This window comes from Halichoeres trimaculatus, unplaced genomic scaffold, assembly GCF_033239565.1.
Source record: "Halichoeres trimaculatus isolate MK-OKI-2021-1 unplaced genomic scaffold, fHalTri1.1 fHalTri1_scaffold_4, whole genome shotgun sequence".
NCBI classification, from domain to species: Eukaryota; Metazoa; Chordata; class Actinopteri; order Labriformes; family Labridae; genus Halichoeres; species Halichoeres trimaculatus.
The window spans coordinates 27585043-27646659 of record NW_027437182.1 but is presented as its reverse complement, the minus strand read 5'-3'; the positions used below and the strand labels follow the sequence as shown (position 1 = coordinate 27646659).

Below are 61617 nucleotides of genomic sequence, written 5' to 3'. Positions count from 1 at the left end.
ATTAGAGCCTTTGCACCATTTTTCCCTAATAACAGATGCTAACATGTTGCTGCAGCTAGATTTCATTTACATTCATTTTATGGCGTTTGCCAACATCTGAATATGTGAGGAAATCCTGCTTTACCAAAGGTAAAGAGAAATTACCGAACTTCAATAATATGTGGTGAGGTTAGATCAGGCAACAACGGCTGTCTAAAATTGTAAGGTGTGTGCTAAGCGGTAAAACCTCTAAAAGCTAGCCGCAGAAACACAGGAAACAGTGTTCATAAAGGCAATTTGTACAGCAAAACGCATGTTTGGAGCCTGACTCACAAGAAAGTTTGGGTCTGAAAACTTAATGTTACTTCTAAGTCATCAAACTTACGATTTTTCCCTTAGTACGAGCTTGACTTACCTGACTGACATGTGGGCACATTGAAGCTGTTAGCAGAGAAGCTAGCCCGGCTCTTTACCTCATCCATCTCAAACAAAGATAGGTTGAGTTTAGTTTTTCCAGCATGACATCCTTTGAGAGATTAGCGTCAAAACTATCAGACTAATCAGATAATATTATCTATTACCAGATTTTTTTAATGGTGACGTCATGGACACTGTGTTTGATTGACACCTGCCCCCTCGAAGTCTGAAGTCTCTGGACACATTCCTGCTTTTTCTGGGCTCGCAAATAGCACGCATAAGAAAGTTTCTTCAAACAGTGGTTTATTTATTCATTTGTCAACTCGACACTGGTTTAAAAACAATAAAACTGTTCTTTTTTAACATTACAAACCAAAATGAGATTCATTTTTAAAAAGACAAATGCTGCAACTCTAATTTTAATACTGTTCCAAAATGATGAGGAGAAACTTATTATTTTAATTTTTGTGGAGACGTGTGCCTGATTTTTTCTCTTTTTTAATTGAGGTATATTTTTTAGAGTAAAAGCTTTTTGTCCAAGCAGATAAGTCACCACTGCAAACTTAACTGAAAATCTTGCTCATAGGTGTAATAATAAATCCTTGCTCGTGTAGATCACCTGTCTCACCTCAGAAGAAACAGCCCGGCTGCTGTATTTGGTCAGAGTTCAAGTGAAAAAGAAACAAGTAATCCCAACCTGCCCAGTGATGCTGAAGGTGTTTAATCCCAGGACGCTTGTTTTCTATGTGAAAACAGAGTGGAGATAAATCTTTGTGCTGCAACAGTAAAGCAGAAAAAAGGAGAAAACACCAACACTTATTTCATTTCCTGTATAATATTTTCATGATGCTTTTTTGCAACTAGAAAAGCAAAATATTCAACAAGTTCTTCTTTTGGTTTTTATGTTAGGTTTTAAAACAACCAAGATGAGTTTGGTAGAGATCATTTTTGCCTTCAAAACATCTCCAGTTCCTCAGCAACTGTTAAATTCTGATGTTTTTTCTTGGCTAGATGTTTATGAAAGTTGAATACAAGTGATCAGACAACAGCTGCTCCACACTCCCATCACTTCCTTCAGAAACTCTGAGTCACATGCAACATCTTTGTTTGCCTTTAGAGAACTTTATTTACATGTCCATATATAGCAAGGTTCAAGGTTCATGATGCAGCTGTGAAAATACCTGTCTGCCTATATGTGCCCTAACAAATAGAAAAGAAAACACCTTAAAAGTTGGATGTTACAGGACGAATATGAGGCCACATCCAGAGAGAACCTGGAGTGAGATGCTGGACTGGATTTAGTTTTCTGTCCTTCGGGTTATGGTTTTTGTGTTCCAGCTGTCCATCTTCAGAATATGTCCGGGTTTGTTCATTTACAAAGAAAAACAAAATCAAAAACAAAAAAAAAGAACAAAAAGAACAAAAAACTGTCAGGATACTCTGGAGGACACCCAGCCGTTCTGTGTTGTATGAAGTGGAGATGATACAATCATGTCGCTGTTGAAACTAAACCAAGAGAAAAAAAAAAAAAAACGCAGAAGTAGCTGGAACTTCACAGCACACCATACTGCCATCTGCCACACATCTGCTGCCCCGAGGAGCAGCCGCGTGCTGAGGCCTGAGCTGTACTGCACCAGGCCAAACTGGGCCAGGCCGACACAGGCTGGGACTTCGAGCACAGCACAGAATATTGAGAATATTTTTTTCCAGTTTCCAGCCTTCCCTGGTTCTTCTCTCCCCCCATGTCCCAATTCTTGTCTCTTTCCACAGGATGCAGTCCAACTGTATGCGAAAAATTCAAAGGCTAAAAAAATAAGTTTTTTTCTAATTTCTTGTTCACTACAGAGGTTTTATTTTGTTAAAAAAAAGAAAAAGGAACAAAAACAAAATTTCTTTGGAGGAATCCACAATTGCTCAGCTATAGACTAACCAGCGTTCTCAGAGCATTAAAACAAAGGTCAGTTTGTTTTTCTTTTTCCAGAGATGTGACTTTGTGCCCCCTTGCTCCTCTTTCTCATGTCTTTCACAAACGTAAACAAAACAAAGTAGGATTCGAGTTTCTCGTGTTTATCGATGCCACAGACGCTCTTTACAGTCATTGGTGCAGGAGGGAGCCCTGGCCCCGCCCCCTGATTATTAGTTTGTTTGTTTCAGCCAGTCAGAGTTCAGTAGATGACTTCGTAGACTGTGGCCTTCTTGTCCCCCGAGCCGGTGACGATGAACTGATCGTCAGGAGAGATATCACAGCTGAGGACCGATGAAGATTCCTTAGACTAAAAAGAGAGGGAGAGAGGAAGCATTGTTGAGTTATAAACAATCAATAAATTAAATTTTCATAATAAAATACAAATAAGATCAGCATTTAATGATGAGTAAATGGATGTGTTGGTGTCTAAAATAAGCTTAAGATTCAGGACACGATGATAGACAAGCAGAAAGATGAGTAAAAGAGCTTTAGACGACTGAATGTTTTCCATATCCATCAACCCGATGTTTTATGGCCTACCTGGAAAATACTGGATCCATAGGGTGTCCGCCATGCATTCAGGAGGTTATCTTTGCCTGTGCTCACGAACCATTTACCTAGACGACAAAAACACACACAGCCATCGTCAGATAAAGCCTCAGGGGAGGTGAGATATGGAGAAGTTTGAGAGAGAGGGGGGCTGTGCTTGTAAAGGAAGGGAGAGAAGAAAAGAAACTGCAGGAGATTTGTTCTGCTTCCCTAGTCAGAATATATGAGCCTGCGTGTGTGTGTGTGTGTGTGTGTGTGTGTGTGTGTGTGTGTGTGTGTGTGTGTGTGTGTGTGTGTGTGTGTGTGTGAGCGTACCGCAGTAGGCAAACTTTAGGGAGAGGACACAGCTCTCGTGAAGGTGCAGCTGGTACTTGTCAGGTTTGGAGACATGAAGGACTTCCACATTACTGCTCTCCATCCCCACAGCCAGCCACTCGCCTGTCGGACAGTAACCCAGAGAGAAGATCTGGAAGAAACAGAGGAACAGAGAAAGAAAGCAGCTGATTAAAAAGGGAAAGCATACATGATCTAAAGCAGCTTATCAGCTTTATGCACTTTGAGTTTGTGCATGTGTGTGTGTGTACCTGTGAGGTGAAGTCATGCTGCTGGAGCTGGCGTCCCTCTCTCAGGTCCCAGCAGCGCACTGTGTTGTCGAGCCCTCCTGTCCACAGTTTGGTGCCGTCGTTGGAGATGTCGATGCAGCTCGCTCCGTCTGTGTGGCCCTGGAACTGCCTACAGGGAGAAGTGTGCACAATTGAAACACAAAGAAATCTCTTCTCATTTTTGGCCCCTAAGTGGGCCATAAAAACCCACATAGGAGTGTACTTGGTTAACATATTTTAGCAGATACGTGGAACTGAAATGAGCCCTTGACTGGAGGTCATTGGTGGTGTTTGTTTTTGAATTAAGTACAGAACTATTGCAATTCACCCCCTTTCTTTCTGTATTGCAAGGGTCTGCAGTTCTAAGGTCCTGGGGTCCTTAATAATCTAAGCTAAACAGGCCACTTCTCAACATTTTTTTCTACTTTATAATTTAAACATCATCCAATCACACACCGTTCAGAAAATGTTAGGAGCTGATTTGCTTGAAAAGACTCCTTAATCCAAGATATGTAACCAATGGAGGTGGGAAGAGCATCTCTTAAAGGATTGGATGCTTCACTGACTGTGTACTATGGGTCTCCATCACAAGCACAAGGCTTTTCTGAATTTTAGATATAAGATGATGACATGTTCAACATGCCAATGTTGAATGCCAAAGCCTGAGGTGGGGAGAGCACACCCCCTTTTATGTTTCATTTCTATAGATAAAAAGCTAAGGCAGGGAGAGCATCAGCAAAGACACTCATGGATACAGAGCAAAGAGGGCAACAGTGATAGTACATGTGACACTGGTCAAATCCAGCACGGCAGACAAGGAGCTGGGATGGAAGTGGACAAAGATGAACTGAGCTGTCAGCTGATGTTCTGTCGGCCAAGCTTGACTTTCGAACCACTTCCATTAGCGTAACTTTTAACTATAATTGAGGGTTCTGAATCTCTGTGATTATTACTTTCTACAGAGTTCTAATACTCAATATATAATTATAGGAGAGGCCATAATTTTGACATACTAAAAACATATAAATAGTCATTATATCCTCCTAGTGAGGATAAGTGCCACATCCAGACCCATAAAATCTTAAGGTCTTTATTAGTAGACAGAAGACTTGATTTAAGGCCTGATGAAAAATGCTTCCCGTCTTTCCGTCTGAATCCTCTTTAGTTGGTGTGCAGACTCTTCTCTCCTCTTACCTGACCAGAGTCTGGTTGTGAAGGTCCCAGACGACGATGTTGCCGTCGCTGCAGCAGGAGAAGCACACCTTGTTGTCAGGAGAGATAGCCAGGGCATAGCAGGCAGGAGCAGACGACGTCAGCTCAGCCTTGATGCGAGGAGTGGGCGTGGCCAAATCCCAGATTGACAGTGTGCTGGCCTCACCGCCGACGATTAAAGTCCGTCCATCTGACAGCAACTTGCAGGAGCGGATGTAGTTATCCCTGTTCTGATTGGACGACAAGACAAATATAAACATTCACTTTCAATAAGGCCTGTTGTGCTGCTCTCTAATTGCTGACAAGGGGATAAAAATATGCAGAGGAAAGTGTGCTGCTACAGCAGCTTCACAGCTGCTGGAGGATTTGGCGGTGGAACAACAACATGAAGGTGATTCATCATCCAAAGTGTTTTTATGAGCAGAAAAACAGCAGCATTACTTTTGGTAGTAAAGCAGTGTTATTAGACACAAGATGGACAACAAATGTTAAAAATGAGCCCACATTAAAGTGTCCCCCTCCCTCCTTCCCTCCTCAGGCCTCACCAGACAGTCCAGCTGGGCCATGGGGCTCTTGGTTCCTGGCTGGCTGATGTCCCACACCTTGACGCAGCCTTTACCTCCAGTGTAGACATGACGTGTGGAGGTGCTGATGGTGACAGCACACACCACCTCCCCGTGGTTTAGGGTGTGGATCTGACGGGCATGACGAGGGATTCCTGGGCCCAGCAGGGCGTCAGGGGGGAAAGGTACTGGCTGCATCTGTCCGTCTGCGCTCACATGGAAAGAGTAGGCGCTGCAGAGAAAACAAAGTGATTAGAAACACATGAATACGAGGAAATAACAGGCTGCAGCTTTACTTAACCACACAGCCCATATCAGGAGGAGGAGGACAAACTTTTTATTTCCAAGAATACATTTATCTAAAACCTAAAGGCTTTGTTAGCTTAATTTTTAAATATGTCCTGTCAGCATTTTGACCTATGATATCTAACTCAGCTACATTTCAAAGAATCATTTTAGAAAAGGTTTGACTAATGTCTGACATTTACAACTGATGTCTGACTAAACATGAGTGTTTGAGCTTCTTTAAAACTTCCCTGCAAAGAGTACTAATCACCTTTTTCGTATTAGACAGAAAAAGCAACCTGATTTCAACAATGATTCTCCAGTGGTTGCTTTACATTTTGACATCACAAAATAGAGCTGAGGAAAAGTTTTGGAAACAGCATATTTCATTGCCCATTCTCCTGGAATTGTAATTGAAATTTGAGGAGAACCTGAGTGCAGCTAATAGTGAACAGGTGAAGATCTGAGTGATAGCGGGCAAAGAGGAAACTCACGGTTTTCCGGAGGCAGCTGACTGCAGGCTGGCAGGAAGCCCAGGGACCCTCATATGGGGGTGAGGGGATTCATAGCCCACCTGGAAGACAAAGTAAAAACAAAATGTAAGAAAAAAGAAGAGAGGATTTATAAAACAAACAAAAAGGCAGTCTAAGATTTAAAAAAATGGAGCAAAAAAATAAAATAAAATATATGTTGTACAAGCCGTAAAGTGATCTCCCTCTAGCTCACTTTGGAATTTGCTTACAGTGGTTTTATCTGTGAACCTGCAAGGACTAACGGACAGCAGAGCGTCTGTCTTACCACAGGGGATCGTCCGTAGCCTGCTGCAGCAGCCGCAGCAGCTGCTGCAGCTCCATTCATCTGGGGAGAGACCAGGTGGAGGCCAGCGCCATAACCCGCCGCTCCGGGCAGGTCCCCATTCACTCCTGGAGGAGGCAGACCGAACGCCCCTGGAGGGTATGCCCCCTGCACCGCCAGGGGGTTTCTCAGACCCAGAGCTGAATGCAAAGACAACACCAAGTCATTAAGGGGAGTAATCATCAAAGTGAGCAGATAATTGATGAGGACAACCAAACACAGTTTGTCTTTTGTTTCCATGGCGCAAAATCATCTCCACATTTTATCAAGGTCAGATTCTGTGACAAAGTTGTGACTGATGGCTGTGAACAGGCTGATGCATGTTACACAAAAATCCAGGACATCCCCGGCTGCTGCTCTGGACCACTACTGACCCCTGCTGGTCATCACACCTTCCTGCAGAGAGTGTGTGTGTGTGTCTGTGATCTTCCACATCTTCTCTCTGTGCATGTATCTTCATCTGAGAGCGTGTCGGTATGCAAGCATAATGTTGTGTGTTTGTGTGGGTATGTGTGTGTGTTTTGCAGAGATGGGGCTAACAGGTGATGTGAAAGATTTTTTTTTTAATGGAGAAAGAAATACAGTGAACGAGACAGCAGCTCATTAAGAAGCAGCTCACAGTCACAGTCCATCACCTTTCCTAATCTTTCCATTTAAATGTGAGGGGCGCTGGATATTTCCGCCCACAGCTGCTTATTAAGTCCAAATAGTGGTGGGTGATGGGGGGGCTGGCTGGACACCCATACCAAACACTGCAACCCCATGTTGATAGAGTCATTATATGAAACAAAGACAGTGCGCACACAAAAAATAAAAAACTTTATTACAGACGCAGATTCTTTAGAGTTTATGAGCAGTGTGTGTCATGACTTTGTTTTTGGGGGGTTAAAAGGAAATCTCAATGACAATGTTTCTTAAAATCAATGTTTGAAGTAACATTCACGTATTTTAAAATTAGAATTTTGGGATGTACTTGCCGAGGTCTACACCGGGTTTCCCAGGCACAGGTCTGAACTGTGGAGGTCCACTGGGTCCAGGAGTGTTGGACTCCTGAGACATAGGGGTCCCTGGTTTCATACCTGGAGTGCTGGACTTCTCCCTCTAAGGAAGCAGAGAGTAAAAAATGTTGAAAAAAGACAAAATAAACACAACAAAATTAATTGTCAGTGCTTTTAAAGCTTTATCTATTTAAAGCAGAAAAACACTGAAGGACAGAGTTATTCAGCGAGTTCAACTAAAGAAATGTTTAAAAACAGAAAGTGAATGACAATGAGGATGACTGAGGGCAGAGGGGAGATGAGGAGCACTGTGAGATGTCAACAGCTCAGACTGAACGAGTGGGATGTTGAATTTACAGCATAATAAGTCGGGAAGGAACTATTGACCCCCGAAAAAAAAACACGACAGAGTACAGAGTGTCCTGACAGCATGGAAACACTGGTGAGCAAACTTAAATATGTGTTCCACATAGATTTATATTTGAACATGGCCACAAAACTAAACCAAATATTTGTCTTTTCAAGTCCGTGTGCGGTCCATGTCTACCTGTGGAGGCTCTTTGCCACGAGATGGGGAGGTGGCACTGCTGGAGGAGGCCAGGGAGGTAGGGCTGGCCTGTGGGGGGCCCTCCTTACGGGAAGGGGGCATTTTGTCGAGGCCGTTCTCCCTGGAGGAGTAGGACTGCACGCTGCGGGGGGATGACGGGTCCTGAAAACAAAACACAGAGCGCAAACACAGATATTATGGCTAGTGTTGATTCATTCTGTGCTCCTTTCTACTGTGTCTGTTGATCACCTGGATAACAAGAAAATATGTCTGAATATCTACCAGAAAAGTCACTTATAGCTTCTTCTATTTTCAAAATTACTCTGATAACTGCAAGACTGTCTCTAATGGCTGAAACAAACCAGGTGGTTCTTCTGTCACTGGTTACAAACTATCCGTGATAAAAATTAGAGACTTCATCTCATTTTCCTGAAGAATTTTCAATATAAAATCCACTCTGCTCTTTAAAAGAACTAAGGTCATGCTTGCTAATTATTTTTCTACTATTAATCTTTTACAAGGAACACGTTATCACCTTGCAATCAATTTTTCCTGCCCACAGATATACAACCACTAAAACCTCAGCAGACAAACCTCCAGGATTACACTCCAGCAGCAGTAAAGTGCAGTCATGTGTGCTGCATATGTTCCTATGGTAATATATGTTGTGGAATAAGGACACACAAAGGAAGCAGGGGGAGCTCTTATTGTTATTATCATCACTATTCAGATGGTCCTGCTGGGTGTGTTTACATGATGTATGCAGATGAAAGCGCTGCAAAGCTGCAGACGGAGGCCGGCGGCCCACTACTAACCTCGTCCACCACCAAATTATCATCACTCTTATCCGCATCGCTGCCCTGTGAGAGAAAGAGGGGGAGAGGGAGAGTGTTTGTATATTCCTGCTCTGCGATCTGATATATGGAGATTATATGTAGAAATATACAACACATACACAGGAGGTTAGACACGAACTGAGAGGGTGCAACCACACGCATTTAAAAAAGTTTCAGGAACATTTTTTTGTTGTACTTGTGCAAGAGCTTTAATTTACAGATCTACAAATAGAACAAATTAAATATCTTATCTGGACTTTTTAATGTCTGAGATGAGATCGCCCTCACTTAATGCAGCGGACGGACCAAATGTAATTAGTTTTGGATGTTTAACTCTGAGAGGTGAAATCCTCTCAGGCACCATTGTTTTTATTATTACAGGTCCTTTTGGACAAAGCGGTGATGCTAAGATACCCAAGATGCATTTATCTCATACTTGATGTAATCCCTTATAATGGTATATAGATATGTGCTTTCTACAATGATGGCATAATACATTAAAGACTGCAGGGGGTAAATAAATCAATTAATATCTTCCGTCTGCTGGAATCTTCTGGTAGAGATCTGGCAGAGTTTGGTGAAACTTTTTCTCCAGTTAATAAAACATTTAACAGTTTTTGAGTCTCACATAGTCCGTCATGAACTCCTTCTCGTCTGCTTTCCTCTTCTTGCCATTACTGAGGTAGTCTGCCTGGCGGCCTTTATCCCCATTGGACAGAGAGCTCTGCAGAGAGGAGAGAGGGAAGAAGAGCGGAGGGTGAGAAGAGGAGGATGAATTTAGGAAAGAGGGCATAAGAGTAAGAGAGAGAAAGAGGAGAAGAAGAAAGGAAGAATGGCAGAGGTATGGAGGAGAGGGTAGAGAAGGAGGAAGAGGGTGATAATGAGGTGAGAGGGACTGCATAAATCATGTCTGCCTCATAAGCTTCAGAGATGAATGTGAAGGAATATCAGCAGGCATCGATTGGCCAGCTCACTGGAGGAGTGAAATAGAAAGAAGGAGAAATCTTCAAGTTTTCTTTAAGGCAGCGGCCTGGGCGCTTTGGCACTTAGAGAGTGTTTTTAACCGATACTTTTATAATTGTGCTGTGGCAGTGATGTAGTGCTGAGGTCTACCATGCTGTCAACTTGTCGCAGTGTCAGGCATTAGTGGCTGCAACGCTCATGAATGAATGATGAAAAAATGCAAAAAGAAAGATTTTTAGTGCTTCAGTGCCAAAGTTAAAGCAGACAAAAAAAATCAAAGTTGATGTGGTAAAATTGATCTGAAAAGTTAGTTTTTATTTTAAGAGCGACTGAGTTAATTGTGAGAAACCTTGAAGTTATTCCAAAAAAAAAAAAGAAGGAAAGACCTTTTTCTGAAATACAATTTCCTCACTCATTAGAGTCAAAGAAAGAGTTCTTTCCAAGAGAAATAATAATTGGAAAGGCAAATGTCTTTTTTATCACCTAATATTTACACTTTACGCTCACTTTTAGGTATCTTTTTGTTTTGCACTCTCTTTGTTTGTACTTCCTGTACTTCATACACTTTTGCTTTGGTGGATATCCATGTATAACACTGTTTATCTACAATATCAGAGACTGCTAAACAAATGGGTAGACAAGTGTGAGTGTACTTGATAGAAGTGATAAGTGTGTGGTAAGCTGTACTCACTGGTCCTGCTTCACGGTCTGCTCATTCCAGCAGAAGAGCCCAACACATCAGCATGAGAAGATAAGGACACACGCGCACACACACACACACACACACACACACACACACACACACAGACAAACATTAATGCAAGATATGTAGCATCACTTTACATCACTCTGCAGCTGATGACTCAGTGCAAAAACATCCCAGAGGAGTATTATTATCAACCAAACTCCTGTGCCCCGACAGCAATCCAAAGTAAAGCCAATCATCAGGAGCCATCGAGCCAAGCCTCAGTGTTCACTTTACTCCCACCTCAGCCAGGTATTTTTCTAACTCTCAGAATGTGATCCAACTTTAGTCGTGGCCCTAAACTTGTCTGTAGCTTTGCACCTCTGCTTTGAGAACCACAAACTGACAGAAGATAAGTGAACGGGGTTGATTTAGAGAGTTCCCGTACCTCTGTGGTGCTCTGCAGCGGCGGCGGCGGCAGCAGCTGCCTCGAGATGAGCTCTCTCATCCTTGGCAGCCAGCTGGGCCCCCAGAGCGCCCGACAGAGCCAGCAGACCGGATCCTCCGCCCAGGGCCAGGCCGGGGTGGGGCAGTCCTGATGGGTGTGGTCCCATTGGCAAACCCTGGGCATGCTGGGAGAGGTGCTGGGCCTGAAGCTGCTGCTGTAGTGGAGAGAGACAGAAGTAGAGACAAAACAAGAGGAGGGAGACGGAGCAAAGAGAGGACTGGGTGACTTAAGAGCACTAAAGGGTGTGGCTCACCAGGAAGTGAACAAGAGGAGGAAATGAGGAAGGTGCATCATGAACAAGAGGAGAAATGCGAGGGTGAAGGCAGTGGGGAGGCTCTGCAGCTAAATCAGCGTGGTTGGGACTTAAACAGGAAATATGAAAACTGAAGCACTATTTCAGTATTACTTCATGTCTTGAGCAGCTGATCGGCCGAGTGTCTGTCCTGGAACGATCACTGGAGCTACATGAATCTTAGCTCTGTGTTGTATTTTTAATATTTTGGGGTGGGCCTGTAAAACCTTGCCTCAGTAAAAGAAAACAGAAAAGGAGGGAGTTTAAATAAATGGGAGGATAAGGTACACACGCTATGAGGCAGAGGGGGGAGCCCACGTACCCCTATCGAAGCATTAAGCTCCCCCATGGTCACCTGTTTGGCGCGCTCCATGGCCTGGACCACCTGTTGTTGATGCTGTGGAACAAACCAAGAGTCATAATTTAATAAATGAATGACACAACTTCACATTTTTAGATAACTATTTTAAACCCTAAAACATTTTTTATGCATACAAGTATTTATAGTAGCATAAAAAACATCTTCTGGATGTTATGTGAATGAACTCTAATGTTCAGAGACTGAGGAAGACTCTTTGATGTTCTGTCCATCTGCAACTCCAAATGTGTGTGATCCTGTGTGTGTGTGTTACTGCTTGTTGTGTGGATTCATGTGCGTGCATGTGAGTTAGTGACAGGAGTGAGAGGGGAAGTAGGCATGTAATTGCAGTGAAGTCAGTGTGTGTGTGCGTGTGTGTGTGGATGTGCGTTTCACCTCCTGCGACAGGAATGGGATGAGCTGAGCACATATCACGTTCAACCGCTTGGCAATCTCCGTCTGAGGACAAAAAAAAAAAAGAGTTACTGTTGCTGTGATGAATAAACACACACTACCAACACACACACACACACCAAAACACACACGCAGCATGGCCTGCTTCTCCCAGGGCCAGTGTGGTAAATATTTCAGCTGCTTACATTTGGTCCATGCAAATGGAAACTCTGCCAGGGAGTTTGGCTAAAATATTCATGGACAGCATCTGCTGTGGCCTCAGCCAGCCCACACAGAGAGTGAGTGAGGGTGTGTGTGTGTGTGTGTGTGTGTGTGTGTGTGTGTGTGTGTGTGTGTGTGTGTGTGTGTGTGTGTGTGTGTGTGTGTGTGTGTGTGTGAACATGCCCATGCGTGTGCATGTGTTTCTGATGTGTCCTTGCATGTCTGTGTGTTTGCATGCTCCATGCTTGTGTGTGTGTGTGTGTTTCCTGCTGGGGGTCAGGGATTCTTGCTGTGGGTGTGTGTCTGTCTCGATCTGCTCTGCTACAGTGCCAACAGCAAACTCACCCCCCCCTTCTCCTCCTCTCCCTCCTCTTCATCATCTTCTCTCTTTCCATCTCTCCTCCTGTCCATCTCTCTTTCCATTTCACTCTGTTTATCGCTCTCTTTCATCTTTTTTCTATGCTGGTATTAGTGTAGTAATCAGTATTACAATCGTTGCTGTCACGTGATGTCTAACACACACACACACGCACACACACAAACATGTTTAGCTGCCTGACGAGGCCGTTCGGGCCAGTAATGATATGCATGCAGAGATCATGACAACATCATTATGGCCGCAGGCTGTTTGTCTTGTTGACAGCTAGACTCTGTTGTGTTTGTGTATGTGAGTGAGTGTGTGTGTGAGCAAAATCTGTGTACATGTGTGTGTTTGCGTGTGTGTACACACACATTCACTCCCCACCCCATTCTCTCTCTTAAGTGATTTATTGATGCTGGACTGAACCTCCACCCCCTCCTTTCTCTCTCCGTCTTTCTCTCATCTCTCCCTCCCTCCACTCTCCATTTTTCAGCCAAGCAGTGTACCCCTCTCCTCTTTCTCCTCCCCCTCCTTCCCTCCATCCTCTGAATCCATCACCCCCCACCCCAAGGGAGACACAATGATTTCTTGTTAGAGAACTCCAACTACTAAATGACATCTTCAGGAGAGAGGGAGAGACGGAGAGGAGGAGGATAAAGAAGGAGCGAGCAAAATAGGAGAGGGGAAATGAAAAGAGGAGGCGGAGGAGGAAGAAAAGGGCAGATTGGGTTGAGGGAATGACAGCCAATGAACAGAGGATGTGGAAGTGTGAGGAGAAACAGAGAGAGGGAGAGAAGAAACAGAAGGAAGGTGGGGGAGGACAAAAATGAGATTGGGGGGGTGGAGTGGCAGCGGTGGCACAACAAAAGCGAAGAGACTGTGATGGTGAAATGAACGAAGAGAGCGGAAGGGAGAGTAGACGGCAGGAAGGCAGTGACCTGATTTAAAGTGAAATTCAGCATGGACTGTACGTCTGAGAGGAGACAGAGGTGGAGAGGGGGTGCAGAGAGAAAAGACGAGTGCAGATAAAGAAAGAGGAATCAATGGAAAAGAAGAGAGAGGCAGGGATGGTGAAAAATTGAGATTAAGAGTGAGTATTAAAAGACAAAGTAAGGCAGGGATCTTACTGAAAAGAGACAAGAAAGAGGGATGGAGACAGAGGAGCAGGGTGGGACTGATGCTGTGTGATTGGAGCAGGGGGGGCACAGAGGCGGTAACAGACAGGGATTTATGACGGGTGAGAGGGTGAGAGGGGAAGCTGTTCAGGGCTCAGGGAAGGGCACAGTATTTTCATCCGTCTGTCTGTGCTGGAGAAATGAATTCTGTTTGTGGATCCTATTAACGCCTCTGCAGCATAAGGCCGCTACACAGGTCCATCAGAGGAGACAGACTGACATTAAGGTGGTCCAGAGACACAGGAAGACAGAGAAAGACGCACAGACTTTACTGAGAAAATTAGTTACTCTGACAATAAGTTACAGTAGGCACTGATACATATTTCTAAAAGAGCAAAACTTCAGCGTGTGAGGAACAACAGATAGGAGTGGGTGAGAGAGAAACAAGTAAAGGAGATGGACTCTGAGTTTACTCACCTGTTTGTGCATTTCAATGTTAAGGCCATAGGACATCTCGTAATACTGAAAAACAGCAGAACATCAGTTAAAATACATCAATGTGAGGAAAAAAATAATAATAATCCAACAATCCACTGAGTCAAAACAGAGACCAACTCATTTCATACATCTAAATACATAATCACATAGTCTGTCAGTATATGATGATAAATCAGTCCAATATGGCTAGCAATAGCAGAACTAGCACCACAGGTCGTTGGTCCACCAGGCAGGTTTAGGTTTACATTTCTGAGCTGGTTATGCATCACTACAGTCAACAGGTTGATTAGACATAGTGAAATACAACTTAATCTTCACTTTCAAAGATCAAAACACCACCAAACTCTATTGCACTTTGAGATGGCACCTAATAATATTTATTATAATAATAAATCTTATTTGTAAAGCACTTTTAATCACAGGGTGTCAAATTCTGTCTGTGCCTGTTTACATCCAGGTAGTAGAGCATTATAGCCACTCCACTGTTTTCCCCAGGAATACAGCCTCTGCGCATGTGTGGACACATATTTGTGTGTCTGAACCCATATGGGGCTCGACTTTGTGACTTAGTGTGGGGGGTGGTAGGGGGAACAATTCACTTGCAGGTAGGGACGGGTACCTTTCAAATTTGAAACATTACGGCACCGATGCCCAGTACCGATACTCAATGGTACCAATTTTCTGTATTTTTTTGTGTTTATGTAGTAAAAAAATATCAATCTGTTTAATAATAAAGAGTATTTTTTTCTCAAATTAACATAGTTATTCTTCAATTTATAACCTTGCAATGCTGCGTTCGTGTCCAGCATGGAAAATAGCCTACTTTTCCAATCCCTCATAGTCACAAGGATACATTTTGGTACCTTAACATGATATTTTTTTATTTTACGTGCACCGGTACCAGGTAGTCTTGACAGAATTCGGTCGGTACCTATAAAAGTTCCTAATTTGGTTCCCATCCCTACTCGCAGGACATAAATCACTTGCACTGGCTGCGCTACAGACTAGACGCATATATATTTAGGGCCTCAAACTGTAAAATAATTATTGGATAAAATAAAACGATAAGGATAACTCCTTTAATCAACTGGTACATCAGTAACTATCCTTTGGTTAGCCAAATGTGAGCATCCCTGGGGGAATCATTTTTCTTTTTAAAAACTGAACAAGCAATGTAGAGTTTGTGAAAAAAGAACAAAAACAAAGTTCGGTAACAATAATTTATACATAATAATAACCTACAATAAAGTTCAAAATGTTCTACAAATGCTATCTTCAGGATGAAATAAACACTTTAAAGATGAACCAATGTCAAACTTGACGGATCCCAAAAACAAACCAACTTAACCCCCTCTATGTGTAAGGTTTAGTGTACCAGCAGCTTGAGCTCACAGTTAACCTTTGAGGTTTTATCTCTGCCATGAAAACATTACAATTTCAGATGCTGTATCAAAACGATAATAAAGTAAACTAACAAAAACAAAGTCTGGTATAGATACATTACTCAACAAAAACCTCATGTCAACAACAAATTGTCCCTACAGCTGCAGTCAGTTTCATGTACACACTCCCTAAAATACCAACTAGAACAACAAAGATGAGTAAATCCACAGCTTAGACTGGGCTCTAACAAATGTATTTTTTCCTGTTGGTTCAAAGTTTCCAGAAAAGCAACATGCCCTGCTGTTTGACGACACCACTGAACCCTTTTTTAGTAACAAAACTTAATGTTTGTGACCTGTTTTTGGAAGATTAATGTCTTGCTAGAACTGAAGAGGCTTAGGGGGCTGAGTGCTGCAGCCTGGGAAGTCAGAAAGTATTAAAAGTCAGTCTAACATATTTTTGTTTTTGACATTTTGGGGGATTTATTGAAGATAACAAAAATTGTATCCCCTAACCCTTTTGTGTCAGGATATAAAAATGAGAAACAAGCAAAAGAACACACAAAAAGTGGGAAAGTGAGTGCCGTGAAACACCAATGACGAAATGATGTTAAATATTTTTGCTATATTTACATAAAAATAGAAATTTATATGTGGGTTTCGGCAGCTACATTCAACAGTGGGAGCCTTGAGCCACTCAGTCTTTTCCTTTCCTTCCAGCTTCAGATGATAGCAGTCCTTGTGTGTGCACCCTGAAGTGGCCATAAAAAGCGCAACACTGCTAATTTCACCTTGGCTCTGCTGAAAGTCAATGGCACTAAAATGACCCTGAGGCACAGCCAGAAATCAGAGGCGAGGCAGCGAAATTGTGGTTGGGCAGAGGAAGGTGACAGACTATTGCAATAATCTTGTCTAATGTGAGCTATTTGACCCTGACTTTTACTCGAATGTACAAAGAGCTGCGAGGAGCACAGAAGGCAGTGAATGCCAGAGAGACAGACAGGTGAGGGTCTCTCTTTTCCGCTCTGTCTCCCTCTCTCTCCACCTTCAGAGATGGATGGAGGAGGGAACATTTTAAAGTCAGATGCTTCTGAAAGTGACAGGCTGACATTTGCTTTTCAGTGTGACTGCTTGTGGAGAGTGGAGATTGGCAGTTAGGCAGCCAGAACAGGCTGGCAGGATGGGAGAGGGGATGGCAGGGGTCCTCTCTCCCCAGACATCTTTCCTGGCAGTTAGCAAAGTGTGTGTATGTGTGTGTGTGTGTGTGTGTGTGTGTGTGTGTGTGGTTGTATGCACGTGCATATATGTGCTCTGCGTGCATGTTTTCCCTGCAAGTGTGTGTTTGCCCCTCTTTCCCTGTGTGTCTGTGTGTGCCACCATAAAAGACGCCTTTCCTGGCAGCTGGCAGCTCTGCTCGGCAGTCGCTGTGCCAAGTTTCGCCTGTTGCTTAGCAACATCCAAACTCATCCAAACCCAAATCATCAGCCAGGAGAGGAGACCTGGCCTGTGCTCGATGCCAGCTAACCCCCCCCTCCTCCCTACCGCTAAGACTTCAATCCCCCCACAAGTCCTCGCTCTGTGCCAAGATTGCCACATAGTTCTTTTTTTTTATTTGGCAGTCTGATTTTAGTCAGCTGTGTTTTTTTGATCACAGGTGAGGCTAAGCTGGTGGTTTGCAGACATAAAAAAAAACAAACAAAAAGACAGAGATTTATAGCCTCTACTTGATCAAGAAAACAGCTGATCATCATGCATTTCTAAGGAGCAGATATTCAGACAGCGCTGAGTGGATGGTAAATTATGCAGCTGTGTCAGAGCACACAGACTGACCACACCAACCTCTGAGACAGCACAGTGAGGGGACGACTGACTGCAATAAAACAACCACCAAGCCACTTATAGAGGCCGTTATGACTGCTCTCCACACTGATTACTCAATCCTTGTCTTCATTAACTACATCAAAGAAGTTTTAACGGCTAGTGTTACACATTAAGGTGCAAATAACAGAAGGTCTCAGGCACAGGCACGTAGAGATGATTACTGCGGTTGAGAGTAAATGAGAGATGTAAGGTTTGAGCATTTATATCTGCTGCTGTTCGCCCATGCACATATGTCAAGAGTAGTAAAGTTTTACTGCATCCAACGCGGTAAACCTAACTGCTTATTCAGAGAGAAGGTTTTGAACCTGTTTGACAATAGCTTTGTTTTCATGGTCAAATGTAAAAGAAATCATCAGCAGTGTAGGATTATTTCACTGTCCCTGAAAAAGATCAGAGACATGCGCTTTGTACGACACGTCACATGACAAACTTGTTTTGGAAAACTGGTATCAGTATCTGCTCTTGTTTTCATAATCTGAGCGTCCCTAATTTATTTAAATAAGAAGCAGTGTTAAATTTGACATAAAAAAATAATAGAGAAAACATTTGAAGCCAGCTTTTAGCAAAAAGGTGTTTAAATAAATTTGTTAGGATGGACTGTTTGAGGTTTTTTATGCTGCCAGAGAAATGTGGACACACATCAGCAGCACGGTCTGCAGTGTACATCTGAAAAAAAAAACACCCTCAAAGAGAAGAAACAGGATTACACGCCCATGTAAGTGCTGTTTATTTTGCAGTCCTGTAATATGGGGTGTTTGTGTGTGTGTGTGTGTGTGTGTGTGTGTGTGTGTGTGTGTGTGTGTGTGTGTGTGTGGTCTCGCATGTGGTTTTTGGTGGGTGTTGTTTGGCAGCTGTGAGCAGATGAAAGGGATTGGTGGACTTGGCACCGACACTTGTTATGAGTGAATGTGGAGAGGCATGGCCTGTGTGAGTGTGTGTGTGTGCGCGCGTGAGTGTGTGTGCCTGGCTGCTGGCTTTTGTGTGTGTGTTTGTGTAAATGTGTGTGTGTGTGTGTGTCTCACCATAACATAGTGTCTCTGGATCTCTGTCTTCTCTGTAGCCAGCTTTTCACATTCCAGTTTCAAACTGCAACAAAAGAGAGGAGGGGGGAGAAGAAAGTCGGTGAGTTTTCATGTGTATCATATCCAGAATTAAAATACACGCTGCAATTAGCGACATGACAACAAATTACTCCTCACACCCTCACTCTCCTCGTCACCCCCCTCTCCCCTCCCCTCCTCTTCTCTCTCGCACTCAGCGGGGGAGGGGGGGGGGGCAGGGTGACTGGGGTGCTGACAGCCCATTATCACCTCAGAGCAGAGCAGAAATAGACGAAGTCACGCTCAGAGCCTGAAACGCAGCCAAGACTGCAGGCAGGCACATCCAAGGTGTCTCTCCCTCTCCGCCTCTCTCCTTCCTCTCTCTGGACAATTTTCAATCTACTCCTCTGCCCTCCACTCCTCCTCCTCATTTTGTTGCTTTCCCAATTACCAGTCTCTCTTTCTGTCTCTCTGTCTGTCTGTCCGACTGCTCCCCCTCTTTCACCTTCGACAGCACACTTTGTCGACTTTCACTGAAGTGGCTTTAAGTGGGTCAGGGGGCCAATTCTGTCCCAAAATGTAATAAATCTGCCTCCTTTCTCTTTATGCTTGGGACATGACCTGTGTCGGTTGTTCAGTCTGTCAGCATGTCAGCCTTCCCACAAACACACACATTTTCTGACTGCCAAACACCTCTTTCCCATGCGTCCTATAACTCTGTCTGTCCTCTGTGTCTGCCTGTCTCTCCTCACACCCAAAACTGTCCCCTGTGTCCCCTAAAACTGGATAACGCTGATGGCTGAATTTGCAAACACATGCACACACACACACTCCTCCATTTCCGACTATGTGTGTATAAACACCTCCCTTGTTACCTCTGCAAGTCTCCCTCCTTCTCCCTAACTCCCCCTCCCCTGGGACGCTGTGTATTTCAGGCCTTTGGCAGTTTATGTAGACTTGTTTGCAGGCAGCAGATATATTGATGGTGGGGGTTGGTGAGGTGTAGTGAGCAGGGATGTTGGAGGCGGATGGAGGGAGGATGTGGTGTTGGAGGTGTGGGGGTCATTTGGCGGAGGAAAATTAGAATATGATTAATACTGCAACATTACCCCCAGCCGCAACAGGTAATAACGGCCCCATCCGCTCGCCTTCTCCAGCGCCGCGTGCACACACACACACATAATTGACTCATTTATCATCGGCAGCCAGTTCAGGAGGAGAGGGACGAGGGAGGAGGAGAGGGAGAGGCAGGATGAAGAGGGTGGAGGGATGGAGGGGTGGGTTAGTGAGGATTAAACCCCCACCCTATAGATTTTTATTACAGTGGAATTGCCTCTCGGCAGAAGTCACTCACAGCTGGGCTGAGGACTAATGTGACTGTGTGTGTGTGTGTGTGTGTGTGTGTGTGTGTGTGTGTGTGTGTGTGTGTGTGTGTGTGTGTGTGTGTGTTCATCAGGACATAAACTTAGGATGAGCTTAAAGAAGAAAAGCACACACAGACACTTTGAGACACAGAGAGCTCATTATAAAAACTTAATGTTTGGTTCACAGGGACAGAGAGGTTGTTGTCAAGTTCCTGTTACCGTCACTGTAACTACTATTCATTCAAACTAATCATTCAGACAGATTTCAGTTTGTTTGTCAGAAAGGTTTAAACTGAGGCCATGGCCCACTAATTAGAGAGTATATTTGTTAATAAGACAAATGTTTTGTCATTCAGTAGCGGTGGTTCACCTGAGAAACTTGGCGATGTTCCCAGTGCACAGTTAACTTTGAAAAACAGAAAGAAGACATCATAGACAACCAACAAGATGATTTGTTTTAACCTCAATTGTGGCAACAAAACTTGGAAATAAGGGTCGGATGTCAAAGAACAAATCACAAACTGATGATCAGATGAAGGCAAGCAACCCAAGCAGTCAGAGGTCCAAAGATACAACTCTTCTTAACATCAGTTCTGCCCCTGAGTAACGTCTAGAATAAGACGCGTTACTCTGTGGCAGAACTGAGTAAGACAGATTGATTTGAATGAAAACAATCTGTCAACTTACACAGGATCCGTTCTGTTGCAGTACGTCTGCGTGGCTGATCCGTCATGTTACAGGTAATATGCAGCCACCCTATTTTTGACAGATGCAGAGCTGTGATGCATAAATTCAGCATAGAAATGATCGAGCAGGACAGGAAGTGGTGACCGGAAACTACCTGAAAACACCCAGTGACTTTCAAAATAAAACAAACTGTGTCAAAATCAGTTTGTATTTAGCTTTACTACGATAACAGAAGGACATAATGAGTGGAGCCAGGTCACAGGTCAACAGGTTTGAGGTTTTACAGCCTAACGTGAATGAAGAGAGACTTATCAATGGAGTGGGAAGCGTGGAAACTCCTTGGTCTGTGACTCCAGCTGTCTGTCAGTCATACAGCTCGTTGGACTAAACATGTATCCAGTGTATTTCAGGCATAAGAGTATATGAAGTAAATATTGTTTTTTTTAACTTTTTTTTCTTATCTTATTTTTATTTTTTTTTTAAAAAAGACTTTTTTAGACCCATTTATTACAAACCCAGGGTGAATTTTGCACTTTGGTATCCTTGGGAATCCTAAATAGTAAAACTGTGCCAAACTTGAAGACACTGACATCTCTTTACAAAACCTCTGTGATTTTACCCTGCTTCACTTCAACAGCCTTAAAATTGTCACGAGCGATGTCCAGATGTTGTTCAGTGGTCTGCTTGAGTCTTTAGGCTTCTGTTGATTCTTTCAAAAGGGAATATTTACCATAAAGTAATGTATTTTCTATGTAAGGAAAGCAATCCTCCATCTATGCTGTATCCCATCTGAATTTCCTCTAATACCGTAGCATCGATAGTGATGCTTACACTTGCGGTAAAATCTCACAAGTGTCACCTTTATTGTGATGCCAAGATAACGGACACAGAGACTAGTTTCAGAGACATACCCTATTTATTCTGAGCATGTCATTTTTTAACTGGAGCCTCAAAAAGGGGCTCAGAGGGGAACAGGTTAATTAGAGGGAAAATGTATCTGATAATAACTAACAGCTTGTGATGGCACCTTGAAACTTCTGTTTCTGGGACAAGATCCAAATTACGTTGTTCTTAAAACAGACATGAGTATGAAATTCTTTCATTTAGGAAGCTGCAAGTGGAGAAATTTGACGCCTGTGAGTTTAAATGGAGCCAAGCTAACAGAGTTAACTTGTTTTTACATCTGCAATTCGTAATTCTCAGCCCCAGCTTCCACCTGCAGGCCATGGCTAATAGGGGGCTTATAATATTATCCCATCACTTCTCTATTCCTGCTCATTGAATGAGGAGTGTTAAGGATAGAGCTAAGATGCTAAATACAACTGCATCTCTCTATATGAGCTATTTCAGCCACAAAGCAATTAATTTCAATGCATGTTTGAAAACCAGTTGATTCAAAACAATTTGTAGTATATGAATGTATGGCTTTCTAAACTATGTTTCAACAATTCACAGCTGGTCAGGCCATTCCTGTGGTTCAAGACACTTGGAAAACGACCGTTTGTGGTCTGAATGCCACATAAACAAAACCTCTTTGGCTCATCAGATTTCAATTTGGCAAATGAGCAGCAGAGAGTCAGGGGACCAAAATCAATATCTCCTTACCCGTAAAATCAGCCCTCTGTTGTTGGCACAGTGCTCCAGAAATCACACAAAAGCCCTACACAAGGTTACCAAAAAAAACATACACAGATACACACACACAGAGACAGTGTGTAGATGGACACTTGTGCTCACAGAAAAAGACCCCAAGGTCACACTCAGGAAGAGATAACTGTTCCTCGCAAAATGGACTTCAAGGAATAAAATTACTGTGTTTGTGCGTGAGTGTGTGCGTGTGTGTATGTGTGTGTGTGTGTTCCATTATGTGATTGTAGCATAAAAGAGTTGGACGAGGGAAGAAAATGAGGGAGGGGAGGAGAGCGGTGAGCAGGAAGTGGGTATTTCATGTCGAAATGATTGCCTGTAATAATTAGTGTTTGGCTCAGCACCATTTACTGTGAGAGAGGGAGAGAGGACGGGAGAGAAAGACACGGCAACAGAGCGAGAAAAACAAGATTGAGTGAGCAAGAAAGGGAAAATTCAGCAAGAAAAAAGGAGATATGACTCTGAGAGCATGTGTGTGTGCATCCCCGTGTGTGTTTGTGTGAGCCACGGTGGGCTCGGTTCCTCCAATCTTTCACTGGCAGTGACAGGAGATAAGATGATCATCCGAACACGCTACAAATCTGCAGCCTGCCAGCCTTTAGACAGCTCTGTCAGTGCAACACACACACACACACACACACACACACACACACACACACACACACACACACACACACACACACACACACACACACACACACATATATAGACCACAGACATGCACTGACATACCACTTGCAGCACAGAAGCATTTTTGTGTGTATGTGCTCTCTAACACGTTGAAACAACACACACAAACACAACACACACTGCTGCATGTCGTCACAAAAAAAGCCAAACACACTTCAGCACAAATACAGTCTGTGCATCTACGCATACACAGAAATCTACTGCATAAACAAAGACACAAACACACTGGTACACACTAACAAGAGCCTGTAGAAAGTGAAGCATCTAATTAAGTCGGTGCACTTTGTAGAAATGTGCCGACTGTCTTTTTAGTCTGCGTGTTTGAAACAGGCTACTGGGTATTGTAAAAATGTCAACTCTTTCTTTTGCAGTGTTTTCTTTTCTTCACAATTTTTTACTTTCGTAACTCTATTACTGATTATTTTACTGAACAAAGACAATTTCATTGGTTTATTACCCATAAACAACATTAGAGATGCTGCTGGCTGTTTCAAGAATATCTTTACTGTGTTTACAGATGTGGAATTCAAGAACAATGATTTTGGCGTCAGATCAGTGAGGTAAGGAGCACAGAAACCATTAAATCATTAAATATGTAGGTGCCAGCTGATTTGTATTTATTTAGTTATTTTAAAAATGCATGAATAAAGGTATTTTCCAAAAGCTATTAGGTCTAAAAAACGTTAATTGTGATGCTTTATCAAAACAATGTTTTAATACCAAGGCATTTATCTCATCATGGGAGTATTTTTTTGCGTCAGAAATGTTTCCAGTTTAATCCAGTTCAGTGTGAAGCACCTTCACAGAGATGAAATTGCTTTCTGAGAGGGTGATTTTCAAACAAAAAAAAAGAGATAAGTGATTTTTTTTACACTGTTTTCATTTTTACGGCAGTTTAGCATCAAGACTCTTCTACTTCAGAGCCATGGTGTTGTGGCACACATAGAATGTCGTCAAGTATTTTTTCTTGCTGAACCATGTGAGGTCTTCTCTGAAAAAGGTATTGTCTGGCCAGTGACCCACAGTTTTCCAAAACCTGTGTGCTCAGCATTTACGATGTCTACCCAGATGTTTAGGCTACTTATGCCACGAGCACCTATGAATAGGGATCGGTACCTTTCACATTTGAAGCGATACAGTACTGATTAACTGGCAATCGGTACTCAACAGAACGTATTTTCAGTACTTTTGTGTGTATTTATATGGTAGTAAATATTAATTTGTTTAATAATAAAATCTCAAAGTTTTTCAATTTAACACTTTTATTTCTAAATATATAAACTTACACTGCTGTGTTCATGCCCAGCATGGAAAATCAACTACTGTTCCACTCACTCACAGTTGCAAGGATGCATTCAGGTACCTAAAAATGTTATAGTTTGAAATTGCTCATTTGCTACATGAATAGCTACTTGTAACTACAGACAGAATTCAGTCAGTACCTAAAAAAAAAAACCTAATTCAGTACCCATCCCTACCTGTGTATGCCCAAATCATCATAGAAATGTCCAGGAGCTTTCTCTTGTCTCTACAACTAAGGATGCAGTGTCCATGACTTCCAAAAAGAATGTCAGCATTTGTGGGTAAAAAGAAAAAAAAACTGTGTTGATATTTTTAGCCCATGCAGTGATTTTCCCTGCAGAGTTATGTCCCTCTGATATCAGTTAGCAGCCTTATCCCTTTGTTACCTGAATATTATCATATGATCTGAATCTTTAAGCAATTTAATGTTCAGTAATTTAAATCCTTTAATTCTTTAAAGTTTTACTCTAAGGACTATTATTCTGAAATTGCTCAATAACACCTCACAAAGCCTTTCATAAAGTAGAGAACATCCTCCCATCTTTACTCCTGGGGATCTCTTTAGTGCCATTTTATATCCAGACATGTTACTAACTTGTTGCAAAAGTAACATTATTGGTTTCGTGTAGGAATGGAAACTGTTCGGTTCACCTGGCTCAGCTCAGAGCCTGTGAGTTGTTTGAATCACGTCTTGTTATTTTTTCTTTGTTTTACTTCTCAGTTAGTAGCGTGTGTGACATTAGGAGAAGAAGTATAGCAGGACAGTTGTGTACATGGTGAGCATAGAAGACAAACAGAGTTAAAGGATGCGCTGGTTCTGCTGTTTGGGGGTACTTTGGATTTAGAATGAGCTCTGATGAGGGTGGTAAGAAAGTGGTTGACAAAACTGCGGCTGAGTGTTGCAAACTAAGCAATTTTCAGAGCACCTCTAGCGCCTGTTATTAAAATAGTGTCTCACAACAAATCTAGCGACGATTGTGGATTTTGAAGACTCTGACCTGAAAGCACGTTTTGATCTTACTCTTCTCAACAAGCAGAGGGTGCTGCCATGATCCACCCCCCAGTCCAGATCACACACAGGCAGACGAGTCCTCTTCACTTGCAGCAGGTCCCCTCATCTGCAATCACTGAACAACTGAATTGTGCATATGCTTGTCTCTTTTGGGTCACTTTGACGGCCCTAAGCCCTGATAAAAGAGGAGGGTAAATATTTTGACTTTAAAACAAAAAAACAAAAACTAAAAAAACTAAAAAAAAATAGGATCAACAAACAAAAGATTAAAAAGAAAACTGTCAACAGTGGATTATTGGGATATGGTATTTTGGGATGTTGAAAACAACAACAATGTACACTGAACCGAAAACTGTAAACACAAAACAATGATAAGATCTGAAACGTGGATTTTGTGAACTGTTCCATCCATGGTTGGGAAATATTCTTCCAGGTGTTTTTTCTTAGGCACCACCTTACTTTTTCAGTATACTGTTGTTCCTGTCACTATAAGACTTTTTTATATAGTCTTCACACCATTAAAAAAAAAGTGTTCACTGGTTTGGAAATGATTAAAACCTTTCTATGACCGTTTTACACAGTGTCAAAACATTTTTGGAGTTTGGGTTATAACTAGCATATATTAGCTTTAAATGCTTAGTTAAATCATTAGGTTTGTAGGCTTATCCCTTTATCCCTTACTTTCTCCTTACAACAAATGTGAGGTTCCAAAGACCATTTTATTAAAACAGACTGGTTCTTGGTAGTGAGGATTTCTTTTGTTTATCAGCTAAAGCAGAATACTTTTTTTTTTTTTTTAGAAAAGCATGTTCATAATTTTTGAGGAAGAAACAAAAGACCAGTAGAAACCTTCTGGAGCCCTATGAGACATAATGGTTTGCCTGTGTCATAGTAAGAAATTATATTAGAACATAATAGAAAAAAAAGACCAAAGGAGCAGAAAAAATGTTCCCAATTAACAGCCCGTAATTGACTTATGATTTTTATAAAGGGACTAATAAATTCATGACGTTTTTAAAGCATACAGCCTAATAAATACTACTACAAAATGCACGAACATTTTAAATAAGCAAACATTTCCAGGCACTAAACCTCCTGATCCTTATTAATCCTGACATGCTGCTAGCAGGTCTGGCTCCTCCATCACTTGTTCTGCAGTCTGGAGCCCGTCGTCGTCTTGGCAAACAAGCATCATAACTGACACAAGTGCTGCACAAACATACAGCGAGCAGCCAGAGAAGAGCCCGCGCCATACACAGACACACACACACACACACAGACACACACACACTGATGAGAGTGAGTGCAGCGGTGTCGTGCCTTTACAGTGTCAGGAGCATTTAGCCCTGCAGCCTCCAGGTGTGTGACTGTTCACTTTACATCACATTAACTATTGATCAACCTTTCCTCTCTGCTCCGCTGGAAAAACCTTCTGCCTCTCTCTTCAAACACACACACTTAAAAACACACACACAAGGGACCCACCCAGCTTGCCTGCGTGCTCTTTCATCAGCTCTCAAGGGTGTGTACAACAGCAAATACACACACCTACACACACACACACACACACTCAAAAACAAAGCTGGGATCTTGTCGCACAATAGCAGTCCAACTGTACTCTCCTCTGCTGCCAGACTTACTGCAAGAACTGCTCTTTCCTTCACACACACACACACACACACTCAAAACAGGAGTATCACAGCACAGAGCAAACCCACAAATTAAATGCAAATGAAATTTTACACCAACGGCAAACAATCTGCCTCCCTAAAGCAAATATTATTTATGATGTGATGAATGATGGCAGTTTAGCAAAGAGGATACATGGCTATCTAATCAAACAATTATCTAATTATATCTGAAAACAAACGTCCAGACACGACCTCGACAGATGCTTCATGTCTTTGCCTCCTGCAGACCTTTATCCAGAGTTTATGTCACGTTATGGGTGGGAATGCAACTGTAATGCTAACAAAGTTATATATTGTTGTAAGACAGCTTAAAACTGTTTTCTTCATACAGTTTTTCTATTACATAGAGTTAATGGCTTGTAATACTTGATTCTGATTGGTCAAAATCCCATAAAACTGTTTTTCAAATCTCAACAGTAAAACTGATGAAGTAAAAAACATGACGATTTATCATTAGTCTGTCACACAAAGAGGCTAATAAAAATCTGCTGCTACAAACGCATTTCAGAACAAGCTTTTCCAGTATGAATATAAATAAAAGGGCTGTGATGATAAGCTATTCTCACGATTCAATTCTATCGCGATGTTTGGAGGGACAATTTAATTTAAATTGTGATTCTTTGATATTTATGACTTTTGTGATTTGTTTGCTTTTTTAACACCAGACCATAGGAAAAAGTTAAATGATGATGGGGCCATATTTCCCCATAAAATGCACATCACATGAGTCACAAAAAACAATTTCACCCTCTGCTGGAGAAAAGTGGTAACTTTCATCCAATCCACTTTATAAACAAAGACTGAAATGAAGAATTTGAAAAGTTTGTTTCCATACTTGGTAGCATGGTATTGTCAAGTGAATGGTTGGTGTAGCAAATCTGAATCCCCACAGGGTGGGAAAGACACTAGCCTCTCATGTCTCACCTGCATGTTGCTAGCTCACCCTGTCTGGATTCTTAAGCCGCGTTTCCACCAAGCAGTCCGGTTCGGTTTAGTACGGTTTGGCACGTTGTGGTACAGTTAAGCCTGATCTCGTTTGCGTTTCCACAGCAAACTGTGCCCTCTAGTGGTAGGCGGCGTGAAAGCCGGATGCTGAAAGCCACAGCTGTTAAATAATAGTGTACTGCCGTAGTAGCGCGACACAGTTTACCCCGCTGATAAACCCAACGAAGAAGAAAAACGCAACACAGTAAAAATAAGAGCAATGTTGGAAGACATGCAGCATTTTGTCCTCTCTGTGATTGTCATGTAACTCTTTGATACAAAGTGCAATCAAACTTTTGTTTCAGAGAAGTCTGTGTGCCACAAGGAGAAATGCAGGCGCTGTTGGGGTAAGTGACGATATTTTTTTCCAATCAACGGTCTGCAGTGTTGTAACTCCACCTTCTGAGAGCGGATCTGTTCAGTCTGGCACCCATACGAAAGGGTCCCAAAAAGTGGGATGGCTCGTCTCGGTTATTTGGGGATCTGTCCCGGGATAAGTCAATGGAAACGTTGTAAAATGCGTGCTGTACTGAGACGAACGGAACTGTTCTGCTTGGTGGAAACGCAGCTTAATTTGTGTTTACTGTGTACAAATGCTCTGAACATTTAAAGCAGTCTAACTGATAAGTGCACCACAAAAAGATGCTCCATAAAAACTTATTTGAGACAAAGCAGATGCCTCAACAATTTTGATTTGTATTTTTGTACTGATGGTGTCAAAGCTGTGACAATTCAGTGTCTTACAAATATGAAGTCTTGTCTTGTTTTTTCTAAGTTTTTCTGACAGGAACGAAAGGAATCGATCAAATAAAACAAAAGGAAACCGTATTGTAAATACAGGAATGTTTGATGTGAACAAAATGATTCACTTTCTAGAAGAGGCTAGGACCAGAGGTGAGATTTTACCTGATAGTAAAAAGTAGTTGTTTTGAGTTTCCTTCTTTTTTTTTCTTTTTTTTGTTCTGGTCTTCTTTGTAAAGTAATGATTTTCTTATCCTCAAAGTCAAAACCGTTGCCATATTTTGAGGAATATTAAACATTACAGGGCGTTGGGATGAGTCTGTAAGCTGGAGGTCTTAAATGTTTCTCACGAAACCAGATAATCTGGGTTGAACATCAGATGGCCCAAGCCGTATTTTTCCTCTGATTGTTCAGGGGGCTGACTCTGTGAGGAATCGACTGTTAACTTCTGTAGTCTGACTCTGAGTCACTGGTGTGAGTAATGACCCCCACAGATAAACCTGTGACCACACATATTTATGTGAGGTCAGACAATATCTCTCGGGTAATACTGACCAGATGTAACTCCTGCAGTCGCTTCTTTTCATCCCGGTAGAAATGAACATCTAGAGAAGTGCACATGGGGTGTTTAAGAGGTGATACACACACACTCAGAGTGTGGGTGTGGTACTATGCACTGCTGATGTGTAGTATGAGGGCAGAGTGGGATGGAGGGGCTCATAAGTGATGAGTGGCAGCCTGTTAGTGGCAAAGGAAGAGCTCATCTTCTGCAGACCACACGCACAGCCACACACAAAAACACACACCCACACACACTTATGACTGATCTATAGATGTGTGTTTGAGCGTAAGTGTGTGTTTGTGTGTGTTTATAGAAAGAGAATTACAGTAATGAGAGCTCTGTGTCAGCAGCTCCTCCCATCTCCCCTCAGCCTGCTGATTAAAGCCTGTTCAGATAGTTAACACACACAGATGCATGCACCCACGCACACACACGCACACACACGCACACACACACACACAAAAACAGCTGACCAATCAATTACCCTTTAATTAATTAACCCTTCCCTTTCTTTAGCTTTCTTGGTAACCTTCTCATCTCTCCAAAGCCATCACAAACATGCCACCAAATCCAACAAGCGACACACAAATTTAGAAACGCAGCCTGCCACCCACCCATTCATCCTCCTGCACAAACACACACACACACACACATAGACACACACACACACACACACACAGTTGCAGCTCAGCAGCACTAATCCCTTTCCTCAGTCTCTTTCCTGCCGTCTAATCCAACATCCATCAGAATTCAGCCACCTTCTCAGCAGACAAAATACACACGACTAAGCCCTGCTATTTCTGGACAACTGCTATTTGTGTGTGAAGATAATTGGGGACTTACATGTGTATAAGTGTGCGTTAAGCACATGCATCAGATTGGGAGTGTGTCAGTGTGTCTGGTTCTGGCTCCGTGGGCGCTCAGGTCATGTATTCCCGACAGCGTTAATAGTGTACAAGTGACTCTGATTACATTAAGGTGCCTGCAATCAGATGCGATCAGAGCTTTGGCCAGTTCGCTGTACAACTAAATAAGGAAACAGTTAATCCACTGACTGCTGTCTGACTGGACCTTTCCAAAACTGACACTAACCGGCTTTATTTATGTCTACATCTGGAAACAAAGTGTCCTCAAACAGCTTAAAAGTGCTGCACTGTTTTGGAAAGTCCCGTGGGCCTGTTCTGCAACTTGTAATGTTAATTGATAACTGAAGTTTTTATTCTTAGAAATGAACGGCTGAAGAGGAGACAGCACGCACCACCAGGAAACACAACAATCCAGATTAAGAGTGAAATATAACCAATCAGATCCATGTTTCAGCTTTACTTAACAAGTTTCATGACAGGTTTGAATATTAAATTTACTAAGAAGTCAAATGCTGATATGATTTAAAAAAAACTTGTGTACTGTGTAAACGTATGCGCTTTTAACAAAAGTTTTCTAGTGTTGTTTATTTATGCATAATCTAGTATGTGGGTACAACATGATGAACAAACCGCCGTGTAAATCCCCGTATAGTGTTAAAAGGTTATCTGAGGTGGCAAGTGAAGGTGAGTGAACTTATAAAAGGAGGGAAAAGATGGAGAAGCAAGCAGAGAAAGCTTCAGCAGCAGCTTCAGTCTGTGCATTGTAATTGCAGTGGTTGTGTGAAGATAGCATATTACAAACGTCCTCATCCCCCCTACTCATTCACAGTGAATTTTCTAAATGTTTCTGACCATGGTCTTACATTGGCTCCTTTTTTATTTGTCACCCTCATAAATCTAAAATCATGAAAGGTTATCTGGGAGTGAACAGGACTTTTTGATGATGTATGGTATGCCAGTGATCCAAAACTAAGCTCTAACTAGACTTTGGATATCAGTTTGAGGGGTTCGTATTTAAGTATCATATAAACTTAATGACACTTTCATAAAATGCACTTGGCTTAAACAGGAATCATAAATTTGGATGGCATAATTTACAAAGCAATTACATAAACTGATAATATTACCAAACAGGATATTTAATTATACTGACACTGAAAAATCAGCTGTTTTTTTAATAAATAGTTTTAAGCTGTAAAATATTAAAACTCAGCTTGTTCAAAAGAAAGCGGTCTCAGCATACCTTGACAATTTAAGTGATTATCAGCGAGCACAGCCAGTCAGTTCACTGAGCACACGTGACAGCACAAAAGACATCTGATATTACAACCTGTTCTGATATTTACTGCTACTATTGTTATGAGCCGTGGTTACAGTATCAGTTTTCAGTTGTTGTCATGAGCACAAAAACCCAACAGATTAATACGCTGTTTACTCTAGCCTGTGGGCAGGGTTAGCTGCTGCAGAAGCAGGTATGATGGGTAAACAAGATTTTCTTGGAAACCTAACCCGCCCCTGCTTAAACAGCAAGCGGCGTTAACAAAACTGGGAGATGAAAACGGAATCACAAGCTCGCTCTTGCTTTCCAATCGTGTTCTTAATCTCATCATTCATTTATTGTTTATCCTCCTTGCTGGTTCTCAGTACCAGAGCTTGGCGAGAGGGCGAAGCTCCAGGTATTTTGTAACACGAGGAGTTACGCTGAACGGCTGCCAATGGAGCTGATCACACCGTCTCTACCAACAGATCCAAGGGTGACTCATGTTCACTGAATGGTTGGGCTTGTCCAGGTCACAGCCTGTTCAAAGGGTGGTTCACCAGAGATGCTTAAAGGTTTACTGAACAACTTTTCAGAAATAGTTACAGGCTGATGACCTGTGTTATCCTTTGTCTGTGTACAGGCTATATTGAAGACACAAACGTCCAGATGAACAAATAAGGAACGAAGATTAAAACTAGAAAAAGCACTCAGAGAGCGCAGACCTCTGCCAAGCATATTGTGATTGTCACCAACACTTTAGTCTTACTTTAATGTTATACTCCTTTCAGCAGACTGTCTGCTACAATTTGGTGTTAGTTGCAGGTTTGTATATAATTTGTTTCCTCACAGTGTTGAAAATGATGATGACCCAGTACTTATTTCATATTTTGGATCTTAATATCCAGAATATTGCCAGGATCTGGATCGGACTTTTACATCTGTCAGAAATTATGGTGACCTTGTCTTGTATAGTTTTGCAAAGCAATCCGACCATTTATGGTGGAGTTATATACACATATGGTGAAAACAACACTATCTCACAATGATAAAGAATCCTTTAAAAACAATCCTGGACCGGGACAGTGATCTGGATCACCCCAAAAATTTAATCACTTCTTCCTTTTCCCATTTTGAACATTTCCTGAATATTTCATCAAGATCCGTTCATAACTTTTTGAGTTCTGCTGTTCAGATACAAACAGACAAACACTCCCAACATAACCTCTTTGACGGAAGAAATGAGGCCATTCTCAAAGCATCTGCTGTGAAAACACGCCTAAACCACAACCCTCATTCTTCCATCATATGTGAGAACAATGACTCTGTAACTCTGATGAATGAATCTTAATTTTTAACAAATGAAATGTTAACCTTTAATTTCATCATCAAAAAGATGTGAGGAAATGTAAGCACATAGTATCCTCTCGTCCTTTCAGAGGTTTTCATATAGCACGTGTCTGCATGGGTCCAGAGATTCCAGAGCCGGTGGACTCGCAGCCTTTGGTGTGTAGATAGACAGAGATCTAAGAACACACACACACACACACACACTCGAACGCTGGCATTTGTATGTTCAGGGACTCTGCAGTAGCCACAGGGGTTAGAGGGGCTGCGGACAAGAGAGTCTCACAAAAGAAGTTTGAAGTGGGACAGAAAGGGGGGGTTCTGGCCGGCTGAATCAAAGTGGGATGAGAGGAGCAGAGCAGGGGGCGGGGGATCCCGTGAAGGTGTGCCACGAGAACACAGAGGGGAGGGAGAAGCAGGGAATCTACACAGCTCGCCTGAGTCTCACATTCAAAAGCATTCTGTGCACATTCCTACACATCAAGCACGCCATAAAGACATGCAGAGAGAGAAAGACCTGCAGGTAACCCCTATGGTGGAGTGAGATGTGCCAAGAAAGTTAGTCAAAACATCACATAGCTTAGCATTATCTCAGATATAGAGGGTGTATGTGAGGGCATGTTATGGTAAAGAAAAGGAGAGAGAGAAAATGATGTGCTGCTGAGCAAAACAGGTGAACAGGGTCAAACTTTTTAAAAGTGCTAAGTTTGGACATCTCAACACAGCAAAATTTAAGAAACTGCTGTTTTAGCATCTGATAAAACCTCAAACTTGCTTATCTACTACCTCCATATAACCATCCCACCTGTACAAAAAGCAACTCAAGCAAAAAACATGTTTCCCGCTGTCTGTCCTCCAAAGGCAGACTAAAACCAGCACTCCAAACACCCACCTGTGGTACTGGGTCTGCAGGAACTGAAACTCCTCTTTGATGCGGTCCAAAGTTTCTGGGTAGGTTAGTTTCAGTGACTGGGGTGTCCCTGATGCTGCTGCAGCTGCAGCTGCTGCGGCGGCCACCACTGAGGCGGAGGAGCCCGGGGGTGGCTGCAGAGGTGCCTGAGAAGAGGAAAGAATCAGGTGTTAGAAAACTATACAGACTATTTATCCCCAAAGACTTTAACTTTACAAAACTACAACAAGAGCCACAGGTAGATGTGAGTGTTGTAAATGTTCATGCGAGGTTGTGTATTTCAGACATGCTGTAGTCACCAGCAGAGCCAGATGTGAATGGGTCATCAAGACTTGGATGGGAAAAAAGAGAGCTACAAGAGCCTCTGAGCCAAATGAGCACACTTTGCTTAATTGCAAGCCTGAGTAGCAGAGAGGAATAAAGAGAGACAGAGCGAGAGAGCTTGGACGGAGAAAAATGAGGAAAAAAAGGGATCCCATCGTGGCTGAAGACCCCTCCCAAGCCCGTGCTTAGTCTGCCATCTCTGCAGGGTTCAGAGCAATTAGGAGACTACAACCATAGGGGTAATGCTGCAGGACAGGCAGACAAAAGACGGCTGAGAGCAGGACTAGCAGGGCAGTGGGGGCTGTCCGTCTGTCAGTCTATACCGCTCTCTGTCAGAATAACAGAGAGCAGGGGCCAACAGGGCAGCCGGTTCACAAGCCTCCCTATGGTCAAGTATGATGGTGAGGTTAAGTGATAGTAACATACTGTTGATTCCTCCAGGAAACCAGAGCTCGGCTAGTTTAACAGAGTCTGGAGACATTTCACAAGAGATGGTTTCAAATTTGTTTTGCTTTTGTTTTTTTAAAGAAGGATAGTTTGATTCCCTAGCATGAAGACTTTTTTGGATTCAGCAGAACAAAGCTATAATGCCAATCATTCAGACAACTAGGAATGGGTACCTTTCATATTTGAAACTAGGCCTGTCACGATAATCAATAAATCGATTAACTGAACGATAAATAAAACGTCCTCTGTAAGTTTGCCAGCCTCGATAAACTGACACATGCATGTTTGTTTTCCTCCTCTCTTTCGACCGAAGAGGCTGAATGAGAAGATGGCTCACTACAACTATCTTTCCTAACATCGGGGTGCATAGGTTCTATAGCGGATTTAGCGGATTTATAGCGGAGTGAGCATCTGTCAAAAATGCGATCTTTGGCATCTTTTGCGAAGGGGTTGCACATGGAGAGAGCTGAAGCGAGCGTCCTGAGGGGTAAGGAGGAAACACACGCTAATATGAGTGATGGCACGAAAGAGACAGTCCCAGTGTGGGAATATTTTGTTTTTTTTATCAGAATGAACAAAGTGTGAGCTCACGAACACCAACGAGCTGATATGTCGCATTTGTTTGAAAATAGTGGCGACGAAGAAGAAGGGGAGGTGCAGCGGAGCCTTGTTCTTTGACAATCCGCTCTTACTGAGGCTTTTGGTCGGCAAAGTAAATAGAAATAAAAGCGCCAAATGGTGGGCGCTAAAAGACAGCTACATTGCCAAAGAAATGCAGCTCTTCAATACGGTTGAAAGCCAGAAATGTTAAAAATGTTTGACAGACAGTACGGATTGACTGGGAAAAAGTACATGTTACAAACAATTCAGGAACTGTATAAACTCCCTTTTATTTAGGCTATAGTTTTTATTGTTGTTGTTTTTTTTTGGAGTTTTGTTTTTTCTTTAGAGACAGGGTCTATGTTTTATTGTTTTTGATTAGTATTAATTATTTTCATTGACATGTATTTTTTCTAAAAGAGAGTCCATTTCATTTTCAATTCGTTTTTTTCTCTTTCTTGTTTGTTAAATTTATTATATTTTTTGTTTAATTTATTTCATTTAAAAGATCCTGACCTTTTAATTACAGTTAAATACTCTTTAGAAATTAAAGTTTCTTGCTTTTGATATGGAGTACTCACTTAATTATCCCATTTATCATAATTACATCAATGAAAAAAATTGAGAAAAAAAATCAAAATAATATTGATATTAATATCATTTATCGGCAATAATATTTTGGAAAATTATGGTCTAGCAAAATTTGTTATCGTGACAGGCCTATTTGAAACGGTACGGTACCGATGCCCAGTACCTGGCAATTGGTACGGTTCTCAGCGGTACCAGTTTTTGGTACTTTTTTGTGTGGTAAAAATATCAATGTTTAATTATAAAGTACTTTTTTTTTCAATTTAACATATTTATTCTTCAATTCTTAACCTTGCAATGCTGTGTTCATGTCAAGCATGGAAAACCACCTACTCTTCCACTCCCTCACAGTCACAAGGATCCGTTTAGGTACTGAAACATGCCCTTTGATTTTACCTGAAGCAGTACTCGATACTTTTGGCAGAATTGGGTCTGTACCTATAAAGTATCTAATTTGGTACCCATCATTACAGGCAGCTAACCTGTAATGTTGGTGAACTCCCAGCAGACTCTCAGAAGTTGCTTGACCGTTTTGTTTAACTGACATTATAACACAAGGCAGACTTATGCTTCTCATTTCAACTCTAAACTCATTTGCATCCTTTTAAAGAAGTTTTTCCCTTCACTTTCTATAAGATAATAAAGCAAGGTAAGGGCAACACAGATGTATCCCTAAAACACAATCTGTTAAGCTCCTCAGCTACACAAATAAAAAATTTAAATGGAGGTATTACGGTATAACAGAAGTAATCATTAATTTGGATTATAAAAAACATCTTGATGTCGTACACATCAACAATGTCTGTCACACATTAATGAGGTTTGATGAACGACTTAATCACAACATCACTCAACTCAGACTCCAAAATGAATGCCAGGGGGAAATGTTTTCAAGCAAGCTTGTTGCATTTTGGCACACACAAAGCAGAGAGCGCCAGCAGCACACAGAGAACCTGTTTATATGCACACGCGTAAGGAGACACGTCTGTACGAGTGTAGAGACGGGACAGCATGAGATGTACTGAACAGAAGAAAGAGCTTTAAGGTGTTTCAGCAGGGGGAACTTTATCAGAAAAGAGAAAGACAAGTGAGAGATTAGAATGGAGAGAACATGATATAGGAAAAAAAAATGTGTGATGGATGAAAAAATGAGAGAGAAAATGTGGTGAGAAAAGCAGGTGAGGAAATTTTACACATGGAATGGAGAACATTGAGTGACTGTTTTGAAAGGAGATGAAAAAAGGAGAGAGAAGGGAACATGGGAAAGGAGAAGAAAGAGAAGAAAAAATAAGATAGAAGAGGGGCTGTGGCCTCATTGTTCCTCTTTCTAACAAGCTGCTCTCAATCTGTCGGCCAGATCCCCTCCTAGAGCCCAGACAGACACACACACTCACACACACCCCTTTTCCTTACACAAAAACCTGCTATAACACACACACACACACACACACACACACACACACACACACACACACACACACACACACGTACTGCAGATACACACACATTTTCCACATTCACACTCCTGCTTTTCTCACACAAGAATCCGTGATTAAACACACACAATCTCCCCTCCTCTTTCACAGGATACACACAGAGCAATTACTCTTCATGGGTGAAAAAAAGAGAGCACCAAGGCCATTTTATAGGAGGATGCAAGAAGAGGGAAAGAAAGGACTATATTTCTCCTCTTCTTTTTTATCCCTCCCTTTTCCATCTTCTCGTTTTCATTTTTTTTCTGTTTTTCATTTTCAACACAGTCATGTCTCTAGAGGACAGGTGAGAGGAGAGGGAGCATCTTCTCAGAAATGGATGCAGGAATGAGGCCAGAGAGAGTCTGTGTGTTTTTGGTTTTTTTTGCTATTCAAAAGAAGAAGAGATATTCCCTTTTTTTTTTTGCAGAGGAAACCACTGCCTCTCCGCTGGCTCAGCCGCTCAGACCCATGCACACAACTCCAGTCTGCTGCTTTAGATTGTTGTTATGATGATTCACACCAGACTAGACTGAAGCCATGTTACCGATGTTGTTTCTAAAACGCAGGCTCACCAGAGATCCCATCCCAGCACACGTAACCTGTTTCCTCCTTTGAACCCCTGCTACGTGTCTGTCCCACAGCTCAGATCTGGCAAACAGCCAAGCAGGCTTTAAAGCAAGAAGTCGGGCCATGGAGCTGCCCTGGTGACCTCTAGGAATGGATCTAGGCTCGGAGACTCACCTTATAATCCTTCTACACACAAGTTATTCTCTCCCTCTCGGTTGTGTCCTGGCTGGAAAGCAAACAAGAGGCATGCCGTCTGCCCTTGAATAAAGCTTACATAGACTGAAAATCAGGGTTACACAATTACAGGCTGGATCTTACACACCATTGTGAAGTCAGGTTCTGTAATACTGAGAAAGGATTGCATGAGGTTGTATCGCATTAGGGAGAAAAGCTTTTATCTGATATGATTAGAGATCATCTGATTACCCAACTGTTTAGAAAAATCGGTGGGGAGGCCTCTCAGGCGTGGTAACCAGCACCACCGTGATCTGTTCTGTTCCAGACAACCAGCTGGGATGCTATAGGCCAAAGTTAGACATTTAAAGCCACCTATTACACAAGCTCAATGAGGAAAGCCCTGAAGTGACCCCAATCGCATCAGATGCAAAGGCGTGCCTACACACGTTCGCACTAATCTGACTCTTCACTAATCTTGCCCTCGAAGGTCTAAGTCAATTGCAATGATTAAATGAGGACCTGGTGATGAGGGGATGAGAGCGAGGGCGTGAACAGGTTATCTTTGGGAACAGAAATGATTTAAATCAGACTGCACATCCCTTTAGTGGGATAGGATAGGAAACAATCCGCTAAGGCCATTGTTTGGAGCACGCTAACTGGTGGGAAACAGATGAACCTCGACCACAGACATGTGCTAGAAGGTCAGCTACATAACAGATCAGGGTATATGGTCTGTACGCGCTTTAGAGCAACAAGAAGTATGAATGCACAGACATGCACATGCTGAACAACAATATCCTGCTCACTAAAACTTGGTGTGAAGGGACCATTAACATCATGGCATTCCCTGCATGGACTCATTCCGGTTTGCATTTGCGTTACCTCTAATTACACCACAATCACCAAACCACTATGACCTCATATCCTTGCTTTAACCCCCCCACCCTCAAAACATCATGCACACGCAGATGAGACTACACACCCACACAAGACCACAACAAACACTAAATGGATGTGTGTGTCAGATGCAGTTCCCACAAATATTTACAAGCACACATGCACTTTATTGTGTTTGCACGTGGCTGTAGCTGCTGAATCAGTGTAAATTTGAACCGCTAAGATGGGTCGCAATCCTCGTGGGCCACACTGACCCACACAGTGATACGTAATCTGCCAGTGGATCTGAAATGGGGACATCAGTGTTATACAAGGTTGTGTGACCACAGGAATATGTGGTTTACCTAAAGCAACACTTTTTCAATACGAAAGACGTTTAGCTTTCCTTATGATGCTGGACACATAAGATCACATTCAGTGTTTGTTTTCTGTGACTTTCTGACAGGAAGCCTTTGTTAAGAGTGGCTTATTGTTTATGTCTGTAAAATGACTGATGTTAGTTAAGTGGTAGTATACAGGGTGAAAGTCCACTGAGATTAAAAAACATTTAGAAAATGTTTTGTTGTACTGTACTTGTGTGATTCAGTTATCAATAAAGCAGCAATAAATGACAATAATTTAATTTAAAAAATAAATAAAATGAAAATATGTCCTGCTAATTTCACTGACTGGGTAACCATTTATTTCCATCTAAGTTCCCATCATTCTGCCATTAGCACCACAGTGAGTACACAGAAGGTGTAAGAAGATGACAGCTGGACAATGTCAGTCAGTGGTGAAAGAGTTGGAAGATGAGCGAGCTGCTTCCGAAACAACAGAGAAAAAAATAAAGCCATAGTAGCATTTTATGGGGAAATCTGTGGAAAGATGGATTGTGAATCCAAGCAAAGGATTTCACGCACCTATGATCGGAAGACTTTAACGTGCCACAGAGTCCTGACTGACAACCAGTGACAAATTCATTCTTCTGTGATACAAACTAGTTTGACATGTACAAGTTATTTATGCCTAGCAAGCACTAAAAATGTATTTCCACTTTAATGTGCTTGTTTTAAAGCAGATGCTACATTTCTACTAGAGCCTGACTGATATGGGATTGTTGGGGCCGATGCCGATACCGATGCCGATACCGATACTGGGGGCAAAAAAAAAAGCTGACATCAAATATATCGGCCGATATCCGATATAACGGCTGATAAATATAATAAATTCATTGATATACACAGGATATATACTGTATATAATCATAAATTATTATAATACTCATATGATTCAAGACAGAGACAGAACACTATTAAATTAAAACAAGGAACTTTAATTATGAAACTGTCAACATAAGAACTGTAGTGTAAACCAATGATAAATAAGAACAAGCTGTAAACACAATAATAAGTAAAGGAGTCAAACTTTAAACACCTTAAATGAATAAGTCAAACTTTAGATACAGTAAGTACAGAAAAATGAAAAATGTAAACACACAATGAGCAACTTACACAACGTTAAAACGCGATATTATGGTCTTACATTGGATAATGGTGGACATTTGAAATAACAGTAGCATTTATCTCACAGAAAAGCAACTAACAGGATGTTAAAACGTCATTCTATAGTCTTACATTAGATAATGGTGGACAGAGGGGCCGGGCACTCGGGCAGTATGCAGCCCAACACACAGACACACGGAAGCAGGAGCGCCAGAATGTCCGTGGAGCAAAAATTTTTATAATCGGCTACATTTTGGCCGATATTGATTAATCGGTTACAGTCATAACGGTCAGGCTCTACTTTCTACTCAAACTTTACAATTATCCTAGATTCAATTTACAGACCAAATTTATTTAATCTTAGTAAAAACAAAACAGAATGGTGTAAATAAACTTACACTTTGTGCTTTTAGGAGCATTTGCAGTCCTTCAGTTAATTGGGTATCATGCTTTATAATTACCTGATTGTCTTTCAACAAGTAGTGATTACAGAATTGCTCTATTGTAACAGTTACAGCATGTGAGCCTCATATTGTGTATCATATTGCATCTCATTGTTTTGTATTGTATTCTTATTATTGTATTTATCATTTTCGCTGTATCCTATCATACTGGGTCAAATTATATTGTATTATATTATATCCTATATCATCACAAGTCACCCCCACCCCTACTGCTAACATTATCTCTCCTGCTGCTGTAGATCCTGATTTTTCCCATTCTTAAAGTATTGCCCAGGAAGGATTTCTATTGAGTTATGAAGGTCTGATGCTTCACATACAGCTGTTTGAGGGTAGCCATACCAGAGTTTCTACCCAGTCAGAGGTGAGGAAGAAATATGGAATTAAAACACCTTTTTTGTCCCGTGCTACTCAGTTATGAGATGTTGTGTTTACTGTTGTTTACTGTTGATGTTGATTCCACATTTTAAGCATCAGCAGATAAATGCATGTGCAGCACAGTGCTGCTTTGAGTAGGTGCATCCTAACATGCTAACGACATCATACGCATAATATTTCTGCTAACTGTTGGCACAGCTTTTGCTAACCGGAATAACTGTTGGATCTGTATAGTCGTTTAAATTTGTTAAGAGAATAACAAAACTCCAGGAATTTTCAAAGTTTCTCAAAGGAAACTTTCTATGGGGATTTTCATAAATCAAACAAAATTTTCTTGAATTTATACTAACTACATTTATCTGTATGAATAAATACTAAACATTTTGGTTTGTTATAAGCAGACATGCATGATGTAATGATTTTAAATGACATTGTAAATGAATTTTGTGAATTTTCCCTAACTGAGTCTAACTGTCATGAATAAAGACATAGATATTTTTATAAGCAAATGACAGAAATCAGTTTTTAATGTATACAACTTTTATGGTTTCTTTCACGGAGCAACAAAAACTATGTACGTCGAAAAATAGAAGAAGATTCAGGTTTTTTTAAAATAGCCAAGGCATATTCCATTTGTTCCCTCAGAACCAGGCAAAAAATATCCCATTTTAAAAAGGTTAAAATATTAATCAGGTCGTGCTTTCTACTCATCAAGGACCTGGACCTCATCATCTTCAATGGTTGCTGTCTCATTGTAACTTGTTGACATCATCAGTGTCATAAAATTGTTTCTTTCACACAACAACAAAAACAATAAATGGTGAAAAATAAAATTATTTTCAGCAATCAAAGTTTCAGAAAATTCATTTATGCCGACAGCAACAAAACCCATAAATTTCTAGCTTTTCCAAGGTTAAATTCCCGTTGAAATTGTCAAGAAACTTTCCTGAAATTTATCAGAAATGTTCCACCATTTCGCAACCCTAATTATATCCATGTAAAGCTTCATACAAATGAGTCTGACTCAAGTCTTGACAAAGTTGTATGCTGACTCATGTAGATGATGGAATATCTAGCACAAACTCATGCCTGATGGAGGCACAAGTTTGACAGAGGTCACTGGAATTGGACGCCTTGAATGTCTAGTTTCATCCAAATTAAGTAAGCAGTTCACATAATTCAGTCACCACCAAAGCTGAGGATCAATCCACTTAATGTAAACCCTATAGCCATGTCACTAACATGGCTGATGTAACGCCAAATGTTCAGAAAGCAGTTTTCCATTTGTTTAATGGAGGCTGAAACACTGTCTGTCTCCTTGAGCTGGGAAGATGCTGTGCTGCTGCCTCCCTTCATACAGCTCGGCCCATTAGTCAGGCCACTAATTATACTGCTTACCCACACAGTCGATCATCAGAGTAAACACCCACCAAGCTCCCTCTCTTTCCCTCTCTCATCAGACTACCACCAAGGACGCAGTGACAGTAGGTCTAACCCAGAATAGAAATCCTGAATGTGTATCTCTGCGTGCCCACCCACACACGCCTAAAACACACCTCCCCATCTCTGAGGACCGTGAAACATGTCAATACACCATCCTTTCTCACCAGCGTTTGAAGTCACAGCTTTTTATGTCAAATTATTCAAACACGACTGTCAACATTCAGCTGTGATTTGCATTGTTTAAGCTGCTCGTGGTGAGAAAGAAAAGACTCAGGATCTTTGCCCTCGCTCCTCCATCTCCCGCACCCCCTCCCACTGTACATCAAGTGGCTATCTGCTCGGCTCTGTGCTGGAGAAACGTGCTGGTAATCTCTCAATGATTCCTGCACTTAGACAGGAGGGGCTGCCAGGCACCTGTTTCATTAGCAACACACATCTTTCTCTCTTAGTCCCCCCACCACCTCCTCCTCCTCATTCCTCTCTCCTTCCTCCCGCAAGCCTCGTTATTCAAATTTCCCTGCTGTCAGCCCACATTAGCGAAGCGCCACAGTTTGCCTGTCAGCTGGCTTAATTGCTGGAGGTGCCTTCTTTTATTAGGTAACCCCCTCCGCTCGTTTGTTCCTTCCACTGAGACACAGCTCCACAACAGCTTGTGTAAACCTGCGATCCCCTCAGCCTCTTTTCCTTCATTTTCTTCTGCCTTTTCTTCGCCTCTCTCCATCTAATCGGTGGCTGAGAGAAGCAGGCGAGCTCCTGATCGATAGCCACACTCTCACCGCTGGACAACAGTGGTGATAAAGAGCTAAAAGCATGCTAGGGAAGGGAAGTGGAGGTTTACTTTAAGCTAGCCGTGAGAACAGAGAGGACGATCTCAGTCACTCTCACCACAAAAGTCTTTCTCTTTAGCATGACCTTATCCATCTTCACTGAGTGGATATTCATTTTGAAACACCGCACCAAACATTGAATTCAGGAGAAACAAGTCACATTGTTGGAGATTTGGACTAAGGCCACTCACAGCAATATAAAAAACATATTTTGCCTCCTTTAAAGGATTGTTTAGACTTCTTGATTTTAACCAATGGTCTCTGTTGTCCTTTACTTTGAAGCAGGTCATGGTTCGGGTTTTGACACTCGCTGTTTTCACTGCTCTTTTCTACTTCTACTGATAAATATGATAAATATGTGTGCAGACAGATACATGATAACCATATACTTTGCCAAAATGCTAGCTAGCTAGAAGACCTTTTTGTATGCAAAGGCATGAATTCAACACATGAGAACAAATACACTTAGCCATGTGCCCAATGATAACCAGAGCTGATAGCTGGGGCTAATTAAAGAAACAGCAACAGATAAATAAAACATTGATACATTTGGAGGCAGTGATTATTTTTATTTTGGTACCATCCAAGGAGCAACATTCAGTTTAAAAAATGGAGCCTGTGCAGAAGTGCTAAAAGTTAACGATCTGCTTGAGGCTGGCTATAGATACACCAGGAACCACTTACACAACAGACTGAAAAAAGCAGCATTAAAAAAATAAATATTTGCAGGCTGTTTCAAAAAGATGGTTTGGGCCTGACTGGCCCATTTCTCACTCAGCACACACTGTACAGGAGGTACATTTTTTTTTCTAACTCAGAGGTTAAGAAGATATGAAGATCTTGAGTTTTCCCAATCAGAGGTGCAGCTCAGGGGAACAATAGGTCTGGCACCCTGTAGCTGTTAGTAGAAGACTCAAAGCCCACCTCTTGGCCCACAAATTCCAATATGGCCCCTGCTGCCAATTGGCTTCATTACTCTGTTCAGGAACAGACAGGTTACCCCGTGGAGACTACATCCATTTATTAAACAGTCTATAGTAATGTCTATATTTTGGTAAATAAGTGTATTTTAAGTACATGTTTGTGCTTGTGTGCCTTTACTTACAGGTAAGACAGTATAGAGTTGGAAACCAGGAAGAGAGCATGGAGAAAGTGGTGCAGGAGAGGACTGTGGGCCGGAATACAGTGGCATAGCCAACTTTGAGGACTATGTCTTCAGTACATGATTGTGGTTTTGATTATGTTAAAAACATTTAGCATTAGTGCTGGGACGACATGCTATTCTTACTATTCGATTCTATCACAATTTTTGGTGTGCCAATTCGATTAATATTGTGATTCTTCGCTTTTTACGATTTTTAGTTTGCTTTTTTAACACCAGACCATGACACACTATATCAGGAGCCATATTTTCAAAAAAATAAATAAATAAATACACATCATGTGAGCTGGAGAGAAACATTTCACCCTCTGCTGTAGAAAAGTCTAAACTTTTTTCCAATCCAGTTTATAAACAAAAAATGGAATGAAAAATTTGTTTTTCTTTATTTTTGACAAAGATTCCAATTTTGATATTGTCTGACAAAAAATCCTGATATATCAAATTTCGATTCATTTTATCTCACCCCTATTCAGCATCATGGTTTGCCATGATCATGATCAAGAAAGAAAATTGGAACAAACAGAATCTTCACCATGTCTTACTTTTGTGTTATTATGGGTCAAATATGTGACTATGATGGAGTTATTACAGGTCAAAAGAACATGCTGATTTTGATACAACTTGATTTTCTGCTCTGGCCTCTTGCTTTCATCTTCTTCATCTCTGTTATTGTCTTGTATGTTTCAGTCACTGTGGCAGATTCGAAAAAATATGTAGGTTTCAAGACAACCAGCTCTGTCTGCTCTGCCCTCTTCACTTTCAGCATGTGTACAGCATTTGTCAGAAATATCCGGGCACATCCATGGGCTGGAGGCATTTTTTTATAAAGAACAGCTCTGTGTCATGTCTATGTTATGTCAACACCACAGACTCACGTTACATCTGTGCACATGATTTGATTTTACATCTTTCATTAGAAAAAGTGTAGCTCCTGTACTGAGCCGGTTTTCAGTACACTTAATTTGCTAGATATAGGACCCAAAATTACTCTGTCTGCTGCACTCATCACCACAGAGAGTATGCCTAATATATCTGCGTTTTAAAGTTGAACCTTGTGGTGCAGGGTAAAATGATAATAGCAAGATGCATAGCAGATTCAGGATACAAAATGCATATATGTAAGAAGTTCTTGTCATAATTTTGTTTAAAACATCCCTATGTTTTTGTCCATATGGGTCACGGGCTTATATAATATATGGGTCACATCATTCAAAGCAGAAGAGTAACCAGTGATGACAGGTTACTGCCAGACTAGCATTTCAGAGATTAAACAGCTCGCCGGGCAGAGTGGTCCTTCACTGTGAGGTGCAAACAAGAGCTAGCAAGAGCCAGAGACTTTCTGAGGACGGGTGTCTCACATGGTCCTGTTGAGATCAACAGAGGGCTGGAACAGAACAAGGAGCACTGGCCTAAACATTCCACCCAGACCCGCCGCAGTCTGCTCCTCTCGCCCTGGGACGCCTGCCCATACATTAAGATGTGGTTTGGAGTTCTCACAGGAACACAGCGAGGAGAGGCTGGATGAGAGGGATTGGGTTTACAGTGCAAACCACAGAGCCACAGTCTGCCTCCTGCCCTGCCTTCATGCAGTCAGTCACACTACATACACAGCTGCTGGGGTGCATGTGTGTCTGTGTGTGTGCTGTATGTTGGGTTGTATGGGATTCACAAGATCCCTTTACCACTTGAAGGAAGATAATGAAGCCACAGTGCAAACTACATAAAACTATTTCTTTTCACTTGCATGAATGACATTGTGAGGAGAATTCATTAAAGTGTATGCACACATATGCATGGACTCATGGCTCACTGTGTGCTTAATCTGGTTTCAATGTGTTGGACATTAATGTGAAAACACAGTCAGGGGTGGGGTGCTGGGTGGCATGGCTGAGGGATGTAGATGAGGGTTAGGCAAATGAGCAGGTCTTAATTGATACTTCACACAGCTGGAGGACCAGTGTTTATGTATTTCAGTCGGCTCAAAAGCTCTCCACCAAACTCGACTAAAACAAATTAAAGCCATGCAGCATGAATACTGCTGCTAACCTTCGAAGAGATCTACCTCTAACGTGGACAGGGTGCCAGTTTCAGCGTTTTCTTTCTTTTAAAACTCATTAGCAGCATTTTATTGGTCTTCTGGCAACAGTGGTTAGCTACTTGACAAGCTTCCTTTAATCCATCAAATCAGTAAATCAGAAGAGAGCACCGTGATTGAATAGAACTTAAAAACAACAGCAGATTTTTTTTTTTCTGAAAATGAGTGGCACTTGAGAAGGGCACACCATTGAGTGAAGGTGTCAACAAGCCAAGTTGACTCACCCCTCTCTCACTCTGTTCCTCTCTTGTGGCGAAGGGAGAAACAAACACACTTCATCATCTGGGTCAACTCCACAATGGTATGGAAATACAAGGAGACTCCATGATTCTGAAGTAGTGGTGGCCACCAAGGACATGAGATTCACACATAATGATACCCAGCAAAGTTAGACGCTGTTAAAGGAGGGCTTTTCCACATTTAACCAGCTTTGACAGCGATGTGCCTGACCTTCTGAATATAACGATACAACTGGGCGTTATTATCAAGAAAAATAAGCCTGTGTGTTATCACGTTTCCCATACAAGAGTCCCCGGAAATGCTAAGTAAGGGTGGCACACACTATTTCTGTTTCGACTTTATGTGTTTTCAATAAGGTTCAGAAATGCATTCAAAGACATATTTTAATAGAGGTTTATAAGATGAGACAATAACATCGCGTGTAAACGGTTACATAGCAACGTTGCCTACTTACCGGTGGTCGGTTTTGAGGAAACATAGTCGCCGACTTGTGTCTCTGTGTGCGTTTTTTGTCCTTCTTCTTACCCCCTTTCTGGGCGGAAAGCTTCGTCGAGAAATACGAGCAGCCGATGTACTATTGTTGGTCTCAGAGAGGCATTTGGCCCGCTTTCAGAGGTAATGGCAAAGCTAGTCTCGGCTCGCTCATTCCTTGCTTCAAGACTCCTTTGTTCTGAGTGATATCTCCAGCCCCAAACCGCACCGCGCTCGACGTGTAGTAAGAACGGGGAGAGGAAAGGAGAAACACCCGGTCCGAGTGAGCCTTCTGTCCCAAGTCTTTAACTTCGCGCTTCCAGTTTTTAGAATATCATACACGGTTTCCCTCTCCGACGTTTCTCCAACGTCTGTAGCATAAAGGCCAGAGAGAGAGGGGGAAATGTGGTTAGCTTGTGGCTCCGGAGACGGACACACCGCCGGCACATTCAATGCAGCCGCAGCCTCTTTTGTCTCGCTCGTTGGCCTGCACTCTTTTCACACAGCACTCCCAGTCCCTCTCTTCTCTCACTCCCCCCTTCTCTGAATCTCAATGGGACATAACATACGAGAGGCTTTCTTCAAGGAGGGGGAGAGCTAAAGACAAGGTTTACTTCTCCCTCCCCCACACTTTGTTTTAATAAAATTAATAATCCCCTGTTCATTTTGAATTCAGATTTACCCTTATAAGTTTTGAATACCAGGGAAATAAGTCAATGCTGTTCTTCAAATAGCCTGATGATATTTGTAAAAAGAAAAAAAAAATTGCTTGGCTCTCCGCTTGTTATCATTGCATTGCAATTAGTTTCATCTCCACAGCCATGCAGTTGAAAAAATAACAACACAATTTAGCCGTTTTAATTTCATAAAAAGTGCAGAAATTTCTAAAGGAACAGGAGGATCGGAGGAAGTGTTCAGTGATTGAATGAAATCTCCACGTGGGGCTCGGCCTCGGCACGGTAAACAGTGGTACGACGGACCAATGAGCGTTGAGAAAACCCACGTGGGGTGTGCTGACCGTTCGCTGATTGGAGGGCACAGGTAGCACAATACTCCGCATGTCAATCAAGTGGACTACAACTGCTCTGTAAGGTTAACCCTTTCCTGGGCTCAGCGAGTGATTGAGCAGGCGAGGAGATGTGTGGTGGTGGCTGTATCAAGATTCAGTGGTTTTCCTCTTTCTTCCCACAAACCGTCAATGAAATGAAAAATCGTGCATTACCTCTTTTTGTTTTCGTTGACATGGAAGTGAACATTTTTTTACTCTAACATCTACATCCTTATGTTTATTTTCTTAGGTCAACTATTAATCATGACCACAAGGAGCAACATGAAAGTATCTAGATAAGAGTGAAAGAGGTGCCAAAAAATACAGTGGTGATAATGCTATAACACTTGCATGGCTTTGTAATAAAGAAACACATTGTTGTTACCTGGAAAAGAAGAATTATTGTGTAGACGAAGGCAGAAATGGTGGAAAAATTGGTATTCTGGTGGCATGACCCCTTTGGCGGGGCTCATAATTAGAGAGAGAGATATTGAAAAAGCAATTTCTGACAGTGGAAATCACAACCTGCCAGAGGTGGAGTTGGAAAATATAGATGGGTGTGTGTGTGTGTGTGTGTGTGTGTGTGTGTGTATGTGTGTGTGTGTGTGTGTGTGTGTGTGTGTGTGTGTGTGTGTGGGAGGGAGTGAGGGAGGGAGTATGTGTGTGTTTGAGTGTGTCTGTGTATGTGTGAGAGAAAGACAGAAAGGGAAGGCAGAGGGAGAGGGAAGGAGGGAGGGAAGGAGGAGGAAGAGAATAAAGGATGAAGGACAGCGGGGGGGATGCTGAGAAAGACGAGCCAGTAGGAGGGTTAGAGATTGAACGAGAGGGAGAGTGCACACGGGTGATGAAAAAAAAGTGTGGTGAGTGTGTGTGTGTATGGAAGGATTGTGTGTGCGAATGTGTGTGCGTTGAGCAGACAAGTGAGGGAATGAAAAAGAGAGAAGGGTGAGGGGAGCAAGTGGGCAGGGAAGGGAAGAGAGAGAGGGAAGGAGCAAGAAAAAGGAAGATTTTATTGCCATTTTTTCCCATGAATTTTAATGCACAGCACTGGTCTCCCTCCCGGATTCTGGGATCACATTTATTAGAAAAAAAAGTCATGAGGAATGCAGTGCTTTGCAGTCTGCTGCTGCACAGGGAGAGGTTTCATGTGTGTGTGTGTGTGTGTGTGTGTGTGTGTGTGTGTGTGTGTGTGTGTGTGTGTGCGTGTGTGTGTGTGTGTGTGTGTGTGTGTGAGGCAGGGAAAGGGGGTGCACAGGATGTATAAGACTTTGTTGCTGGGGGAAGCATAATAATATAGATGATAGAAAATGATAAGTGAAGGACACATATTATTGCTATTGGCAGGTCAGATGAAGGAGTGTGCAGGGTGTGTGTGTGCGTTTGTGTCTGTGTGTGTTTGTGTGTGTTTGTGTGTTGGCTGAGCTCCAGTGATTAAATACACATAGTCCACAGTGCCCTTCTGGGAGCAGCGGGACATCAAAGTGGGCCTACAATGGCAGAGGCACACAATGGTCGTAATGCTACGGGAGCCTTTGGTTTTAGCTCAGTTGTGTGAGGTCGTAAATACACAGTTGTGTCACAAACTCAATGCATAGTGTGACTCAACACAAGCTCACCTAGTACATACCAAACAGTGGAAAAGTGCCTGAAGGTGCCACAGCATCCCTTTAAAACCACAGTTTGAGGTGTGGCAATAATCGCACTGCAATGAGACCAACACATGCCAAACCACCAGCTAATGTTGCCAGAATTTCATCATATAACAGAACATCAGGGTGTGTGTTCTTAAATGAGTATGATGAAAACAAGATCAGTTCCCACAAAAACCCTTTAGACCACTTCCCTCCTTTTGAGGCGACAGCAGCTTCATGATGTTAGCAATAAATGATGCCCCAACTAAAAACAATACAGAACTCACATATGCTTTACTTATATTTTCTTAAAGCAGCACGGTGAAAGGCTTTAGATTGATTTGCGTCTTTTGTTTAGTGCTTACTTGGTATACTTCACCTTGAGCTAACTCACAGTAGATTTTGATTTCTGAGAAAATGTTCAGCCATGCAAAAATTTTTCAGAATGTCAGAAAAAGCCTCTGAGGATCCAAGGGCAAGGCCTTTTGTCAACATGCAGTTTTGAAACTATCATACAGGGAGAAACATCAGGAGAGCCATTTATTCATTAGCATCTACAGATCAGACAAGAGGTTCAAGGAATGCTGTTTTCAGCTCTTTGGCCATTTGTTTCATAGAGTTATTTACCCCCATTTTCATTGTATTCTACATCACTCCAATCACAAAAAGCAGGAAACACTTACACAAAATTGGGAGGTTCATTTCCCTTTCCTAAAACACAGTCCAAAGTTAATGATGTAAATGATTCAGATGTCTTCCAGCAGTCAGAATCAGCAATTTGACATTAAATTTAAAATCACAAATCACCCCCCAACACATAAAAGAGGAGGCATGATAAAAAAATATATTTTGCCACAAGTTTAACTAAACTGCAGCAGAGAGAAAAAATGTCACCCATGGGAGAAAAGGATGATAATGGAAGAAGGTGCTTCGGTTTGGGTCATAAACTTTTGGTTTTGTGGTATCCCAATTTAATCTCCACCCTCCTTGGCCCCTCAATTTCTCCCCAATGGAATAAGGGATGGGAATGGCTCTTGCAGTGTAGGCTTGAGTGACAGGAAGACAAGGCCACAGTGTTGTCACGCTGGTGCCCCCCTTCCCCACCCCACCCTCCCCTCCACCTCACTTTGCCCCCCTCCTCTTCACTCCTTCCTTGTCCCTCATCAGACAAGCTGGGTGTCAGCGCAGAGACGGCACCGTGATTTATTGGTCTCTGGTCCTCTGGGGTCTAACGCACACACCTCCACAAATCTTCAGACCCCTCTCTGCCCCCCCACCCCCACCTCTTCCCCATCACCCTCCATCCCCCCCCCCCACTCTCCTGCTGCATGGCCCCTGGGGGAACGAAGGGGTAATGACCCACAGCAGCAGCAGCTATGCTCACATGCACACACACACACACACACACACACACACACACACACACACACACACACACACACACACACACACACACACACACACACACACATGCACGAACCTTGTCATACATACACACACCCAGGCTGATCCAAATAAATACCTTGTGTGACACACATACCCATACGTATGCACACATAAAACACACGCTGACACATTTACGCCCACAGGCATGTGTGTGTGTATGTGTGTGTGTGTGAGAGAGATCGAGAAAGCGTGTGGGGGGAACTCAGGAATTCCTCTGCTGTGCTGTAACGCTGTTTTCCGACTCTCCAGTCTCCATCACACCAAAGAGATCAATATGAAACCATATCCTGTGATATTTAAGAAACTCTCCTTTTTTTAAGTAAACAGCAAAGTTGCCATTATAGTCTCTGTAATTTCAGGAGAAAGAGAGCACACCTCTTTCCTTCAGTTGATACTCTTCTTTTCTGCGACTTAACAAAGACATGATTTGTGTCGCTCTGCACTGAAGGGGAACAAGATCTCCTTTTGACTTTCCAAATAAACGTGAATGCATCAGCTTGTAAAATTTGGCCATGACATACAAAATTGCACAGTACTTTTGTAAAAGTATAATGTTAAAGCCAGAGGACTTTAAGAAAAACAGATATTCCTCAGGGTGTCTTCTTGTAGAAAGACCACTTCATGTGTGCCAGAGGAATTCAGAGACAAGGTCAGTGCAGTGATGCTTCATAGTCTCATGTTGCAGCTCTTTAGGGCATCTTTTTCAGAGGCTGATTTGAAATTCAGGCAGTCAAGCCACACTGAGCTGAGAGTGAAGAGGTTAAATCTGAGCATTGAATTGCAAATGCTAGTGATAGCACTCTGCATATGCTGTCACTCCTCTCACACAGCCCAGCTCACATTATAAAAAAAACTTACCACCACACTTTACTTGAGGGGTGGCGAGCTGGAGAGTGAGGGTCAGGTGTTAAATTGTGCGTTATTGTAAGAAGGAGGATGCACAAGTTGATTTCCTTTCAAACAGTGGCAGAGACTGAAATTGTGTTTTGGATATTTCAGAATCAGACCAACACATATGAGAAAATAAATACAATAATGGTAATTAAAAGAAATAATTTCAAAAAGGTTTATATGTTTATCATTAAAAAAAAAAAAAAAAATCATCGTAAAACGGGCAGCTACAAAAAAGATAACACTTATGAAACATTAATTATAGTCCAGTAAAAAGCTGTTGTGGGATATTGGATGAAACAACGCTTTGTTTAGTGGATTAAAGTAGTTCAATTTTCTATCCACACACTGATTGTCATACACCACTACTATGATTCAGGCCTTTGTTGATTTAAAGACATGTGCTCAAGCTACAGCACTGCATTATACTGCCATCTGCTGTTAAATGAGGGTATTGCAGGAAAATAAACTGAATGAGATGGGCACGAATTTAACGTAAGTTCAATACAAGGCGATTTGTTGCGATATTATCTTTGAACGAATGTCAACACTCCATGAGAACAAACTCTATAGTTATGCATGTTGACTATTTAAAAGCACTGCTTTTTGTGACTGGATACAAAGTGACTTTAAATGAGAGTATAACGTTGTGTCAGTACAACCTGAGCAGAGTGGGGAAACAACTCCAGAAGGTCCTGTGTCGAACAAACTTTAAATCATTTCATTGTCGATTTATCGTCTTGGAGAGCTCATGACATTTCTGCTGTTGTGGAAAAGCAGAAACACACAGGCTGAATGCTGCTCTGTGTGAAAACGCCATTTTCCTGTTGCAGGCTGCAGATATGATTGTGCACCACACGGTGTCGCTATTACGTTGAAAATGCTGAACTGTCAGCAAGTAAGCACCGTTTATCAGTAGAAGTCACGAGAATGTGTGTCAGGTTGGCTCCATGTGGACATATTCTGTAAACAGCTTTATTTCATTGTCTCCGCGGAAAGGAAAAAACACAACTGCTATTTCGCGAAGCTGTTTTCACAATGATAAGGTTCACTTAGGCTAAAGAGGGATTAAATCCATTAAATTAAATTTATTACAGTTGTCACCTTTCAGCCACCATGGTGGTCAAAATATAAAAAAAAAACATTCTTGCTAACACCTACACTGCTTCCATCCAGTGTTTAGCTCCATAACCTTTTCACCACCCAGTCAGTCCCAAATATTTTCAAATATGTAGACCAATATTTGTCAGCCTTTAAAGAGTCATAACTTTGGGGAACTTTGTGGAGGTGGCACTAAAATGGTCTTTGTTAAACTTTCCTCACATTACGGCTTAATTTAAAGTTGAGTTATAATCCATTTATGTCTTGTTTTCAGCATGGTGTGTTTTCTTGTTTTCTTGTTTTCTTAGCTCATTCCATATGACTTGAATCAGTAAATTCATCCTTATGCCAGCACAACTGCCCACACAGTTTGTTGAGAGCAGTGTGTGACTAAGTAATGATTTGGTAACAACAAATCAATTAAACATGTTAACACATGTATGCTTCCTCTTCCACATCATTGAAATCTTCATGCATTCTAATGACCTGTAAATGTGTGAAGTTATGAAGTTAGTCATTAGGTCATATACGGGAAAGACTTGCTTTTCAAGTGGGGATTAAATCTGAATAATTTGCCTTAGAAATGTAACATGATTGTGATATTGTCTGTTCATGTTAGTTGTTTTAGTACACCAAATGCATGTCTACCTCCTTTATGAATGTGTGTGGACTCTTTGACTTCAGGACCAATGTTTGTCTTGGGGTTGAATTGCACAGGAAGATAAGATCAGGGTAGATTTGTTGTCATACTAATTGACAATAGACATGCATCTTCTTCTCTTGGCAAGACATTTTTGTCCTCAAGATTTTAAAACAATGGCTGCAGAGTGTTGCTACAAAGTAGATTTGTAACTTACGGAGCTTGAGCACCACTGGTGCTGAAGATCACAGACCAATACAGAGGGAGAGTAGAAGCCCAAAGTTTTCCTGTCACCAAGGGTGCAGGGCTTACCGTTGGCATACTGCCTTATCAGATTGTGTGTTCCTCTGGAGGACACTTTTTGCTCATAAATGGAGCTTTACTTTTGTGGGGCGGTATCCAGACATTATTTGCAAAACATCTCAAGCCATGGGCTGATCTTCCATTACCTGGCTTGCCTTTTTAATGCAGAGGAAGGGTTACGTGAAATACAGGGGTGCCCCAGTGTCTGAAAGTGGTTGTTGGTCACCATTGGACCCTTTGTATCATTTTTCTGATGTGCATGATTTCCTGGTTACCTCCACTAAGGAGGCAATTATTTTTTATTTATTTATTTATTTATTTTTAGGGAGTTTGTCTGTCTGTGAACAACATAACTCAAAGAGTAACAAACAGATCTTAATGAATTTTTTTAGGAAATGTTCAAAATGGGATAAGGAAGAAGTGACTACATTTTGGAAGTGATCGTTGTCTGGATCCAGGACCTTTTTAAAGGATCCTTTATTATTGTATTATTGTGAGATAATGGTCGGATTACTTTGCAAAACAACACAAGACAAGGTCATAATTTCTGACAGATGTAAAAGTACGATCCAAATCCTGGCAATATTCTGGATACAAAGATCAAGAATATGAAATATGTACTGGGTCATCATAATTTTTTATCACTGTCAGGTAACAAATTATCGTACAAACCTGCAACTAACACCAAATTGTAGCAGACAGTCTGCTGAAAAGGAGTATAACATTAAAGTAGGACTAAAGTGTTGTGTGACAATCACAAAATGCTTGGTGGAGGTCTGAGCTCTCTGAGTGCTTTTCTAGTTCAAAATGTAATGTAACCAACTTTGTTTATACAGGACTTGACACACAGCATAGTTCATCCAAAATGTTTTACAAGCAAATAAACCAAACAAACATATTCACACAGTGGTAGACGTGAAAATAATCAGAGGGATGACAAATAAAATAATGACAACAGTTAAAGAAATAATACTACATTCCCGTTATCATCATTACTATCATCACTGTTGCTATTGTCCCATAATGTATATGATAATAGTAGACAACCTCAGAAGAAACATCTTGGTCAGTTTAGGTAGGGGTGGTTAAAAACTAGTGAATAAAGAGTGTTTTAAGACAACTTTCAACGGGGGGGGGGAATTGGGAGATGGAGAGGAGAGAAATCCACAGTTACGGGGCGCAGAAACAAAGTAGAAGTTTTTTCAAAATCATATGTCAACCATGAGGTAATGGGATCACAAAGTCACATGACTACACAAGGCAGTTCACCATGTGACACTTACAGCCCTTACGTGTTAAAGTAAAGTTCAAAGCTGAAAAGGGAACTTTCTGGAACATTTATAGGAGTTGTGTGGGATTCATAGCTCAGCTGATCTGCTGTATTTCAAATGTTGAAGTTACAGCAGCTCCACACATCAACTCCCTGGCTCCAAAAACTAAAAATAGTCTGTTGTGAGTTTAGATATTGACTTTGGGAGATAAGAGAGAATGTACATTTTCTTCCACTAAGCCTTTTCCCCTTACATACGTATTCCTTACTTCAAAAGCACCAGGCCACTGGGAAAATCAGTTACTTTCAGAGTCCAATAACTCTTAGGTTTTACTGTTTTCTTAATAGCAATCCAGGAAAGCAAAATTTTCACAGGACATGCCTCATCTGCACCAATTTTCGTAATGCGCTCTGAAAAACTCATCCCTGTGTATGTTTTTGGTCGTCTTTCTCTGCTTTACCTCTGTATTACCCATCTAATTGCACATTTCTTTTCCTTTTTTCCATCTCCAGTTTGTCTTTGCCAACTCTTTCCCCTCTTCAGAAGTTTGATGAATTTAAGGAAAATGAACCATCTTCTGCTTCTTGGCCGGCTGCATGTATACACTAACATTTTCCCTCTTACATTCACTATTCCCTCTCAATCTGCAGATTGCTGGCACAGAGAAGCATCTTGTATTTTCCAGGCTAGACCAGCTGGCTGCTGAGTGTGCAGGCCCAGGCCTCCCACTTCCCCTTGTGCTCCTGCTCTCTCTGCTGCAGATACGTGGACAACAGTTACACCGGAGAGAAAACACTGGTTTGAAATCTCATAAATGGTATCTGTTTCAAGAGACAGATGCTTGTGAAGATGTTTCTGCTTCTGGTGCCACTGTGTTAAAGGCCCCATATTATGCAAAAATCACTTTATTAAGTCTTTTACAAAATTTAGCAAAAATCTTTGGCTTTCCACCCAGCCCACAAAATGTGATATTTAATGACAAAACCTGTACTTAGTAGTTCTTGTGAATGTAAAATCCTGACCTAAAACGAGCTGTTTGGATTTTGGGGATTTGCAGACGTCAGCTATTCCTTTTTCTGACCAATCAGGAGCAAGTCTGACCTGAACAGTCACATAGTTCCATGCACAAGCTTCCCATCTCGGAAGAAGACAAGACTAAGTGGCTAGAGTTCATTTATCAAGGAAATGTGCCAGCTACACTCAGTAAAACTGTGCATGTGTGTCAACTGCTTTTCCAACTTTGGACAGTACAACAGAGGGCTAGCGAATAGACTGGTCCTGAATCCAGGCGCATTAAACAACCATCCGCCAACAAACCTCGGACCCTGGAAATGTGAGTATTTTAAATGCTGTGTGCTGTGGAGCAGATGTAAGAGCTTTTCCTCAGCGTCCCCCCTGTCTCTGTGTTAGCTTCAGATGCTAACTTTAGCTGCGGGTAGCCTGTTGTTTTAGCCTGTAATGTTACGGTAAACAAGCGTTGCTGTTTTCTACACATTGTGCACTCGGAGCTCGTGGCACCGCTCTCAGTGATGTGGAAGAGTGGGGCGGTATCAGCGGTGTCTCATTTACATATGAAGGTCACGCCCACTAAATCAGAGCGTTCTGAACAGAGGGGCTATGAGAGCCTGGAAACAATGCTGCTGTGCTTGATTTATTGGCTTTTTGGACCAAAACATGTTACTACCATTTCATGAAGACATCAATGATCCATATTAAACTGCAGAAAAGGAGCATAATATGGGAAATTTAAAAGATACTGTCTTGATTTTGGAGAGGAGCTAGCTTAGAGGAAAGAAACTTCTCATAACTTTGCAGTCATCAGATTTACTATAAACACACGATATATCACCACAAAAGGGGGTAGCTAAGAAAACAAAATGACTCTTTAATGTGCTGATTTAGTAACATGTCACACTGTAAAGTTTTGGTTTCACAAATATGTAGTGAAAGTGTCATTCAAAAAGATATGTTGTTATGTTTGAGCTGCCATCCTCAAACTGCAAATGCTGAGTAAGAGGTCTGAACCGTATTTGTCGAGCTACACACACACACACACACACACACACACACACACACACACACACACACACACACACACTCCCACACACACACACACACACACTCCCACACACACACACACACACACACACACACACACACACACACACACACACACACACACACACACACACACACACACACACATTTGTTAGGCCTCAATCTCCTCTCTGGCTCTGTGGGGTAATACATAACTCTTTGCAATCTAAATCTGGAAGCCCAAACACAACATAACAGCCTTATAAAACTGTCCTGGGCTTAGTAATGTCTTCATAGGAACATATCATCCTGTGCTGATGACATGGGTGGTCTGTGCATGGGGCCATGCATGAGTGCTGTACAGTATTTCACTGTGTGGGAGTGTGTCATTTTTTTATGCAAACATACGACAGGAACAAAACTCCAACTTCCTTGATTAATCATTCTTGAGCATTAATGACTAGTGCCTGTGTTCATCCTTGTTGTCATGACGATATGCTACAGCTCACTTTCGGATGACATCATTCAGGCCTGAAACAGGACCTCTGGCTGTTTCCCAACAGAGGCCCTGTCACACTCAAACTCCAGCGACCGACCCCAGGTTTGTTTACCTCCCCGTGTCGCTACTATTCCACAGCGGGACACTTTTTCCCCATGACCATAAATCTGTAAAGTCCTGCATGACTTGCAGAGTCAAGGGGGGGTGGCGTGAAGCCCCCAGCTACCGGGAGAGGAATAGTTTTGTGTGTGAGTGTGTAAATATATAAAAATATAAATCCCTCATCAGGGTCACTGGTGGTGGTGGTGAGGATGGCCAGCAGCCAGATAAGCTGCTCCTGCTCTCCTTACCTCTCCCTCTCTCCTGCTCTCCCAGAGCTGCTCTGAAGAAATGTGGCATTATCCAGACAGGGCCCCTGCAGCAGGGCCCCTGAGCACAGAAGTGCTGTCCAAGACAACATGCAAAAGCCAAGAGACTGGAGACTGGAAGCCGGAGAGGAGAGAGCTTCAGATACCTCCTCAGACTGTTTACGACCACCTCCTCTATAGCCAAAAGCTGCTCCTGCACCTCTAAATTGACTCACTGCTTCTTTCTTTCCAGCAGGTCGGTGCCAGTCAGAGTGAGGGAGATTAAACTATACGGTTCCCCAGAAAGTGAAGCAAGATTTGACAGAGCTTGTGCATGGCTCCATCACTCCAACCACGGGTCACTTTCTGCAGCTCAGACTGACTTTAAACTCCTTCCCTGAGTTATAAGATGTCACATGACAAACAGAACATTGAAAATGACAGAAAGTAAAATGACTTGATGGTTTAAAATCTTTGCAACCATTTATCTGGACTCACTGTTCTTCAAACAAGGAAAAATACTTTATCACGTTGCTTTGATCCTGCAGGTAAGAGGATTAGAGCTTCGTGCCAAATACCAAACGACAACCAGAGTGAAACATTGGATCAGATAAAGCCTGATACTGTCACGCATCTTAGAGAAGATCCCTTTATATTGATGATAAATCTAATTATTCTGCAGACGCATAAACTGATAGTGTCTGCAGAAAAGTTCCTGGTGGACCAAGGAGGAGTCACAGCTCAGCATTTAACAAACACCTAATGGGCTCAAAGGATGTTGGGTACCAGAGCTGTTCAGCTGGGCTAAAACTATCAGTGCACAAAAGAAACATGCAACTCTGTAGTTGACAAAGTGTGATGTTTGCTGGATATCTTTATCAGAAATGTAAGAATACTGCAGTGATCTGAGTAAACTGAGATTTAGAGATTAGAATCTGGTTTATCTTTTTTAACACTTGATGACGACTGTTCAAGAGATTCTGAGCCCTGTGATTGAAACAACCTGACCCTGTGATAAGGTCTTTAAAATGTATGGTCAAGATGAGATCAGTATTTGCAAATGACATTTAAAAAAAGGATATCATACCCAGATAATCTTAAAAACAACAACACCCCTCTTTCATAATGACTTGTCTCATCAGTTGGAGATCTTTTCTGTGTAGCAGGGCTGCTTCAGCTCAGTGATCATGAAAAATGGAAATCAAACAGGAAGTGGTTGAAGGATCATGCACAGGTCTGTCCAAAGGATACACAAGCAGCTTTCTCTGAGGGGATGCAGCTCACAGTATATCAGAGTGATCAACTCCTCCAACATCTTCATGCTTGTCCACCCATGAATCATGAAGATAATTTTTTAAGGAAAAAAATCAAATGTAATCTCAGTTCAGCCAGAATCACATTTTTCAAGAAAGAATAAATTATTATGAACTATGTTGTTTCTGCTCTGGGAGCTCCCCACCCTTTCAAATACCAAGTTGGACTGCTGAAACCTGAGATGGGGGAGCACACCTCCCCTCTCTTTTTGAACATACATGAAAAGGCAGGGAGGGCAGCACCAGAGATCCTCAGTAACACTAACCCAGAAAAGGAAATTGCTGCATAAGTTACCTGAAACTAAGAAAGAAAAACTGACATATTTAATGTAAACCGCCTGTTTGTAAAAGCAGGAACTTTGAATTACTGGGCTCTAATTTAACCTCTTAAGACCCAGCGTACACATATGTGGACATTACATTTCTGCCTCTCGGACTCATGATACTTCAAAGACAAAGTTTAGTAATTGTACTTATTAGGTCTTCCTAATCCAAAATAGCAAGGTAAATTACAAAATGCAGACCAGACAGAGGCTCGGGTCTTAAGAGTTTAAAGACTGATGCTCTCTAGCTGTAAACGTGCATGGATTTCTGAGAAGCTCAACTGTTGATGATGCTCTCTTGATGTGAATTGGAGCATTCATTAGAATAGAATAGAATAGAATAGAATAGAATAGAATAGTATAGAATAGAATAGAATAGAATAGAATAGTATAGAATAGAATAGAACTTTATTGCCATTATAACAAGTACAACAAAATTGAAGTCACAGCAGCAATCAAGAAAACAAAAGTAAGAAAGTGTATAGAAAGTGCAAAAAGGTCCATAAGAAAATAGATGATGACAGCTTGTCCATCATTCTCCAGTTCAGCCAGCCTCCACCTCCACAGGGTCCAGGACTGAGCTTCTTCAGTCATGCTCCATCTCTGTCTCCTGGATCCTGTCTGCTCACAGCAGGTGAAGCTCTTCCAATGTGGCATTGGTGTCTGATGTTAGGTCTGTTAGCCATGTCGGTGAATAGCATGATGCTACTCTGCCCTCTGGTATTCCCTCTGTTGCTGGGTTAGCACAGCTAGCTTGTCCATCTTATTGGAGTTAGATCTTACGTTCCCAATAACAATGGATGGAAGGAAAGGTCCATGTCATCACTTCTTAGCTCACACCTGAGAACCAGCACGTCGTCTTCACCTCCTTCTCCTCACCTTGTGGGAAGACATCAAGCCTTACACCAGTTAGCATTGACATGCTACAGGCTGCTAACAGCTGTTCACATGTAAACAATGCAGCCATGGTTACATGTAGGATCTCTAGACAAACACAGGAGAAAAAGTAGTAAAAATATCACTGAAGCCACAAAAAGTTTGGTGTCCATGACCAACAATGAACCATACAAAGTAATCATCCACTCCAAATACAAAGATTACGAAAAAGAGACGAAAAAATTACAAGAAACGGACAAAGAAGAGAGCAAAAAAACAGCCATAGCCAACAGGGCGGCGCCTAGCAAACATTAACTGAAGGAGGTATTTGGATCCAGCTTGAATGTTAAATGTGTAGGGTCAGTACTGCTTGTTGAAACGCAATAATTGAGCCCCACACAATAAATCTCAGTAAGTAACTAAACTGGAGCCATAAAATAATCCCCTCTGAACATCAAGGTCAGAACAGATACTTCATCTGATTTAAGTCTTGTGGGTTTCATAATAAAAAAAGTATATTCATACATCTTTATTCAGATTATAGAAGGCCATGACACATGCTGATGAAGCTGCATTAATATATGATTATGTGTGTGTGTGTGTGTGTGTGTGTGTGTGTGTGTGTGTGTGTGTGTGTGTGTGTGTGTGTGTGTGTGTGTGTGTGGTAATGACAGTATGTGGAATATA

The 61617-nt window shown here is 41.8% G+C and overlaps 1 protein-coding gene across 6 annotated transcripts; it reads right to left on the bottom strand.

Moving 5' to 3' along the window:
- Positions 1-2139: 2139 nt before the first annotated feature.
- Positions 2140-47928, bottom strand: tle2a (TLE family member 2, transcriptional corepressor a). Of its 6 annotated transcripts, none has more exons than XM_074667769.1 (20): positions 47188-47928; positions 33551-33714; positions 18490-18553; positions 14184-14228; positions 12012-12074; positions 11550-11654; positions 10906-11116; positions 10464-10480; positions 9438-9533; positions 8789-8833; positions 7974-8135; positions 7406-7529; positions 6372-6568; positions 6068-6147; positions 5271-5520; positions 4708-4955; positions 3496-3643; positions 3227-3377; positions 2903-2979; positions 2140-2669 (listed from the first exon to the last, which is right to left on the bottom strand). In XM_074667769.1, the coding sequence occupies exons 1-20, from the start codon at positions 47209-47211 to the stop codon at positions 2562-2564; spliced, it is 2379 nt and encodes a 792-aa protein (XP_074523870.1). In that variant the 5' UTR covers positions 47212-47928; the 3' UTR covers positions 2140-2561. The 6 variants fall into 6 exon arrangements, with proteins under 6 accessions (XP_074523870.1, XP_074523869.1, XP_074523872.1 ...); XM_074667768.1 differs by having other exon boundaries at positions 10906-11119; positions 47188-47927; XM_074667771.1 differs by having other exon boundaries at positions 11580-11654; positions 47188-47927.
- Between the last annotated feature and the right edge of the window lie 13689 nt (positions 47929-61617).

Excerpts from the sequence above, each read along its gene's own strand:
- tle2a (XM_074667768.1), bottom strand. The coding sequence starts at position 47,211 with ATGTTTCCTCAAAACCGACCACCG. Across the intron at positions 6,569-7,405 it reads GAAACCCGGTGTAGACCTCG|CTCTGGGTCTGAGAAACCCC; the intron begins GCAAGTACATCC and ends CTTTGCATTCAG. Across the intron at positions 3,378-3,495 it reads AGCATGACTTCACCTCACAG|ATCTTCTCTCTGGGTTACTG; the intron begins GTACACACACAC and ends TGTTTCTTCCAG.